The following is a 65,455-nucleotide window of genomic DNA, read 5'->3' on the forward strand; positions in this document are numbered from 1 at the left end:
AAACAATCCCAGATTTCAAGAAGGAAACTATGGCTCAAGGGTAAAAAAAATGAACAGCATATGTTTGGAGCTGCATCAGTCTGCCTCATCTCCACTGGTGAGATGCAATAATGAACACAAGTGCTGTCTTCAGATGTGATGACAGAGACGATTCAAACAAACACAAAGGGTCCTGTAAGAGCAAATTTTATTCACCTACAGAGGCACTGTCACCTTCCATCATACCATACTGTACATTTTATTCTTGTTTATCTCATTCATTACTCTGGACAATAAACATATTTATCTCAGGCATCATGGATGTTTCAAAATTCCTCTTCGAGTCACAGGATTATATTTTGGGGTCATATGAGAAGAGGTCAACAGTGTTGATGGTAGAACTCTGACAAACTGCTGAAACTGATGAATATGCTGCATAAAGCTGGTGACAGTGATACTGTACCCCTGCAATATGTAGTGGGAGTGGTAGCATGAGAAACTTGGAACTGGTTCAGGCACACAGTCTGTTCACCTTCATGGGTAGAATGACAGATGGCACCGGGTATCTTTCTGCAGTAGAGCATAGCAGTGCAAAGCTACCATGTCATGAAAAAGAAGTTTGCATGTGTGGGAGTTTTGACAAGCTGTGCATGCACAGACGTTTACACCTGTGCACGTATTCAGATGCAGACTTCGAGTGGAACCTCAATAAAAGAGTTATTTTCCCTCCCAAACCAATTGCTAACGCAAAATCCATTACCACCACAGCGTCATTATCAGTGGCGGTGGGGCAAGTCAGGAGCTTCAAGGTACGTCTCAATCCACGGGGGTACACATTCCCTCCAAAAACAGAAGGTAGAAGTTGGCGAGGCGTTGTGCACATGGAGAGTGTTACTTACTGGTTATTGTGGTGGTCATACTGTGTCCCGTATGGCAGTGTATAAACGAACAGCATGCAAACACCTTCTGTCCAAACATCTGCGACAGGCACATTTTTAGGCTGCCTTCCAAAAACTAAAAAAAGATGGAGGCAGAAGAAAAAAAAACCCTCTCTAGCTGCTTGGCTCAGCTCGCTCCATCTCATTCTGCTGGCTTATTACATTCTTGCTTTTTTTTTGTCATTCAAGTTTCTCTGCCATTCCTGAATGAGACACAACGCAACTCTTCATTTAGTCTGAGTTTTCAAGGTTGATTTGCATACTTCAGATTGAGAAAGAATTGAGAAAATGCCTATCCAGTCTTGACTTTGCATTGTCTTACTGTATAGACCTTGTATTAACAATTTGCTAGAAAGACATTGGCAAAACTTCAAAAAACAAGCCAAAAAACAAGCCCTTGACTCCTCCCTTGTTAAATAAAAACATGAAATCAATAAGTAATGTGTACTGTGATGTATCAGTCTGGGTCTGAGTGAGACCCTGTGGTTGTAAATTATGGGATGCTCTTGTTTTGGATGTGTGCCAACATGTGGCTAGCAGTGAGCAGCATTGTAGCTTCCATGCACAGGGACATTATAGGCACCAAAACAATAGTAGGAAGAAGAAAGAATCAGATAAAATATGCGAACATCAGCATTTTTTTAAGAGTCTGTTTGTTTAGGTGCCATTATCTTTCAGGTGCTATTTCAAGTTGAGCAAGACAACACAGTGCTGGGGTAGGAACTTGACCAGCCATGGAGGGGGTGCATTGGATTAAAGGTCCCTGCCTCAAAGAAAAAGCTTAAAGAAAGAACCAAGTTAAATAGCCTTTAAATAAATGTCTTAAGTTGCATTGACATTAAAATTTAGCTTTGCTAAGATATCAATAATACAGTGTTTGTTTTGACTTGTTTTGACGTGATATTACTTTAATTTCAACATCTTAATGTGCAGTTAACCAGCTGAGAGACACAGCGTCCATTAGCTTCTGTTGCAATTTCAGCACTCTATACTTTGCTTTGTGCCTCCTTAAATATAAGTTAGGCCGCTGAGGTTACAGGACTACATGTGAGTTTTGGCCCTCTGGTCATTGCCACCACTACATACTCGATAAATGACAGAAGGATTGATTACATTAGCTAAACCCCTTCCTTTGTATGATATGGCACAGACACAGCTCTGTCTTAAAATTACATGAACAAAAAGAAACATTTAGAGGTAATCAGTGTCCACGTTAACAAGCTAGTCTAATGAGCTTACCATAGAAGCAATAAGCTAGGTGCCTGGGGCTTGAAGGCTAGACACTGTTTCCACAAAAATGTCCAGAAAGTTTTCATCTTCCTCAGAAAATTAAAAAACATGCATAATAGCTGCAGTAACCTCACACTTTATTTTTTCCTACACAAAAAGTGAGGTGCTGTCACATTTCAGTTCAACTTTCTGAAATGCCGCTCATAATTATTTCAATGAATCAGACATAAAATTAAGGAAAAAATTTTCTGGTTGATTGAATTTTTTTTTTTCCTCCATTAATTTCCTCTAGCTTCAGCATGTAATGATACATAGCTCCTATGTAGTTTGGTGTTGTTTCTAGTCACTGAACGGATTTTGGCAAAGATGCTTTTAATCTACAAGTTACATGACCTGGCCAGTGCTGTATACACAAGTACTTGGCATGACCATACATAGCTGGCCAAGGAGGCGCCTGTTATAAAAATACACAAGTGGAAGCTCGGCTACAGAGACTCTGCAGCTCCTTCTCGAGGCATCACGTCATGCATTCCTTCTGTTTTCACTCATTTTCCAGCATTTTTTGCCGCCGAAGCTTTGCCCCCTGAACACGACTTATAAAAGACATCCAGTGTCAGCCAATTATTTTGGACTTTGATGGTCATAAATCAAGGCTGACCAATAAAAATGAAGACAGCCAAGTATAATGTTCGTGTGTGACTCCAACTGGATTGTAAATGAAGCCAGATGGGCTGGGAGAGTGCCACTGAACAGAGCTGGATCCCATCACTAAATGGCTGTGTGTGTTTTCCCCTCGTGCACAAATTACGGCATCACCTCATTCAGCGGCATAAATCAAAGCCCAAGCTGTGATATGTGCAGGGCATCTCTCCATCTCATTACTAAAATAAATTCTCTGGCAGCCTTGGATGTGTGAGCCCCGTTTGAATGCCTGATATTACCACAATCGGTACTTTTGTAGCCGCTTTTATTTTGAAGCAATCTCGGAGCCATTCATGTGATTTCAAGCAAGCTGAGACATTCTTGGAGATGAAACAGACCCTGGGAGTGTTACCTCATAGGAGACCTCTGGACACTTATTGAGGAGGACTGACGTGTTTGGATCTGTGAGAGTGGAGAGACGGAGGGAGGAGGGTAGGCAGGCAGAAGAAGAGTCAGGCAGACAGCAGTGAAAGGGAGAAGGAAGCAGAGATACATCTCATAAAAAGCACAATGGGCAGAGTTGGACAGTGACAAGGAAAAGGGGACAGGAGTGACAGATATGAATAGACAGATGTGTGTGGGCAGACAGGCGCACAGGCAGACGGTGATGGCGTTATTTGGAAGCATTCTGAGGCAGACCCACTGAGCTCTATATTTTCCAGACACACAATGGTGACCTTCATTCGTCTGCTGTGACTTCCATTGCAGAGCGAAGAAACAGACCCTTCTGAGAACCTGGCTTTCTCATTCAATGATAAGACAGGTTCCTTACTTTTAACAAAGAATGGTTTCTCTACAACCCTCCCTTCATCTTTCACAAATTTACAGGGGTGGGTTATAATATTTTTGCTCTTCTCCGCTCCAGCTCAAAGAGAATATGACAAAAATAACAGTTCTGGATGGATTTACAGTATATGAAAGAGTTTTACATATGGCATTCATGAATTTCAGAGGTCAAGGAGGCTTGGCCAAGCTAAACAAGATTCCCCACTTCACGGGCCTAGACTACTTCATCAGCCGGTAATGAAACAACGCAAGGGTTGAAAGATCGTCCTTTCTGCAGAGAACGATTCATGTGAGCCGTGAACAGCCTGACCTGTCATGCTTTCTGTATTATGCTTACTGAAGGGGAAATACGCTGAAACTGGCACCTGATAAAAGGAAGCTTTCAGTCGATATTTTGGTCTGGCGTTTGATATTGAAGGTCATTGATATGGGTCTGTGAAAGATGTAAGAGTGGTGAGCTCTCGCAAGGTTGCTGACAAAGTTGGTCGGCTGCCAGCAAAAACAGATCTATAACATTATGCAGTCAGCGGATGGCGAGCGAGCCGCGGCGCTGCCTCGGGCAACTTTCCCTCCGTCTCCATCTCACTTTGCTCGAGATGTACTTTCATTCCTCTGGGAACTGATTAGTGAATCTACAGCTGATTGGCGGTTGGTCCAATTTCAAATCAATGTACTGTATGAGACCACCGTGCATATTAGTTTAAGCCAATATGTTTACCGCAGTCTTCAGGGGATGGGGAAAGTCTTCAAATTGTTCAGAAACTTTTACATGCAACTCTGATTACCCTTATTAAATCAAAGATTGTTGATCCTATCTGAGTTTAATTTATGTTCTGTCCAATCAGAAAAGAGCAAGTACTGAGTTGTTAGCTGCTATGCAGCATCAGTCTTATCAGGTAACTGAGAACCAGTTGGAGATGAGACCAACCTTTTCTCTTTGTAGCTGGACTGTCTGCCTGATGTTGTATGGGTAACCCTCTTGCAACCTATATCCATGAGCTGTACCAGGCATGCTCTCTGCCGCAATACACACATCATCTGTTACACACTCCAGGAATTGTCGAGGTACGTAACAGCAAGCGTCAAGCTGCAGACAAGTCATACATCTTCTGTGTTTCACTTGGAGCAAGCTGTGGGGGCAGTGTACAGAAATTGTGTGCTCGTGTTGGTATTTGTGTGTGTGTGTGCGCGCGTGTGTGTGTGTGTGTGTTCAGGCATGTTTTCCCCTGCATCTCAATATAAGTGCACCCATGTACGTAGCTGTCTGTCTCTGTGTGTGTGTGTTTCTGCCAGCAGTCATCCCCATGTCTCAAACAAAAGAGCTCATTGGCTCATGTGGAAAAACGAGGACTTAAAGAGGAGAGGACCTGGATCTTATCATTCAGTGGTTTAACACTAGCCAGACCACTGCTCGCTAACTCCAGGCAGCAAATTAGGAGCTGGGAGCTGCCGACTGCACTTGTGACAGGGACGTGATGGAGAGCAGGCAGGCTGGGCTGCTTCACAGCTCGCATGGACCATGATAGGAGAGGAATGCTCCCTGTGTATAGCCAGAATAAGCAGTAAAGGAATGGAAGCTCATATTGGTGCTGTTTTCACATCAAAATCCTTTTAGAAATTCTCTACATGCACATGAACACAATTTAAACAATGGGATACGTCATTACTACAGGATACTCGTTCACCAGCCATCTGTCGCATTAGCTTGTATGAGTGACTGTGCAGAAACCAAACTACATACACAATTACTGTGCATGTTAGACATACTTCAGTCGGGCGTTTGAGAGGAAAGTTTCAGTGAAATAGTGAATTTTAGTTTTTCTGCCAACATTTATGCTGCAGATACCCATGTTTTTCATACTTATTTATTTATTGTTTTAACAGGATGGATAATAGAAGATTTCAAGACATTTTTTATTAAAATAAGCCTTTTAGCTGTTTGGAAAATTAAAATTTTTGTACATGTACATTTTCAAATGAAGATAGTTTATCTGTTTGCGTTGAGGGGTGAGAGCTGTACTTTAAAATGATTCTTGTCCTCCCTTTCAAAAATGATGAAATGACAGAAATATAATACATTAATATGTTTACATTCATATAATCTGCTCAATATCACTGGTAAACAGAAGTTATAGTTGTTGACAAGCAGTATAGTATGAATAAAAATATACTGGTGTGTAAGGACAAATTTTTCCCAATTGTGTGTGTTGCAGCTTGGTGTGTGTGGTTTCACTGTACAGTTAAAGTTTAAATTATGTCTGAAACAGCCCATCTCTGTGCCCAGCATCATTGTATTTGTGTTTGCAGTATGTAGAGTTTACACTGTAGATCTCTATGGTTGGGAATAAAGGCTTCAGCTGAAGGATCAAGCTCCAGGCCTCAGACTCTGTGGCCGCTGGGGATAATGTTAACAGCTGCACACACCCTGCCTGGGGGTCAGGCCAAATAGTGTAACACATAACAGTACATGAGCATATACTGCATGTACTGTATTTACACACACAGGCACAATAACCCTGCAATGCTTCTGACTCCAGGGTCCAGTCATGACGGTCTGACCACCCACTGACTGCTCCTACCTTTTCGTTTAGGTTATTTTCCTCTTCCTCTCTCCCCTTTTGCACTTTTCACTTTTTCATGCTCTATCTGTCTCCGTTTCCCCTTCTCTCTCTCTCTCTGTCTCTCTCTCACACACACACACATACACACACACACATTTAGTATTAGAGACATGACATGGTAAAAAAAAATGGAGACACATCTTAGTCACACTGTTCATTCTGGACCTGTGACAGGTTAAAAGACATCCTTCAGTGCTTGTCTGTAAAACACCTTGGCTAGACAAAGTTTGGCAGGTTGCCACCATCTTTTTCCACAGGCTGGCTCAACTTTGAAGAATTATGGTCATGGCAATACACTCTCCCTCACAGCCCTCTTTCAGCTCTCAAAACGACTTATGTTTTGATTTTATTTTCCATTCCCTGTTACGACATTTGTAATGTTTATTTATTGTATTGTTTGTATTTCTTAGGAATCACTTAATCATTTGCTATTTGAAACCAGTTGTCTCTATGAAAATATGACTCAGATTCAGAACTTGTCCTCTGAAATGAGAGACCGATGAGCAGCAACAGTCTGCACTCAAGACAAGATGTTAACTTCCTGTGTGCCGAGAAGACTAAAAAATGCTCAAGGGATTTTTTTTTACACTCACAAAAATGCTTGCATGTCCAACACAGTGTCCCTGAAGTTGTATTTCACACAATAAAATGATGGTGCTGTTGTGGTTTTCCTTGGGTAGCCCAGTTTTATTTTAACAGCTTGTTCACAAAAAAGTCATGTCTCTAGAGATGTGACACATAAATACACACTCATGCACTATTCTACAAAAATAGTTCCCAACGTTTCTTTAAAGAAACCCTACTTGTATAAACATCTACTTAAACAAAAGTAAATATCTAATTTAAATGCTCTTTCATTAAAGTTTACTTATCAAAACACAGTGAGATACATCACCCCATTAGATTATAACTGACCAAACCATAAAGATGATATTTGAAAACATATTTTTAATAGAACTGTCATGTTTTAGGTATGAATTCCAAATACGGGATTTGGTTAAAACAAAACACAACAAAATACTATTGAAGATGAATCACTATTTTTATGAGTGCTCCTACAATATAAATACAGTGTTTCTATATTCAACATATGGCGCAGTTTTTGTGTGGAACTGTGTGTGTGTGCGTGTGTGTGTGTGTGTGTGTGTTTACTCAGTTAAGCAGGCTTGAATCCAGCCGCCCCTCATGTGATCCCCTGTCTCCATTTCTTATCAACAGCACTTTGTCGTCCCTGCCTCCCTGTCAGTGCTGTGTGTCTGCACCACCTCTCTGCCTGATAGCCAACAGCCACCTAAATACACCTGCACTCTGTCACACTGCTGCTGCTTCCCCCTGCTCACAAATCCAACGCACCCTTATTCCATGGCCATGTGCATTTCGGTCATATTTTACACACACTCCTGTGCATTTCTTTGGAGATGTATTTAATTATATATCAGATATGAAATAAGTGGTTTATTTTAGAATCACTTGTTGACTTTATTTACACATTATACTGGTGTAAATAAACTTTATAGTTCATTGTGCATACATCCTGCACACAGACAGGGATGTGGTGAGAAAATGTGAGAGTTTATACCTTCAGTCAAATGAACCAAGATGCAAACATAGCCAGTCATTAACTACAAATGTTTCCACACATGGAAACACACTGCAGCAACAAATTTAACAATTAAGCATAGCTGCATGTCTCTCTGTTTTAGTTGCAACTGGGCTGTGATGAGGAAAATGGAAACATGATTATAGCTAATTTGCCAGCAACACTTTCAAAACTCAAGCTGTTTTTCTTCTTTTGGAGTTCAAATGAGTAAGAGGCTGTTGGATTTGTGTGTAAACCATAATGATGTCTTTAAAGCACTAAAATAATTCAAGGAGCATCCATCCTTTCCCCTGTTTGCCATTACACACAGTAAGATGAAAGATGTGTCCTGCTGTAAGCTTCCCAGATCCATCCCACTCCACTCCCCTCCACTTTACTCCGTCTCACCGAATGTTTATCACATTGCTTCTCATATTTCCTTCTACTGTACCCGCGGCCTTTATCCATTCCAACACTCCTCTCACTAATACACTGCACTGTATATCTTTTCTCTCCATCCCTTCATCCCACTCGTACTTCACCTTTCAGCTCCAGACTGTCTGGTTTGCATCAAATGAGCCTGCTGGCACCATATTGACGCCCACCAGGCATGCAACAAGTTAGGAGCCCGCGGTGGCTGATAACCTGCCCTGAGGCTGCCCTTTTCCACAACCAAACACTCCCTTTCTTTTAACCCCGATTAGAGCAGAACAGAACAGATCGGACTGCAATGGTGAACAACAACGTCTTTTGATGGATAAAAAAGTAGAAGTGTCAAAGTTTCAGTTTTATAGCAAAACATGTTTTTCGTTTTAAGCTTAACTTTGGAGGAAGCCTGGCAGCAGCCGTGGTCTAGCTTTTTGTCTGCAATTGTTGAAGTTCTTCCCACTGGGATGTTACGTAGGATATAAGAGCCTCACGGTGCTCAGCCTGGTGACAAACGTGGCATTGCCAGTTAAGGATGAGAGCCACTGATGATGGCAACAGACAGTACAGCGCCACCGGGGCTATTTACAGGCTGTGTGCCGTCATGGGTGAAGTGGTGATGGAGTGCTGTGTGTATGTGTGTACGCACAAAGAACAAACAAACCCTCAGGCAGGGTCAGGTATGTTGAAATGAAATTAAGGTCTGAAGCAATTGCTTTAAGATTGCCAGAGGGTACCGTCTCATGTTGCATAAACAATGACAACAATATGTAAATAAGTTGAAGACTCATTTTTTAACTGCCTTTTTTTTTTTTTTTTTTTTGTGCGTCTTCAAAACTTTTCACTGTTTCTGCAATTGAGTTCTGCAACAGTGATGAATAAACCTCAAGAACCCACTGACAACATAATACACCCAAAACACTTTCCACAACCCAGCATCTCTTTAGAATCAATCATCCGCCACAAATCACTCTCTCATGCTTTTCCCATCAGCCTTGTGTCCAACTATTTGTCATTCACTCATGCAAAAAAAAAAAAAAAACCCTGCACCATATAACACAACAGACAAATCTGAATCGAAGACAGGGGGACGTCCACAGGAGAGTTGTGTGAGCACTTTAACAGAGCTTGTGGAACAATAGCGTGGTGTCCAGGATGCTGCTCTCTGCCCTCTGCACCTTCACTGCCAAATAGAAAAGGGAGTGAGAGACAGTTAAGTGGTTTGAGGTGTGTGTACGTGTGGTGAGATGTGAGAGGCGCGTGCATCTGTGTGTGGGCGGGAGAGAAAGCGAATGTTTTTTTTTTGTGTGTGTTTTGCGAGGGATGGTTGTTTGCATTTACATTTCTGTATTTGTATGTGCATTTCTCCATATGTGCAAGTGTGTCTGCCTGACACTGCTAACATACATGTCTGTCTGCCCACACACACACATATATATATATATATATATATATATATATAGACAGTTAAGTGGTTTGAGGTATATATATATATATATATATATATATATATATATGTATATGTGTGTGTGTGTGTGTGTGTGTGTGTGTGTGTGTGTGTGTGTGTGTGTGTGTGTGTAAGCAAGCGAGCAGCCTACATTGTGTAGGCTCTGCACCAGCTGTGTGGGCCATGTGGAGGAGGATGTACCAAGGGGTCAGGAGCTGGCAGCTGGCAGGGAGGGAGGGAGTCCAGCTCTGTGTCTAGAGGCCCAGACATCAGGAGCTGCTTTAACACACTGCTCAGCTGTGTGTGTGTATGTATGTGTGTGTGGGTGTGTCAGGAGAGAGTTTTGGTGAGAAAAAGAGAAAGCAAGAGGGAACATGATCGTGTTGTGCGAGCCTCCACGTCTATTAAATCAGATAAGCACATTAGCACATTAACAACAATGAAAACACGCACTCCCACCTCATAAGTTAATGGTTGTCCCCCAGAGTCAGGGCACACGCTCAACATCCACACACAGTGTTGAGTTTGTGGCTGAGCAGTCATTAACACCTTCAGCGAGCGTCTGGTTTTCCTCTGACATCACTGATGGTTTTGACCCCCGGAGAGGAGAGGTCACACACAAGTCACATGCGTTGTTTCCAGAGGCCCAAATAACATCAACACAGCATGTCTGACAGAGGATATGGCAGAGCAAAGCCTCAATATCCAACTTATCTAAGAGCTATGATAATATTTGGACATACACTCGATGCAGAGTGACTGAATGACTCTGCTGTTTATTTTGCTTCTTTAGACAAATTAAGGGATAATTCTTGTTTATTGCCAGCTGGGTCTTAAATCACTCTGATAACGCTGTATTAAGGAATTTCTGAGATTTGAGAATGACATCAGTATAATGAAATCCCATTAGTTATCAGATGATCAAACAGGTTGTAAACAAGCTTAAACAGTTTAGCCAGATTATCTAAACCAGTTCATGTAGAGGTAAAACCAAATGTTAGCACACCTGAGATGTCAGTGTTGGTCCTTCATTAAGTAGGAATCAGGAACAAGACAATTAATCTAAAAACTGTGATCATGTGACCAGGTTTGGTAATAATAATAACATTTTCTCTTTTTTTTTTTTTTTGCTTGGTTAAGATGCGGTTTAGCTTAAAACCTGTATAATTATCTGACTGTTTTTCGTACCAAACAATGTCTCTTTACAGATGTTGCCAGATCTTACCAGGGAACTTGGTGACAATACAATTATTACAGATAGAAATAATGGGCAAAACTAAAACCAAGCTGTGATGAAATGGAATTTAACTGGTCTATCAGCAGCATGAAGTTGCCAAACTGTCTCACAAGGCATTTGCTGTGCATCTACAGCATACACAGACCCTGTCTAATTAGCAATGACTCAATTGCAACAATAAAAGGGGTGTTTCTAGTTTCCCTCTTGGAGTTACAAAGTCTGTTATTAGCCAGTAGCGACAGCCAAAATACTTCTATAAGACATCATTATCCACAGCAACTGTAACCCATATAAGTGTTAGCCAATATTCTGTATTTTTTAAACCTCACAAACCAAAGGCCATTCCAATCAAACCACCTCTAATCATTACTGTCAGTGACTCCCTGAGGTGGTTGTAATGTGTCTTGCTCCCTGATAAAGCTTCTGTGTGCTGGCAGGTCTAGAAATATGCTGCAACATCTGTGAAGCTACTTGGGGTCCTAACGTTTCACTCCGCTCCCAGCTAAAGCAAACAAGGGGAAACATATTGGGAAAGAATTAAGGGCAGATTTGAGACAGGCTGTATTGTTAAGCCTTCACCAGTGACATGTCTGTTTCAGTCAGTGTCTACAGACAGCCTGACCTGGCAACCACTTTATAGACCTGGCAACCCCAGCAAAGATTTGTGAGGTACTGATTTGCAAGGTCTGGGGGTTTAAAATGTACATCTATTAAGGAGCGCACTTTTTCATGGAGACTTCTCAGACTGCACGTGTGTGAGGGTTTTGTTGAAGGAGAACTAGAAATGATGGAAAATGAAAAAAAAAAAAGTGTCAAAGCGATTAAAATGATATATGTAGTCTGCTGAAACTTTGCTGTAATCTTTGACTCCTTCAGCGCGTGATCACCAGTGCACCTCACACTTTCCATCCCATCAGATCTTTATAGGGCCATCACCACTATCCATCTCACATACACACAGATGCACACATGCAAATCCACACAGACCAGCAGACAGAAGGACACCCGCTCATTTGTTCATTTGCTAGCTGAAAAACTGAACAGATGACGGCTTCTCCTTTCGGCGCGGTGCCGGTCTTGGTGGCAGTAGCGGCGGTTGGCGGCACCGTGCTCATCATTCCACAAAACCCCAGCCAGATGTCCCCGAGCCTGGGAGGCAGGTGGGCCAGGGCCCCCCTCTGCCGCACCGCGATGGTGCTGGCAGCTCTTCAAACCTGCTGGGTATAACCTTTAATTCACATGCTTTTTCTGGCATGGCGGGCCGAGGGGCTGCCATCTGCCCAGCCTGTTGTGGTGTACAGATAGAGAGGAAATGAGAGGAGGAGAGAGAGTGGATATGTGTGTGATTTTGTGTGTGTGTTGTGTGAGTGATGGGGTGGCACAGTGAATGCCCATATTACCCAGAGGCCAACTCACAGAATACTGTTCTGGTAGTCCATCAGTTTAGACGACCCTCTTGCGCACACGCACACGCGCACACGCGCACACACACACACACACACACACACAGTCTTCCAAATATAAAGGTAGAGAGCTACAATATATTCATAAAATCATTTTTAGTCAATGCTTACTGTTTACTTAATGTGCCATCAAGATCCCATGTGCTAACTCACAGAGGCTGAGCATTATCCAGAGGAATTTAAAATATGCCCTAATAATGACTTAGCACATTATTGCATTAAACATCAACACCTTGTGAAACAAACAAATTACTGTCCTGTCCATACAGATGCTCACCAGATGCAGGGATTTCCACACAAGTCAAACCCCACTTAGATTATTTTACAGTATCCCCTTTCATCTGTTAGTGAGCAGAACCTTTATTGCCTTTCAGTACACTCTATCATGGAGGAAGGGCTGCACTGTGCGGTTCAGAACAGATGTCATTAATAATCCCCGACATAATGAAACACAGCTGATCCCTAAGTCATGATACAGTCAACAAACATAGCAACGCTCACCCTGGAGGTGAGCAGGAAAATGGGGCTGCTTGAGTCATAAACACAGGAAAAAAAATCATATTACAATGTTTGGAATTATTGCCAGACTGAATTAACTGATAAGATCGAGGGAAGAGCGGAGAAAACAAATTGAAAGTGTCTTATCTCTTGATGTGGGGTAAATCTCAAAGAATTGTTTTTGCAGCATGTTGCCATTTTTATTTTTGTGCATCCTTGCCGATTAAATGTTTTTAAAGGATATGAAGAGGTTTGATTTCAGCGATAATGAAACTTTTTACAGTTAGAGCATGGTAATTGCTTTAGAAGATTCAGTATTATAAAGTCATTCATAAAAGCAGATAATGTGGTTTACATCACCTTGCAAATGACCAAAAGGCCTATCACATACATATAATCTACAGCATAGGGGTGGGAGAAAAAAAATCAACTCCTGAATCAATATTTATTTTATTATTTACACTAAGCTAGTGTAACAAAAGCTAGCAGATAACAGTTAGCCCAGGAGCTAGCTAGCTCACAGTGAATAAATCATCATGTTTAACGGTGCTGCTAACCGGTAACGGTTTAACTTTCCACTTACTGCAAACGGCTACTTGCTAACTGTTGTTGTCTGACCGTCTGTTGACCAGAAGCTCCAAGTTCACAGCACCTACACCAACACTACTGGCCCGAGACGAGCTTGGTACATTCATTTGGTGCGTTCATTTCATTATAACATTAATTTATTAAATTTAATTTATACAACCGCACTTTACTTAAATAACAGACAGAAGACAAATATGTTGGCCTATGGCAGACTGACCTCTTGAATGGTTTTCTGAATGACTTATTTTTCCTTAGAGGGCTTTAAGACAGAGCAAAGGGGTTTATAGCAATGATGCTGCTGAAATAAAACTCATAAAGACTGATTGACATGTGGATTGTTTTTGGAAATATATTAGCAAATATAAGTTTTCCCCATGGTCTGGTGTTAAAAAAGTAAACAAAATTGAAATAAGCATATCATCCCAGCCCTATCACTGTAAAGTAAAATTATATGGTCCAAAATGTCTATTGTAATTACACAACCACTACTGTCTTAAAGATATCTTAAAAATGAAACTAATACTAGTAATATTACCCATGGAAAATATCATAATCAGTAGAAATTAAGCATGACCACATATTTCTAATTCTGCACTTTGGCGTATTGAGTGTTTGAGTATGCAAATCCATGTCTGGGTCTGATCTTGCACAAGACAGTTTAAAATCAATCGTGTCCTGTCCCTACTTTTTTCCAGCTTCAGAGGAAATGGAAGATTAAAAAAAAAGAGAGTGTCAGAAGATCAGAGAGACAGAAAAGAGAAAAAAGAAGACAGAGAAGAAAAATGGAGTGAGTTAGGTCCAAGGAATTAAATGAAGAGAAAAGAATGATAAAGGCAGAGAGAAAGAGGAAGAGGCAGAGTCAGACTGAGAGAGGAGTAGAGAGAAGATAGATGGTGAGCAATACACAGCACATGCGAGAGATAATGAATAGAAAGAAAATGCCAGAAATAGAAAAAGAGGAAGAAGTAGAGAAAATGAAGAGAAGAGTGAGAGAGAAAGAGAGGGGTGCTGCAGAGAGGCAGCCACAGGCCTGCTGTGCGGTGCATGGCGGAGGCTCATCATTCAGCTAATTATGATCAGGCTTTTCCCTGCAGGCACAGCAGCGCTGGAAATGGAAAGTCTTTGTTCTCACACACCCCAATGGAAGCGATGGGGCATGGCGCCATGCAGATGAGATGTGTGTACACACACGTACACACATATACAGACACACATACACACAAACAGAAGTGAGCATGCGGCCTCATTAACACTACATGCACGCACTGTGCTTACTCCCACACATACATTCTTGTGTACAGAGCTCCAAGCACGCACGCGCACACACACACACACGCAATCACCATTCACACCACGCTTCACCACATTAATGCAGGTTGCCAGCCGTTTATACATTCCCCCTCACACAAACACACACCTTTCCCTCTCACCCTCACTCATAATCATGCAGTGCCACACACACACACACACACACATACACACACACACACATACAAACACAAATGAATATGTACTCGAGGGATTGCACACACGCATCTCAAATCACACACAAACAAGCAAACACACGGGAAATCGTACAGAAACATGATCAGTTTCACCAAGAATGCATAAGAACATTATGATGATACTATCAATTAAGTTTGCACCCACTGAGCGATGTTATCCATCTCTATTATAGAATACAGACCTCTTTTGTAAAGATCAGTGGGGTATTCAATTAGAGAAGTGAAGAAAACAAGAGATTTATATCCAACAAGGACTAAATTGATTCCAAAAAGTTAAATTCTAGCTTCACCGATTGCGCCTTTTTGTGCCAAGTTTGAGCAATTAGGACAAATGCACGAACAGTACTAATCTTGTGAGGTCGAATATCAAACCAAATTATCCATAATGGCAACAACTACCTGTCAGCACCACGCTGTGAAGTTCATGGCCACTGAGCAGCACTTATTAATTGAAATTTATGGCTATTTCAAATACTTAATTACAAAAAAGGGCAAATGATTGCTTTATTAATAAATAAAGCCAAAGAGACTACCTGCCAAGAAACTGGCTCTGGACTGAATGCATAAGTACCCTCTTTAATTCAAATCTTTTATGATGGTTCGAGAGGGCCTAATCAAATCTTGGCCAAAATCCATTCAAACTGTTTCTGAAAGTAGAAAATTATTATTCTATTAAAATATCATAAACAGGGCTGACACAAAATCAAGATGTTAAATGTATATTTTCACTCTCTTTATACCAATACATTGTACGCAACGTGAGGAATAAAAGGAATAAATCTTTGTAATTCTCCAAATATTTTCATACAAAAAGCACTTGAGAAGGGGAGGAATGGACTGCAGGAGGTGAAGACAAAATGTGAAAATATCAGAAAATTCTCAGTGGAAAATTTGTCAACACGCAATAACTGATGGCACATTATATCAGACAGATGTCAGTGTTCCTGTTGCAACAACAAGACACAGAAAGCAGGAAACAGCTACATGAAACATGACTCAAATTTGGCTTGGATGGTTATCTAGATTTTATAAAACAGTTGATTGTTTCCTTGTAAGTAGTAACTCCGGCATGCTTCTTGTGTTTGGGTGTTCATGGTGAGCAACACTGCTCAAGGACCCGCTCAGACAGAAACTACAGGTGTCAGTCTGAGAGGGTGGGTGAGCCAAGATGAGGTGTTCACTGTTACACAAAACACAAATTGTGTTTTTCCAACTCAACTTTACTCTACTGGCTTTTGGTAGCAGGTACTTCTTTTTCCACTCAATACGGCGACGTTACTATAGCAACAATGCATAAAGCTATCATGACATCAGCTTCAATGTGACACACATGAACAATGGAGGACAGGGACACCAAACAGAGGAACCAAACAGAGAAACACATGATGATGAAATAGTGGTGATTCTATTTGACCAATTCATGGGTGACACCACAAGCAATGCAACACATAAATTTTTTTAATATTACAAAAAAACACTCAGAGAAGTCAATCCCCCCCATAGTTAAGGAAGTCCTGATAGCTCATTTTAAGGCACAGTTTTTCAATACGGGCTGTGTGCATTTTGTCTATGAATTGCGGACGTTGATACTTTCACAATATGTACATAGCACATAGTCCTGCTTTATAATCAGTAAGGACATGGAAATCTCACTTTCTCAAATGTGGGACCTTAAAGATGACCCCGAAAGCTTCATTTGATCTAAGCGTCCATTACAAAAAATGAAAATAATTACTGATTACTAATTCAATAAAAGTTAATGAGAAAAAAAATCATTCTTCACAATGAGTAACCTACTTCTCAGATGCGACTTTATTTAAGGTGGGTACATTATAATAACCACAGCCGTTTGTTTACAGCTGCAGGAGAAAGCTAAGGTGAACTGAACTCACAGTGGCTAGTAAGCTGACCAATCAGACCCAGTCTGCTGTGATTGGTCCATAAAGATGATCACCATGTTTCTCTCATCCTGCAAGCTGGCCTTTGATCAGCAGATGAGACAGCAGCCTTTTTCACAGCAGTGTGAAATTTATCGACTCTAATCTAACAGCCTGTCCTGGAAACCACCACAGCAACTATCAAACATCAGAAATACCTTTGTCCAGCCAGCACTAACAAATCAACACAAAGGTGTCTTACACAGTGTGTCAGTAATCGTAGAACAAACAGCTATCAAGAAAAGCACAACTCAGATCTACACAGTCTGAACGAATGGATGATGGCACCTGACCACAGAACCACTGCATTTATAAAATTCATCATTCATCATCAGTGGCACAGCGGCCACAGGTTATCACTCACACAGATTGTGTAGCTGCGCATTATCCAACTTATTAGAGGTAACATTTCTGTAGCTCTAGATTTACCACTCCGTAAACAGAAACCTGTACTCACCCATTAGAAGTAATATCTTCCCTGCTGCTCTCCGATGAGAGTGTAGCACATGCAGCTAACGTTAGCCTCCTGTTGCGCGTCAACGATGCTAACATTTCGATGAACTTGAAGCATGTTGAGTAAAAACGTATCTAATGTCGTCAGTTCCGCCGTAAACTCCTCCTGTTCTCCTCTATTCTTGCTCTTCTGACCGCCGCTTGTTTGTTTGTTTGTTTGTTTGTTTGTTTGTTTGTTTGGGCCTGTTAAATAATATGCTGTTAACTGAATCGTCCATTAGCTGGAGAATTTACTTCCACTCACGAAGTTATGAGGAGCAAGCTCATTGGTCAGATTAGAATTTCCCAGCAGGCCTTACTTCGTAACTTTTGAGAAGAGAATAACCACATTAAGTAAGTGGTAATTAAAAAATATATATATAAATGTATTTTTCATTTTAAAAAATCAATAAGAACAATAGAAAGACGATGCATAAAAGATTATGACTTAAAAAACGTAAGTGTTAATGGCCCTTAACAGTTACTGGGCTGTGGTGCAGCAGTTATTAGTTTAGATTTAGAAAATACACAGTAGGAATTAAAAAACGTGATATGTATTAAAATTCAAGATCACAATATTTTCTTTTCAAAGAAAAGACAATGAAAGAAATTGAAACTGTGGGTAGTAACAGGGTAGTAACTAGTCAGGGAGTGTCTCAAAACAAAACTCTTGTTACAACCTTACAATTGTTAAGTATAGAAGGAACAGATAAATCATAATTAAAAAGCTAATACTGAACTTCAGATGTATTCATAAATAGATTTACTTCCAAAGTTAAACATGTTTGTGTAAAGGTCCGTGCAACACTGCTACTTTGGGTCCAGTCTTTATCCTCAATACTGGCAAGCAATGATTATGTTTCATACTCATACTTTTGTGGGGGCGCTCTCAGGTGGTGTGCACACTTAGTAAGCAGCTCTGCCACTCTCCAGACCTCCAGATCTGGCAGGCATATCTTTTGTCTCCCAACAACAATCAAGAGAGTGCACTTACACAGAAAAACTATCTCTTCTTTCCACTGACAAGTAAATTGTTTTAGCTTGGAAAATGATGTAATCTTTTACATTGCCACAAACTAAGTGGGTTCCATATCTTGTGCCTGTTACTGGAAAAATAAAGAGGTCAGACAAATTCTGCAGTGATGGACTGAGCCAGCGTGGCTACTTTGCCTCCATATTGCTGATGAAGCAGTGTGCATCACAAATTATCTGAGGGAAAGGGATGAATGTAGGAAACATTGCAGTAATATAGGCCAAGAGAGACGGAAACAGCTTGAGGAGAGACGTGATTAACTACAATTTGAACTATGGAGAGCAATAACTAGGTCTATTCTATTCAAAGATACTGATAAACAGCACATCACTGAAATTACCTTGCAGGCAGAAGGAGGACACTGCCTCTTTCAGAGTGAAATCTTATTGTACTGCAGCTTACAGGAGCATCATGTCAATTAGTAAAATGATATCTACGTATTGATACTGTGAAATGATTTATGATTGACATAATTTGTTTTGTGGGGAGTGAATGAATGTTTTGTATAGACATGGTTGCAGTCAAGTGCCTTGGAAAGCTGAAAAAAGGACAGGATTCATCCAACATTATTACAGATTTTCCAGATCAGTGGGGAACCCTCAGGGCGTTCGAGGCCTTCTGAGGAGGCCAAACATATCAGCATATTAAATGTTGTATGTAGTTTCTTTTATTTAATAATTATTCTCTTCTAATTCTAATTTTCTCTAATTCTAATTTTAGCCTAATTTTCTATTAAGTTTGCTTCCGAAAAGAAAGGGTGACTGTCCTCAAACCATTAAAATAGAGTTATCCAATCATATTTCCTTTTTTTTTTTTTTTTGTTGCCTGGCCAGAGAAAAGTTAGAGCTTTATAACCGCGACAGAAGCCCTGAAGCCCCCACACCTGTATATATTTGTTTAGAAAGTGGTGAGTGAATTACCCAATTACATTTTGATTTATTGTGGGTGAGACAGATATATATATACAGTATATACATACATACTGTATATTCAGGTACTGATTTCATGCTAACTGCATGCTTTATACAAAGAGAAATACAGCTGATTTGCTACATTCGTCAATGTGTCTAACTGCTTACTGGCGCGTGCCACTGTCAAATACTGGCAAAGAATTACATACACATGTATTGTTGTGCTTTCATCCAATTGTGCCTGTCCATATTTTTTCATGAAGTCTAGCATTGCAGCCCTCTGGCAGCCAGAGAGGATCTCTTGGCATGGCTCTGCACCACTCTCCATCTCCCCTCTCTTGTTTACAGTACAAACACATCTGCCTTTCACGCCTAAGTGGCTCCTCAGAGTTGTGCAACGGTAAACGATATCCCCCCGCTCCCAGACAGAGGTGTGTATTGCAGAATAATGTCCCCAAAGCTGGGAAGACTTGGCAAAAACACACAGGTTGTTTTAATGAGCTGCTTATCATTGAGTGGGTGCCTAGCGAGTGTGTTTCCAACAGATATACACGGCTACACAAATGCAACCAAAAGACTATCAAATGTATGCAAAAATGTTAACGTACTTCCTTCCATAAAAAGTGGCCATTTATTTTCTAAATCATTACTGATGCATTGTAGCACACAACACAGCCTGTAACCTTTGTGAAACTTCTTGCTGCCCAGACTCTCATTAGAGCTGAATCAATATGCCACAGAATGGGACACCTCTGTGAGGAATCTTGATGGGGGAAATTATGGGCCATTACCAGGCAAATGCCTTTTGCGTAATTATTACGTGCTGGATGTGGTTACAAGCCATTATATAAATGCCCCATTCATACATTGCATGCATATTGATGTGCCTATGTCATATTAATTGACTGCAACGGAAGTTATTGATATACATACAGACACACACACACACACACACACACACATACGCAGACACAGACACAGACACAGACATATATATATATATATATATATATATATATATATATATATATGATTTACATACAGCTGGAGTCAGAAGTTTACACATAAGTTAGACCTCATGTTATCAAACTATTGTATAGTAAGGGCATTTATTTTGTGCATGACACAAGTCATTTTTCCAACAATTGTTTACAGACAGATAGTTTCTCTCTGAAAAAGAGTTCCTGAAAGGAGTTGCTCTACTCTTGTAACAATATTCTACCTCAAACTTCTCAAACTTACTGCAGATCTTGCACAGAGATGATAAATTAGTCTAATTTGCTTATGTACTTGCTACTGCTGCCTCTTAACGCTTGATGCGCAAGTTTAGTTTCCACACTCGTTTTCTGATGCTGAGCAGGCCAGACCGTTTCTACTTGACTAAAAGATGCTGATGGAGGGGTTAGCTGCACCTCCCAGCAAGAAGGTGCTGGGTTGCAACCTGTCGGAGAGACTCTCTGTGTGGAGTTGGTACGTTCTCCTCAGCGTGGCTTTCCAACCCAAGTCCAAAGACATGCAGGTTAGGTTAATTGGCTACTCTAAAATTGCCTATAGAAGTGAATGTGAGCGTGAATAGTTGTTTGTGTCTCTATATGTCAGCCCTGTGATAGACTGGTGACCTGTCCAGGGTGCACCCCGCTTCTCGCAGTGTCAGCTGGGATTTTCGCTCTACAAATACAACAGTGTGTAAGTGTTTTCAAAGAAATGCAGTGAACAGCATTATTGCACACACGACTACTATACTAAGCCCGTGACTCTGTGTACTGAACAACAGTAGCTACATCAAAGAGCATCACTTTGAAATTATTTATCTCTTTAATCTGTTATCTGCCTTTAATTTACCAGAACACTGCCATGCTGGGAAAGCTGTTGTTGTGGTGGAGTGGAGGGTTTGAAGTTATGATGGTCAGATCAGATACGAATGGTGTCTCTCTACCTTTTACACTCCCTTTCTTAAACTCCCTCTCACTTCCTCCTTCTCCACAAAGTGCCTCAGTGCCTGGCAGAGAAAGCCAGAGGCATGTAGAGAGCAGTGGACAGCCAAACTGTAAGGCAACTCCCAAACAACCCAACTAACCAAATAGTCAGTGAAGTAGCCGACCTCGAAACCAACCAGCCAGTCAGCCAGAGCCAATGCAGCTGAGTGTCTCCTTCATGCTGCCAGCTCTCTGTTTCTTCCCAGTAGCTACAATGTGGGATTGTTTACAGCTCTTTTTATAGTTCAGTGAATAAGCCCTTATTTTCTCCCAATCTACCCCTGCTGGGAGAGCCAGCCCAGACAGTGGGAAGTGGCCCTAGGAAGTCGTAATTATATTTGGCAGTGTGTTCAGAGCCCCACACACACTCACGCGCGCACACACACACACACACACACACACACACACACACACACACACACACACACACAGAAGTGTTTAAACGCCATCACTTGCACTTATGCAAAGACACCTGTGAAAGGAAGTGTACAGGTACCCACACAGTGCTGGGTGCTTTGGCTGCAGTTGATACACATCAACACATATGGTACACTGCACATACAATTTTACTCTTTTAAAAAAACAACACTCACAAAAGGCACAGTGCAATACCCGCCCTCACAGAGAAGCCAGCATGCGTTTCCATAAAGGACCTGAGACTCCTCCGCAGCCTTACAGCTTTCGCTTGAACTCGCCTCCCTCTCTGCCTGAAACACGTTTAACAAGCACTCTGGCCCATTTGGCTGACTCCCTCTAAGACGTGGGGGGACAATGAAAGTTCACGTGATGCGTGGCGACTGCATATCTGTCGCCCTTATTGGGCGTGTTGTCTTTTCAACCAAACTACTTCAGACCGAGAAACATCACCAGTTACAGTCGGTCCTTTGAAAGCACAGACTTTGTGAGTCTCGCTGCATGTTTCAGTCAAAGACAGCTGGCGTTCTTAGAATATACAGTGAAAAGTTATTTGCTGAACACCTCTCTGCTTTCACTCAAACAGGGATCATAAATTACAGGTGCAAGACAATAAATATAGGAAGTTAATTTGCCTCGTGATCATACAGCTGCCGAACCCGAGGTTATTGTGCATCTTAGTCCTGTCTGTTAAAGCAGCTGCACAGTTCATTGCATAAATGTAGGAAGTCATTTTTCAGTCTCATTTTTCTTGTGAGAGTAGGAAAAAAGTTGATTGACCAGTTGCAACAATCTGCAAATGTATATAATTAATAGTTAAGTATTTATGGTTACACTTGTATGTATGCTTCTGCAGGACCTATGAAACTGTAGCTGCAAATTACACTGATTTGTAAGAAGTAATCTTGAGTGTCAGACTCTCAAGCGAGGGTCACAGTGAAATAATGGGAACAGTGGTTGTAATCGTTTTGCCTTTTCCTCCAGCGACAGTTCCGGGGGTCCTCTTAGGCGCTCTTTGTGTCTGTGCAACATGTGTGAATATGCTGTAATCCATTCCTTTTCACATATGCAATTCAGCCTTTGAGAGTAACAGCATTAAATGAGATGAATAGGCCATCAATTGCGCCACAGAAAATTTGCAGCGGAGGGCAGCACACGGCTCCAATTGAAAATCGTACTGAACTGCAACTGTGTATAAATGGTTTATATTCTCCTTCTCCATCTTTCCATTCCTACTTTGCACTTATATTTTTTTTTTTAACAAAGAGCCTATGGTTAATGTTATATTCCACTGATGTTTTCACATCACAATAGCTCTTGGTGCAGGATGAATTGGATCATAGCTCTGCAAAGAAACCATTGGAGCACCACAGGAATCCCATTTATCTGAGGGTAGTGCTCAGATTTTGTTATGATAGTGATGCCTTCTGCAAATCTGAGTTAACATGAACAACCATGTTTAATTTATTTGTTCATGGTCAGGTCATTGCAGAAGTAATACAGTGTTAGTGGCCACTATTCCCAGCGCAGAATGCTTTCTGGTTTAAGTGGACCTCTTTATGTGTGACTTAACCAGCACATCAAGAGGTCACATATCACAAAAAGAGAATTTGTGAAGCTGTGTAAACTGAAAGCTTAGGTTTGAATGTTTACCTCATCATAAGTCATATATCTTTTCAAATATGCTAAGACACAGCCATGAGAGGAAAGCATGAAAACAGCCACTCTCTGTTCCTTGTTTTCTCCACCCCACCACTACTGTTGCCATGATTGCCCATTACCATCAATCAGAGAAACAAAGGGTCAAGCTAATTGGTCTCCTATCTGTGTTAATTGATTAATGCCTGATTCCAGTGTGATGTGGATGGATTACACATGACATGGTCAGCATGGCAGCTCCTGGGTATATCTCTGTCTTAGAGAGATAAATAATTATCTATCTGATGCAATACAATTAACAAGCCCTAAAATATTATTTCTATTACATCATATTATTTAAAATATTGAAATATTCTAAAAATGTAAAAAAAAAAATAAATAAATTAAAAAAAAATGTAAAAAATGATGTTATACATTTGTCCAAATACTGGACTGGTGAGTATTTTTCACAATTCTGACCATTTGTGCAGACTTGACAGTTATTTTCTATAGTAATGCAAATCTATGATTTAGTTTGACTCAAGGGAGCAAAGCAGGTCTCACTTCAGGGGACCACAGCTCTTTGCACTCCTCAACATTTTATGAATGATATTCTGAATTTCACTGGACATGAGCAGAATCTTTTGTCATTTAAAGAACAATGTGATAAAATTAGAAAAACTGTTTCATATCAAATTGTGACAAACTGTTAATTTTATACAGACAGGGCGACACTACAAAGATGCCCATGATGAAAAATGTGTTAAACCTGCAAATGAGCTGCGCATGCTAATGAAAATATTCCTCCATATGTTCTGATATTAATATTTGTTTGCAGCTTGGGATCTCATTATCTTTCATGATGAAAAGACATTAATAGAAAAAAGTATGAAAAAGACAAAAGCAGAAAATGACACATATCTAAGTTTACAACACTAAGAGGCCATAGTGTGTGAGGCCAAAGAAAAGAGAAAGGTGAGAGACGAGTGAGCAGGGAGGGACAGGGTGCGTGGGAGACAGAGGAGGGGGACCTGGATGAGCTCACCCCACCCTTGCGGGTGAGTCAGGGGGCAAGTATGCAGGGGATGCGCCCTGATTCACCCTGGTACCAGCTTGTGTCGAGGCCTGGGATCCATCTGCCTCACCCCCATTTTACACTGATTGGTGGTAGAGGGAGGAGGGGCCGGGTCAGGGCTAGGAGTGTGGGTGTGGGGGTGTGTCTTTGCATATGTTGGGGGCAGTTAGTGTTAGAGCTGAGAGTTGTGTGTTTGAGGAGATGGTACATAATGGTGAATACAGTATGTTGCGCAAAGTTAGAGAGGAGGGGCTCAAGCAAAAAACAGACTGTAGGACAAAACAAAACAAAACCACTTCTGCCTAGATAAATCAGAGGTTCAGAAAGTCTCACACACACACACACACACACACACACACACACACACACACACACACACACACACACACTCAAGAAACATGTATTTAGACAACTAGTCAGCACCTGTAAATGATTTGCAGGGACCTCTGTGCCCTGTGTTTCTCTCTGGTCAAGGTGATGGGATGATGAGGACAATGTGTGAGGAAGGCCACTTTTAGGCTCTATAGTTGGGATCTGGGGAGTTTACTGTGGAGCATTTTTCATGTTGAATCTTAAGAAAACACTGGTTGATGTTAGGCTGAACACAGTGATTTATCAGCCTGTGAGCAGCTTTGTTTATTTTTGGGAAGGAGAGTGGAGGGGTGACAATGAAACCAAGCTGTGAGCTGGGCTGGGGGAAAATATTATGAATGCTCTGCTTCAGCCTGCAATGAATACCTCTGTCATAATATCATAGTGAGAAGAAGCAATAAACGCTACCTTCCCCAATGCATGTTTGAATATTAGTTCATATAAATTTTTCTATTGGAAGAGTGAACGTTTGCAACAATCTCCAAAGCATGCCAAGTAAACATCCAGATTATTTGAATTCAGAACTGAAATATGCATCTTTATTTGAAATAAAATAACAAATAAATGTGACATAAAATACACAATCAGTCTATCTACCATTTGTAAATTTTATCTGTACTAAAATACTATTACTATTTGGATTTGTATTCAGGCAAAACTGGAGACAGGCATGTTTTGTTCTTTGTTTTTGTCATTGCCAGTCCTACTCTTTGAATACAGATGCATTAAGGTCATCATTCAACAATCACCTAACACAATAAAAAATATAACAACAGTAAAGCAAGAACTATTGTCAGCCAAAAACTATTTTTATGAGGGAGATGTCAAACCCACATGTCCTTTTAATGACGTTCATGTTTGCACAATGCTTGTCATCTGGAATTGATTTTTATTATTTTTGCAACTTGACAACAACAGAAAGAGATATATTCACTACTTTGTTCAGGGAAGTTCCGTGTCTTATCCCAGATGATTTTCATAACATATTTAAATTATGGAAACTGCAGGCTGCCGCAAAAAAAATCTGGGTCCAGTCTGAAAATCAAGGCAAATATGATTTGCAGTGGACTGTAACTTTCCTCTGAGGCTTTCAGATACAAACAATTATTATCAGATTTGGAAAGAGCTAATATTTATATAAAGCACATTATTTGTTCTTAACAGAATGTCATACTGGGACTCGGGAACACTGGAGTCTTTTGTGGGCTTGTTATGGAAACCAGCCGCTTTATTTTTGGTGGAAAGATAATTAAGATGAATGAAGAGTTTGGGAGCGAAACTGCAACGAGAGGGAGGGAGGGATGTTGCCCTGTGCTTTGCATACCGTGGTTTTAACAGCTTAAAAAGAAAGACCCAAACATACAGGATGTGACTGTGCATGTGATCAAAAAGCCGTAGATGGACAGTGTGGAGACGAACACGGGATCAGCTCAGCAGCCAGCCATAGGGGTGTGTGTGTGTGTGTGAGTAATGAGAAGGCCACAGGTGTGTATTCTCTAATCCCATCATTAAAAATAGGTCTGGTACAGATAGGTGTCACATACACACCCCTGCACGCACACACACACACACACACACACACACACACACACACACACACACACACACTGCCCTCTGATGTGTATTAAATTTAATGGCACATACCCACTGTGGTGTAAGCATCGTCCTTCAGAAAGGTATGGGGTATTAGGCCTGTCTGAGTAAATGCCACTTTAGCCCTAAGGCCTGTCAGCTCGTTGTCTCCCCCTCTCAGTCACTCACAGTGTGTGTGTGTGTGTGTGTGTGTGTGTGTGTTTTAGAGGAGGGTATTTAGAAGTCAAATGCAAATATCACAGGAAGTTTTTTTTTTTTCTGCTTTGGAGAGTGGACACCTGTGTAAACTGCCATGTCACTCGATGTGCCACAGTGTATGTGTGCAGACAGCCCAGACAGCCGCCTGTCAGGTGATGTTGATTCTGTGATAACTTCAAGCTCTTTATACACAACGACTTCAAGGCACATCTTGATGATATAAGCAGCTTTGTAGGGTTTAACTCCACTGGGGCTCTACATGTCCTGCCAATAATATTTCTGAATTTATTATCTCTGAAGGATGAAAACAAACTCTTAATGCTATAATAATAATTTTGCTCCACTGAAGCTGGTGTGATGGTTTTCCTCGCCATGGTAGTTTAAAGCATCACAAAACTGCCCAGAAAACCACAAATCAACATAACAAGGCCGTGCAGTGTGCTAAACACAGAACAATGCTTTCACTGGCAGCTCTATCCACTACAAAAGATAAATCAACTGGACCTGAGCAGAGAGCCAAGAGAGGTTAAAGCAACTGTGAGGTTTAGTTTTGAGATTGCAGAAGGGCAGAAAATCTAATTACAGGGAAGTATTTCCAAATCTATTTTATTCTACTATAAATTAAACCTTTTATCAAGGTAAAGTGTTCAGACAGAAAGCAAAGTAAATGTTTTGTTTCACATCATTCATGTGAATTTGATGACTAGACCATCATGTGTTTATTCACTCCAACCAGCCAGTGTACAGACTGTACGGATGTTAGCCGAAAGCTGTCTAACAACAAACACACCAACTGTGGGAGTGTGGATGTGTGTGTGTCTGTGTGACAGCTCCTCCTCTAACTGAACTCAGAACTCACTAGAAATTTCAGTTCTTTCTGTTATTCAAGTCGAAATGCGAAAAATATTTAAAAACTCTCAACTGCTAACGTCAGCATGCCAGTAAGCTTCTAGCTACGAAGCTAGTGATGTTTAGCAGATATGATGTTGACAGTGGTCACCATCTCAGTTTAGTGTTAGTTAACATTTGCTAATTAGCAAAGGTAATGTTATTACAGTTCATCCTGTGAGGAACATTCGTGTCTGCGTCTGATTGTGCGGCAAACCATTCAATACATGCTGAGAAATTTCAGTCTGGACCAAAGTGGTGGACTGATAAACCAAGTGACCAGTGATGCCATCGCTGGAGCCACAATGCTAACATGGCTAAAAACATTATATAGCTTGTTCCCACCTCCAACAGCTACTTCGAACAAAAGATCCACAGTGTTCACAAGCTAACAGCACAAAAACATGTCTTGCTGTGTGTCCAACTGTAAGTCAAACCCTTACCCAGGCACAGTATATCCAGCATGTGGCCACCATGAAAACATCTTTGTACAGGGACTATTGCCACATTACACTTTGACAGAGGATTTTCTGCCACCAAACATCTTGAATGACAGAGGTGCAGAGATAAAAAAAAAAAAGAGAGAGAGAAACAAGAGAAAAGTTCTTTCTGAATGGCACTCTTTCTTCCACTAATGTCCCCCTGACTGAATGATATCTGACCTGACCTCTAGTGACCTGTGGCTTAAGGGGACAAGGAAGGGAGAGAGTGGACAGTGGTGTGCAAATAGAGAAGGCAGTGTGTGCGTCTGTGGGACACAGAGGAGGAAGATGGAAAGGGAGAAAGGAGGAGTATGTGTGTGGGTGCCTGCACTCCCTTTGTCCCCAGGGTATGAGTCCTGTGGCTCTGACCCTCCTAAATCAAAGGCAGTGCACAACCATGATCTTTGAAAGACATCGATGACCCACTTACTACCTTGGAAATGTTCAAAGGAGCTCCTCTGTCTTTTCCATCGCTCCATCTAAAGGTGTAAACATCGCCATGAGATCCTCGCCACTGAGACTAGACAGTACAGTGATGAGCAGGTACACTTTCGTACAATCATTAACCAAACTGGACCAACACTCACAGGAAGACGTCCGACTGTTACAGCTTATGGTCCCTGAAATATACTGAGACTGCGTTCTGGCTCATTACCCCCGTGTCATGTGATATCTGTTCAGGTTTGTTTCACCCACAAAGAGGGAACAAGTGAACAAGATAGAGAGGTGAACAGAAAGATTGATAGCCACCATCTTCTCGGACCATGTATCATCTGCCATTGCTGCTGTTGCCAAAACACAGTGACTTCTACCTCAGCCCGTTAAAGTGTCACAGCTAATGATGTAGGTTACGCTTCTAATGTAACTAATGTGTTGTCCCTGTGGGGTTTGGTATCCTGCCCAGGTCAACCCCATGTCTGTAAAAGGTGAAGATGGAAGAATGGTTAATTGTTCAGCACCTGCTGTTAAGGGCTAGGTTCAGAGAAGAAGAAAAAAGAACCTTAAATTAAGGTTGAGATCAATTTCAGTACAAATTGTAGTTTGAAATTCTCTCATCAACCTCGTTTCCCGCCCAAGGCAGCTGTATGGCGCATTTAGCAGCTAAAGAGGCAGATCATTCCCTCAGGACGGAGAGTGGACTTATATCCATCAAGTGGTCAGAAAGTTGACTATCCACTCTACAAGAACACAGACTGTGCAGGTACCAGAAAAGTTAATTGGGTGCTTGTTTCGTGCACCTTATGCACACACTGTATTCCTCATCCTTGGTCCTACTTATTATGCAGACACACACACACTTTTATTTTTGGAAATGTTCTTGTTGTTCAGTCAAATAAACCAAAGACGCTCTTCCTCTGACTGTCCGGAGGTCGCCATCATGCTTTCTAATGCATTGTCCACCGATTTTTAGTACATATAGAAGTGTGTCCATGTCTGCTGTGCGAATGCAAGTCCACAGCCGTCAACGTCTGAATCCATCCTGGAGTATGAGAATGTGGTGGATAAGAATCTGCACACTCCAGGTTAAAATAGGCAAGTCACATACAAACAAATCTTCTACAAACAATTAAATGTTTAGTGTTCTAAATGACAAGACTGCACCGATTAAATGATTAAATTACTGAACTTCTTGGAAACTAAGTAGTGATTTGAGAGCCTGGTGGTTGACAAACAATCAAGTGAATCACTATGCTACTTGAATGGACCAGCATGCATCAGTGCTTGCCTACTCTATGGAACAGTGATTCACAGAGAGAGAAGGAGGGAGCTGAGCTCTCCTTACTTACTCCAGTAAAAACCGCAACAAACCAAAAGAACCAGAAGAAAACCTGTTGGTGTTATTCCCTCAGGTAATTCCACGCTCACTAGTGCATGGCCAAACACACCAGTGAAACACAACAACTCTGCTCCGTTTCTGCTCCGGAGGCCTCTCACTTTGCCTTTGTCTCCCACACACTAAAAGCCAGGTGTTGAAAAATCCTGAAAATATAATAAGTCAATTAAAACTGAAACCAATAAAATATTGTAAATAATTTTACATGTATTTGTTTTAACTTCTAAAACATAGTCATCTTTGTGGCTTAGGAAGGTACGCTGATCTAAACAGACAAACCACAGCCAAGTCTGGCATCTGCCACTGAAGCTTATTCACTGAAAATGAGCTCGGAAAGCTGTGAAGCACACTGTTGCTTTTGTTGGCATCATAGACCACTCTTGAAAGGCAAAACAAATGGTCGCCCAAAACAATCAGCCTTAGAGAATCCGACAGAAGTGCCCAATAACTATTAGTCTAATGTGCTAACAGAGTCCTCAGTGCTCTTCTTTCCATTTAACTGTTGTGTACAAGAGGCCTGATTCTCAGATGAGTTGGATGGTTTACTCAGGGTGTTGAGCCTCCTGGGAACTGAAGGATAGGATGTCAGCTGCTGCTTCCTGCTTTAGCCAGTAACAGGAACTGGCTGTGTTCCAGTGTGTTCCCATGTGTGTGTCTGTATGTGTGTGTGTATGTGTGTGTGTGTGTGTGTGTGCACGCGCTGTTAGACAGAGGACTGGGCAACAAGCCCAGGTGCAGCAGAGCCCAGGTGCTCCTCTATGAAGAACACAATGAGCGTGTGCAAACATGGAGGGACAGACAGGCAAATGGAGAGGGATTGGTATCAGAGAGCACACCTGTTGAGCACCTGCTCTATCCGCTCATGACACACTGATTATGGATGCCGCAGTTGTAAACACACACACACACACACGAATGAAAAGCCAAAAGCTGCACATGCACATTTCCTTCAAACCACAAACACTGCAGAGCGTAGAGACAGATCGCCGAAGTCTTTAGTGTCTATCAGCAAGACTAAGTCATAGTTTTCTATCAACAGACTCTCAGACCTCTAAGTATTTTTGTGCTCTCACAACTTTTCTGTCACTTTCTCCCTTGCCCTTCCTGCCGTTCTCCGCTCTCCCGCTGAGTTCTTCAGTCTCTGTGTCATTAGGCAGCGCATCAGGGATTAAGAAGGCGATGGGAGGTTGTGATTCGCAGCAGAATCCACTAAGTCTGGCATTACCACACACCTCACAAAGCACGGGGGAGTTTCTAATCCACCGCACAGCACAATCCTGCTAATGCATTCATATCAGACACACAGGCAACAGAGGTCAGCTGAGAATTAAACACCAAAGTATTACTGTCAAGTTCAGCGTTGACGTTTTCATGTTTGTTTTTCACATTAGTCAGTCTGAAGGTACCTGCAGTTGGTTGGGGCGTTAAGAGATGTAGGAAGATCATTTGGAGGACAAAGACAATACAGAACTCTGGAAATCACATGTTCACATGACACAAAGATATTCAACATTACTCACTGCATGAGAATCTCAATAATAATAATAGATCATAATATATATCACGCCATTCAAGTTTTAAACTGAAATTTTAGCTTTTACGTCTGCAGTGATCTACTAAAGTCCCTCATATGATGGAAATCTACATGTTTGGCATTTTTGAGCAGAACTGCAGAGGGAGTGAAAGATGTGCAGTAAAGCGGCAAATCAACGAGAGGGGGAAGAAAAAGGGGGAAGGTGGAGGGAGAGAGAAAGAGGGAGGAGACATTATGTGTGAGACTAACAGTCGTACTTTGTGACATGCATCATCAGTCCTGTCTTCTCACTATATCTCCCTAATGGGAACACAGTAGTGTGTGTTTGTGTGCATGTGCATGTGTGAGAGAGAGCAGGAGCGATGAGCCTCCCTGTCAGAGGGACTTGTAGAGAGAGACTCTGTGTGTGTGTGTGTGTGTGTGTGTGTGATAGAGATAGGGACTAAATGAGCTCCTGGCGGGACTGACCCTCCTCACTTCTCACCGGTCCGTCAGAGAGACTGAGCGCTCCACTGGAGCATGGCCACAGGCACGGTTCTGAATATTGAAAATACACACACAGACGAACACACTGTGGAGAAAGGCGGCAGAGCAAACCTTCTGTATGCTCACATACACACAAGCACACACACACACACACAAAAATGGCACCAAATCAGAGGAAAACCATCTTAGAAACTAAACAGAAAATTCACTGAGGTCAGTGTGCATTTATGTTCACATGACGTCATGGTACAGACGGAAGATGTGACAAAATGCATGTGTTTGTTTATGTCAAAAGCAAATACCTTGCAAGCCAAACCCAGCATGCTCAGCAAGTGTGTGGTGTCGGGTTCACCAGCAGTCATAATTATGATTCATGTCTCAGTAAACAGACATACAGTGTGAGAATGTTTCCTACTGCCGAAAGTGTGGGAAAGTGCAGCAACGTTAGATGTATGTGTGTATGTGTGTGTGTGTGTGTGTGTGTGTTGGTGCATATTCACATTTTGGGCTAAGTATAATTACTCTTGGTGACATACCTCACATGACTAATGAGTGGGATTTGGGTGCGTGGCGTTGAGCTCATTTGTCACAGGATGGTAGGTAAAGCCTCAGTGCGCTCAGCTCCTGTGGAAGCCTGTTCAGGCCGAGCTGAATGCTCATACGCTGCTGCTGCTGCCTGATTAATTCCCTCTGTTTGACTTGCTGCATACAGAAGCCAATGGAACATCGTAAATTAGCAGGGATGTGTCACGTGACATGTACATGTACGTGGACGTCACACCCGTGTCCTTTTGTCATTGCTGTGAGCATCCTGAGCCCAGAGCAGCTACGAGTATTTCCAATCTACTGTCACATCTGATCTGACGTAGCGTCTCACTCAGGGAATCCTGTGTCAACATCCTCAATGTTTCACTGTTGACACACACAAGCAGATCTGCTCTTATTAAGGAAAGGCCACAACATGAGATGTGGACCAATGAAGCCGATACAGTTTAATAACCCATCACTGATAGAACACTGTTGTTTATAGCTTAGAAATAAAATTATCTAAGAGGAATAATGGCAAGCTTTTAGCCCATAAATGTAAATTGACAATAATTTTTTATTCATTAACTTTAAAGACACAAAGTAACGACTACACCTTCATTTAACAGCTAAATATGAACCTGGAGGGGTAAAGAAGAATAAAACATTACTGCTAGTTAAAGTTAATGTCAAGGTGTTATCTTGGGTATGCACAGCCTGATCAGTTGTCCTCCTGTTCAAATTCAACCCCTTCCTTTATATCATTTAATATTAGCAATTATAGTAATTCCTTTGCCACATAAATGGCTTTAAATAAGGCAGAGGACTTGAAAAATTGATACTGCCAGCTTTTTCTGAACTATACGTCAATGCTTTCCACATCTTCTGCATTAGCGTCATTGGCTAAAGGGTCAAGATTTCAAAAGTTTCAAAGTTGAAAAACAACAACAAGCTGACACACAGTTTGGTTCAAACTTAGAATCACAAAACATTAATTCAAATAAATTAAATAAAACTGAAATGGTTCTTTAATCTTTTTTTTTTTTTTTTTTTACATTCTAGATGTGTTTATATTTCATCATAAAGAGATACATGATTTTGATTTTAAAAGCAATTTAACAAAAGAAACACAGAGTAATAATCAATAATAATCACATATCCAGTAAATCAATCACAATGACAAAGCAAACATTAATAATGCTTATATACACCAAACAAACCAATTCAAAAATAGCACTGACCATTTCACTACTGGGAAAAATAGCCTGCACCTCATCTTGCCAAACATGGGTCTGAACAAATACGTTGTGCTGCCAGATCTTTTCCACTGCGCTGATGTCAGAGCCCTTGTGTTTGGTAATGGTGACCTTTTAGATAACAGGTGTCATGTATGAAGGTCTATTCGGTCGGGCTGTCTATTGTTACACATGCGAGCGGGTGGGGAGGGGTGGGGTCTGGATGTACCAAGGCCTTCCATGATAAAAGCCACTGGGTGAGGGTACGGGTGCATGCTTATCATAATGGTTTCTTTGACATGTAGTCTTTTACTAGAGGTCGGAGGGTCATGGGAGAAAAGAGGAGAAAAGGGGCCAAAACTGAAAGCTCAAAAAGTGTCTCACATTTCGAGAATCCTATGAGCCACAGAACACAATCGGGCACAGACATAAGACTTAAGGCTCGAAACAAAAGGAGTCACAAGGCCTCTTGTGTATTTGGTATTGGCCTTTTATAGATTACATTGATTTAAAAGAGTCACTTCCAAAACAATGCATCAGTTGCCCTTTAGACAACAGTACTGCTATTGCTAGTTTGAGCTGATGTGTGCTCAGACAAACATGGAATATAAAGTGTTAATAAAATGAAAAATAATGTACAATTTCCAATAAAAAAGAGCAAAATGATTCAATTAAAAAAAAGACCTTGACTCATTTGCTAACAAAGAAACTCAAGCAGTGGAAGCACTTGGGCTGAAATGGTTAATGGAAGGTCAGTCTGTGCATCTTGCAGGCCTGGTGCACAAAGTGGGGAAAAAAATAGAAGCATTGACAAACCTTCATATTCTGTTCTACAGAGACAAATCACAACAACACATATTTGACAAGAAGAAAATTGTCAAGGTGTTCCTTATTAGAGCATGTAGGCTCACCTCTATTCAGTCATGTATGTAATTTCCATTCAAATGAAAGAACAGCGTCATATTTGTAATGCTAATCCTACGGGTGTCTGTCTAAGTGCTGCATGTATGTGCAGCAGGTACATTGTGTTGTTCTGTATTCTGCACACATGTCCAATCAGGACGAGGGCTTTGTGGATTCTAATCTCACACTTTGTGATCTCCAGATATCCGGGAGGAGAGGCTTGTGCACTGGAATGTGAGGCAAGTGTTTGTCTCCATGTGACGAGAGGTTCAGCGGGAGATTTACATTTTTCTATTAGCGGAGAAAACAGAGGGACGTGACTGTGCAGAATAACATTAACAAAGCTTGGTCTCGACTGTAGTTTTGGAAGACTTGCGTGAAAAAAAGGCTCATTTTCTTTGCTGATTGTAGGTTTTGCAGCAAAATGTTTCAAGTGCCAAGAAGCAAGAGGTCACTGACTTGAGAACAGGCATCAAAGCTACCTCAGGGAAATAATGAATCATTTCTAGATGTAAAAACACAGTATAATTAACGTCAGTACAGTTTCATTGCATATTCCTGCACAGAAGGAGGACATTTATGTCAAATCTCAAAAATGGCCTGGAACTTTAATTGTTTAATGCATTGCAGCATTTCAACATCAATGTGTCAATAACAGAGTGTGTAAGAAACCCCCCCCCCCAAAAAAAAACACTGACAGACTATGTCCACCAGTTGCAAACCAAACACAATTTAGACATGGTCTTGTGAATGTTAACAAGAGGGTCCAGCTCTCATTAATCCGCATCCACATCCAGGTCAAGCTCAGTGCTCAGGTTGAGGTAGAAGAAGGCGTAGATACAGAGCACAAAGAAGAGGATTGCTGCAATGACAAGGAACGCATCCTGAGAAGAGAAAAGAAAAACATTTTAAGTGCAGGGTTCTTCTGTAGGACTATTTATACACCTGCCTGATCCCTTGTCTGTCTTCACACTCAGGAGCGGCTCTACTTTGTTTGAATGTGTTTGTAGCGTTCTGTAACTATTGTGTGTATTTATTAGTGTTATGTCTATATTTGCCAAGTCCCTATTGTCTTTCTTTTCATCTAAATTTGTTGCATCCCCAACAGACTTTTTATCAGTTTGACTTTGTGAGGAAGAATTTATTGTTTATCAAAAAAAAAAAGCAAAAATTTCATATTTAAGCTGTATGTTCTGGTTATATTAATGTGCTTAAAAGACAAATGTATTCATACTAACGTCAGTCATCACTTTCATTTTGCCACAAAAGGGCAAACATGTCAAAGCTGTTTCCACACTGCTGCAGGTAAACAGAAAAATGCTGTGTCAAACGCTTCCCTCTTTACTTATTTCAGTTTGTGATTTCAATGTTTTCTATTCACACACACTTCCGCGTCAACAACAGAAAACATGTCTTCATCCCCTCTCCTCTTTTACATTTTTAAACTTTGGTGCAGTGCTGGATAAGTGATGACTAAAGAAAAGCGTTTGACCTCTCTGTCACTTCCAGCGGTCTGACGCCTGCACAGTAAAACACTGTCACTTTGTTTTGCAGTTGTAATCCTTTTTTAATCTAGTCCTGATTCATGTGTGTACAGTGGCTTTACACAGACAGAAATATATGTGCTGTGCATTTCACATATGAAAATAAGCAGTCGGCCCTGTATGTTTTGTTTTAACATGTTAACAAGCTGTTAATCGTATGTCAGCGTTTCCCTCCACACGCCAACACGAGACTGGTGCTTTTGAAGTGATTCACACTGAAGAGCGTTTTCTTTCTTTTTTTTGAAAGCTTTGTTTGCAGTAACGAGCTGAGGGCTGATGAAAGGCCAAACCAGACAAACAGATGTGTTTTCACATTTACCTGCGTTTCTGTGGAAATGGCTGCAAGCTCTTTAAAAATAAACCAAGTCCCCACAGTAGGTGTTCTCATTCGGACCCATTTGCACATTAATGACACAAACACTCTCTGCTGCTTTGAGAGATTCACAGTGGGAAATCGTTACCCGATGAAATGCTTCAGGTGACCCTGACGGCAAACATAATGCTCTTAAATTACAGAATTTATAATGGAATAAATTCTGTATTGTATATATTCACATCAAGTCAATGAAAACATCTCTGTGATGTTCGTTATGGGGTATTAGAAAGTTGAGACACAGAAAAACCTGTGGCGTAATGTACCAACCCCAGAGATACTGACAGCTTTAAGACAGTTTTTTTTTCCCCAGTTAAAAAAATGGATAGACTATTTATTCTGGGATTGTAAAGTTTGGTTTCAGTAAAGTGTGACAGCACATCACACACTTCTGTGGAATGAATATTTGTTTTATTTCAGGGTTTTCCTTGATGGAAAGAGATCCACATACTGTGGAGTAAAACTGGAGCAGCGTCCGAGAAAAGGACCCTTCAAAATGTACAGAATCATACAGCCACAACATTAAAACCAATTATTTCACCAAGCATTGACTGACCACAGTATAATAATCTATTCTTTCTGCAATCTCCAGTCTCCGCAGCTCTCCTGACATTTTTACAGAGAAGTCAAACTTTCCTTGACAAAATGCCCTATTTTTTTTTTTTTTTTTTTTTTTTTTTTGATTTTCTATTGGTTAATTGTCAAACAAATTCAGGCTTTCCAGAGGAGTGGCATTCAACTTGAAAATGGGAATTTGGAGCGCTCGTTCATTATGTGGCGCTCACACGATTACAATCTTCATCAGCTGGAGTTTCATTAGGGCCACTCAGAGTATTGAACAATGCCAGTTATTCTTTATCAAGAGAACTCATTAGCAGCAAACTTTCTAATCAACACTGGAGAGCTTGGAGAGCTTTAAAAGAGTGCAGAGTACAGTCTGATTGGAGGTTATTAAAAAAATAATAATAATAATTTGATTTGAACATGGAAATTAGTTTTTAACAAGCAAATTGGGCCACGACAACACAGGTGACATGACAAGTGAATCCAAAACATACGATTTATACGATCCTGCACACAAACAGCGGTTTCCATTTCCATTTCTGTGGATATCTATAATTTTATTTTTCTATTCATGGAATCTTTAAGACACTGGAGGGGGAAACTACCTGAACCATGTAAACTAAATCAGCCCGTAATGTCCCATTATGCTGTGTATTCATGAGTAACGGGCAGAGGTGATACAAGGTTACAGTGAGGGAAGATGACAAACAGAAAAGCAGCAAACAAGACTAAACAGAAGGAGCTGTGACTGATGTCAAAGGAACAAAAGTAAACAAACAAACAAAAAATATGAATGATAATTTATTTAATAAGAAAACAGCAGTTCAGTTATTGCCAAACGTAGCAGGCATACACAGAGACGACTGCTAATTCAACCCACTGGCCAAACCACAGAGAGAAAAGACAGAGTGAAAAACAAGAGTGAGCACGAGAGGGAAAACAAGAGAGAGATAAGGCTTGGCACAAACGAGGGGTGGTGGGGGGCTAATAATAATAATTCCTCTCTGATGAAGGGGGCGGTGGGGGTGGCGGTGGAGGGGGTGACAATTAAAAGGCGTCACAGCATCCACAGTTATCTGTATACATGTTGTAGTGCCTAGTCATCAGCAGCATTGGTCTTCATTAGCCTCAGCCCACGTTTATCTCCATCCCGACAGCCTCCAAACAGCTTAAAGTCCTCGCTTAATTGGAAAACTTTTAAATTTCATGCACTTTAGTTTCATATATTAACCGCCAGGCTCCCACCGCTTGATTTACTTTTCTATTTTGCCGAGGCCTCCGAGAAAAGAGAACTGTTACCAAATCACGGAGCCCTGATTGTTTTCTGCTCCTGCGCGTGTTCTCTGGCAGCTTTGAAAAACATAACAAAGAAAGAAAGTGTTTGTAATTTTGATGAAAATGTCGCAAAGAAAATGTTGAGCTACTGACGTAGGTAAGTATTTCAATCCAGGTTTTTTTTGTTTTGTTTTTTTTTTGTTCAGGTTTCAAAGAGAAAGAGAACAGCTGGTTACAGTGACTTGTCTATGAAAACAAGCTGGAGGGGTTTTGGTGAAAACACTTGAGTGGTAGAAAGCACCTGCACTTGATTGAGATCATTGTTTTCGAGAGTGGCCCACTGTGTTGACTCTTGTCTTGTCTCACAAACACACACACACACACACACAAACACACACTCAGACACGAACACACAGCCTCTCTGCCCACATTCTGATGGAGACCCCTGGATGGGGCCCAGGCACATCATCATCTTCATCATGTGACTCTCTTAGCACCGGCGGCAGCTGCAGCACACTCAGCATGCTGGGAGCTGGGTCTCTGTCACCTTGGCGACAAGCCACAGCTCAACAGACATCCCCTCATCTGGTCCGCCTTTTATTCTCCTCCCGGGTTTGTTTGTGTAGTACGTGTATGTCAGTCTGTGTGCGCCTACGTGCTAAGCAAAGGATGTTTGTGTCTGCATGTGGGTGGCAGATAGACACAAGCTACAAACAACTGTTGGTGCATTTGGGCTGTAGATGGAGTCTCATCTGTACAGGTCACAAATAACCAGCCATCAGGTTATATTTCAAGACAATGAACATTCACATTTTTTTTTTAAGACTTGTCATGTTTATGCTTTAATAATTTCTTGTCCAGAAATCAGCAAATTCATCTTGTATCTTCCTCCACCACTGACACCATTACCTCCTCATACTTCTACACACCATTCAGTGCCTTTTGTAGGTCTTCAATTATCATTTTCACTGATGATTTTTCTATATTTTCTATTAATCATCTCTCAGAAAATAGCAAAGAAACTCCTAACACAAATTCCCAGAATGCACAGAACATAATGCATTTTCGCTTGCTACATACATAGAATGATTGATTATCAAAGCTGTTTTTGAAAATGCGCTGTCAATCAACTAATCAATTAATGGACTAATCATTCCAACACAAATCAAGGTCACCATAGCTGCTGTTATCCATATATATACTAGAATCAAATTGAGTGAAAAGCCATAACCTGCTTTCCCTTTATATCCGCTGAGTATCTGAAGTGAAACAAGTCTTTAATGTAAGTAAAAGTCGTCTACACAGCTCTGTCCTTCCCGCATGCTTCAGGGACACTTGTAAAAAAAAACATCTCTGAACAGGAAAAGCCTTATCACCGCTATCACAACTCACCAAGTCTCTTCATGAAGCATATTGCAAATTAAATGGCATAAAAAGTCCATAAAACCTATAAATTCCCATGTGCTATCTGTCAAACTAAAAAGTGCGAATGAGCCTCATAAACCTAATGGCCAGCACAGATAACAGATCCAGACGTCGGCTTCAGTCTGACGCTGAAGCAGATGCTACAGTTTGGGTCCAGCATCCTTCACATCCTTTACTGAGACTTTTTTAAGAGTTTATTAGCAATAGGTCTGGATGGAGCTCAATAACTGCTGCGCTTATTAATCAGACATGCTCCGTCAAGACAGCAGCTTCTTGACACAAGAAATATTAAGGGTATAAGCATATAGAGGAAATTGGGTGGGAAAAGAGTAAAAATACTTAGAATTCTCAGCTAAAACTTAAAAAAATAAAAAAAATAAAAATCCTGTTCTATATGGTCTTCACACGACATACATTGAGAAATGACAGCTGGTAGCCTCCATCCTCTGCCAGTTCCATATTTTCCCCAACTTTCCAGGCTCAGCGACTAAAAAAGACTGAGGGAAAACAGTGCAGAACTGAACAGAAGGCTCGAGTGCCAATTAGGCTTGTTTCCTGTGCTGCAAGCTACTGTGCTGGAGCTACTTCGAAGGTGCTTCTTCTTCTCTGAGCAACCTGAGGAGAGACTGTAGCAAGACTTCCTGCCAGTTTCTTTATCTCTGCTGTCATGACCTGATGCCATCCGTCGTTAAGGGGGAGCTGCGGATTTGCATTCAGCCAACCAACGCTACTTTCATACACGCACTGAGACTCGACGCGTGTATAAAAACATGCACATATACAACAGGTGGCTGGTTTCCGCCACCTCTCAGGTCAACGTTTTATGCAACCCAGACAACTGATCACTGTTGAGGGAACAGAAGTTCTCCCTTTGTCACTCTCTCTTTTCCTGGTCCCTGCCAACTTATCCAGACTGCCCTGCTACTAGGACAGCCCCGAGACAGCCTGCCCCGGTAGCTGCCAGATTCTCCGTGCCCGCATGTCTGCTGGCCCTTTTCAGATGCCAGCTGCATCTGAGACCATCATTTCAACCAGAGAAGAGAAGAGAAGAGAAGAGGATTTACACATAGAGCAACATGCCTATATAAACCACAACCAAATCATTGCCAGCAACCAAAGAGAGACAGAGAAGGGGGGTGGGGGGGGGGGTGCTTTCTCCTGTCATCACAGAGCTGTGTAAAAATCACAACTTTATATAACGCTAAAAGGACTCGATGGGAAAGCAAGCGTGACCAAATATCCATTACATCTGGGCTGAATTTCAATCGAACTCAGGGCCAAGAGGTCTAAGTCAGTTTAATATCCTCGTCCCAGAGGTATTTTTAATCCGACCTCTGAAAATTCCCCTCATCTTGGGCGTGAAAAACCTGAATTATTCATGAGCAATATCAATATTTCAAGATATGGACTAATCTAATTGGATTAAAGATGTGCTTAATGAGGCCGTGCGTGTCTAAGAGATGCATATTTTAAAACCTGACCATTTCACCCAATGTTTAATCCTCTCTATGATTTGTTCATCTCTGTGTACTACATGCCAACTGAAGCTTAATGAGGAAGTGAGGCCTTTTGGCTTTTGATGTACTGTAAACAGAACCGATTTTCAGTGCCACGGAGGAAAACAAACATGCAAAATAAATAACAGCGGACATGCCTGAGATATCTTTTCTTACAACTGACTTTCTGACTAACTATAAAAATCACAGAGGGCCTGATTTCATCTCATGGTATTTGCAGTTTCAAAGAGGAGAGACTGTAGATTCACAAGCTATTTCATTGGCAAGAGGAAATACCTTGAAATAGTGAAAGTGTTTGTTGGCAAGCCAAATGAATGAGCTAAAGCATTAAACAGCGGTGACACGTTTGCCAGAGTGATAAACGTGGAGTCATCCATCTTTGCCTGCACAACAGCTCCGAATCGCTGCGGTGTGACAAAGCAACGGAGAGAGAGACGCACTTTTCTGCCCTATAGCAACACCCTCACCCTTTACTTTCACCCAACTCTATTTTATCCCTTCATTTTCTCCTTGACTCTGTTTCAAACATTTTTATTGTCAAGCATGTATAAGCAGTGATACAAAATTGTAATAAGAGGCTTCATTTCAAGTGTATAACAGCAAAAGACTAACATTACAGGGGAGGGAAAAGAGGTGAAACAACAAAAATCAAGCCAAGAGAAAAAAAAACAAAACAAAACAAAAAAAAAAAAACACACCTTGGGGTTTACAAGTGAAGTATAATGAATAATATTCGAGAAGAATATCAGCCCTGCCATCTCAGAAGAGCGCCATGTAAAGGTTTCTAGTTTGTGCCGTTCCTTATGAGTTGGTGTCCAAGTCCTCCAGTCTGTCACTGAGGGTTCTTTCCAGGTGGAGGGTATCAATCAGTGTTGTTATCCAGGATTTAAAAGTCGACACATCTTTCTTGTAACAATGTACAAATAGAAGTATATTCAGTGTTATAACCATGCATTTGCCTGTGTCTGAATTGTTTCCACGAGGGGCTCTAATGCAAGAACAAACAACAAGGGACTAAATGCACATCCCTGCCAGATCTGGGTGTGTGAGCCATATGGAGGCTGAGTCTTTAGCTGAGGACTTGGCCAAGATTTTCTGATCTGTGTTTAATGGTGACACTGGTCTGTATGAATCTACCTGCTCTGTGTCCTTCTCTTTCTTTGGAATTAAGTTTTATAGTAGCTTCACTTAAAGTCAATGTTAGCATGCTCACCTCAAAAGCAAATACAGGGTTATTAATTCTCACCATTTTTAGGGAGTTAATAGTTTTTCTTATTTTCTAACTTGTGATTTCTGTCTCCAAGGAACTCATATCTATCTGAGCTAGTGTGGGCAGTTTACACGTGTAAAAACTGTTTCCTACCCTCGGATGATGTGTGGGCTTGAGAAGTGTACAGTTTTTCATAAAATTGCTAAAAATTTTTGGTTTAGCCTGAGTCTTCCTCTGGGCCTTTATTTTTCTTCTGAATTTCTCTAAATTTCTTCTTCCTTTAGTTTCGTCTCAAACAAACTTCTTACATCAATACTTTTAAAATACATTTTTTACACTAAAATCTATTGGAGCTGCTGATGAGCGTCCACACTTCTCAGCATCCCCTCCTTTTCTTTTTTGCTTTTTATACTTCCCATATCTCTCTCTGTCTTTCCTTGTCCCTCTCCATTGCTCACCATTTGATGAATGAGGAAACTCTTGAACAATCATTTTTTCAGGAATTCATTATGCGTTAAAATGCTGTATGTTATGTCTTCTTCTGTGGACCTATTGTAGTACTGTAACCTTTACTCTGTAGCCATCCTTCCTCTCCTCAAAGACAGTTTTCCGCACTTGTACAGATCTTCGACAGATCCCCAGGCAGGGGGGAATGTTACATTCTCAAAAGACCTACAGCAAGTTGTAAAAGAGCTGAGGGTCTTGGATATGAAAAGTGATGTAGTGATGCATGCTCTCAAACAGGCAGGCAGACAGACAAATGTAAAGAGGATGGTTGGCAGAGAGACAGACAGTCAGATGGGCCAGAACAGGCAGGCAGAAATAGAAGACGACATGATGATAACAGACATCAGTAATCAGAAACAGAGAGCAAATCCAGGAAAATCTCACCCTGAATCCAGAGGAATTCTTCTTTGCTTCAGCTTTCAGTCGTGTGGCCTTTAAGACCGACTTTGTCTTTTTGTAGTCCTGCTTCCCTGGAAGAGAGAGGAAATTGGACACACAGATCAAATCACTGTGTCATTCTCAGTTCTCTTTTGAATTAAGTTCTGCTGCAATTTCAAAGCCCAGCTTCATTAGCAGTTTTCCTCTATTTATATTTACTCCAAACGAAAAAAAAAAAAAAAAATTATCTATCTATCTATCTATCTATCTATCTATCTATCTATATCTATATCTATATATATAGATATATATATAGAGAGAGAGAATATAGTGCTGAAAAGTTCTATAATGTTTTGCACATGTATCCAAAATACAGAGCATTTTTCTGGCCTGAGCTGCACACGGTTCACCTGTGCTTAGTTGAATTCCCATGGGCACAACTCTCAAGGGTGAGTCTTTAGGACAAACCGGCCACCTGGTAAAGTGTGTGTGTGTGTGTGTGTGCGTGTGTGTGTGTGTGGGTGTGTGTATCAGTGTGTGCCTCACACGAGGCAGAGCCGGCTGTCTGGGTCTAATTAGAAACAACACACTGCAGGAAAAGGAACTTTGCTAACAATAGGGTGGAAAGGCAACAGCTTGCTGAACAGTGTGTGTGTGGTGTGTGTGTGTGTATTCTTGTACTTCTATCTTTGTGAGATAGAATTAGATTTAAATGCTCAGACTGTGAACATATTACCAAGTCCTTAAAGATGATATTTTTAGGACTTGAGTTCGGGGATATTGGGTAGGATTAGACTAAGATTAAGGCGAGAGCTGACAGGCTGGGGAATGCGTGGACGGTCCTCATAGGGATAGAATAATATGTGTTTGACAGAGAGAGAGAGACCAAGCCCGAGGGTCAGCTGCGAGGTTTTCTCAGTTAGTGATGTGACATGCAGAGTTTTCACTCCCAGCCAATTGAGCCTCATTTACATTGGAAGAGGGAACAAGAGGAGGAGGAAGGAGGAAAAAAAGCGTTCATATCCCTCTGGAAAGGTTGTGGGAGAGAAAAGACTGGAAATGAGCCAGTGAGACAGGAGGGGTAAGATTTTTATGTTTATGTTGTGACTCTGAAAACAAACAGACAGAGCTGCATACTGCACACACTTTCTCTTTTTCAACCATCTCACTCCCCTTGCTTCTTTTTCTGAAATCTTGCACTCAATTCCTCTCTCTCTCTCTCTCTCTCTCTCTCCATCCCTCCTGGTCACGGACTCCTCCTCTGCCTCCCTCCGACTCAGTGGAGAGCTAATAGAAATGGGGAGCATGTTGCCAGGAGCAGACAGTGAGCTAGTGGGAATTCATTAGGAGGGCCACTGGATGTCTCCTCCACTTGTCAGAAAGTGGAGAGGGGGAAATTTGATTGGAGGGCACCTCAGGTTGTTCTCCATTCACAGAAATGGTGCAATGTCTTTCAGACTGCAAAATGGCTTGTTGTGGTAATGTAAGGCTGCAGGAAGCTACATGAAAACACTACACGGCTAACGTCCAAGAAAAAAAGCACAGATGCATCGTACAAGGTGTAAAAACTGTGTGAAAATGAACAGAGAAATGTACAAGGCAGTTCTCCTGTCTTCCATGTAACGTGCAGACAATTGTTGAAACCAAATTAGCCTCACGTGGCTGCGAGAAATATAGATTTTTAAAGCCTGTTCTACTGTTAGAAAGTTAAGAAAGAAAAAACTTACACTTAGATTTAAAATTGAAGCCCACAAGTCGACTCTCTGTGCTTTCTGTTTTAACACTAGTTCACTTTGTTTGGCAATCTGTGTCCTCGGGGTACCTTTTCTGCAGCAAAAATACTCAGGGAAACTGAAAAGACAAAACAATATCAGAACTTAAGCAAGCTGGGGTTTAAATTTCAAAGGCAGATTTTTTTTTTTCTTCTCAGCACTTACAGTTTCTCCCACAAACTGCTTCCAAATCATGCACCTGTGCTGTTTCTCTCTCACGTGGGGATAAACTTGTTCCACGTCTACATGGAGAAATTATGTTTATGTGCAAAAAAAAATAAAAAAATAAAAAATCATCACAACCAAATACACCCATAACCATCTGGTAAGAATCAATACTTAACTGGAGCAAAATCAGAATAATTACACCAAGTAGGAGTATGAATCATTGATATGGAGGAGAAATGCCAAAGAATTACATCTGACTGTGTAAGGTATTGTAGTATTGTTGTATTACAGCGCTGTGCTTATTAGAACCTCATGTTGCCTTTCTCCTGTGGTTTGCTTGCGTGGGTCTGGAGCCTGCACACCCACAAATGTACATGCGCACACACACACACACACACAGTCCTCATGATATTGAACTGGGATTATGAGCACTCCTATTTGTCATTGCTGCTCCCCCGGCTGCACCGGTGCTGTAGACACTTTCTGTCACCAATTATCTACCTGCAGTGGGCTACACGTCGTCCTCCCATGCTTCTGCCTGCCACACTGAAAAGGCATCACTGTCCTTCTGTACAGCAGCGACAATGTCGTGTCTCAGAGGAACATTAGCCCTTGTAAGGCGGCCTGGAGTGCCTGCTGAGTGGCTTCTCTGAGAGTGCCTTTCATTGAAGTCGTCACTGATTTCATGTCAAGAGGACAAGAGAAAAGTGAGAGCGGCCCTCACCTCCCACACCATTACTGCAGATTCCCTTAAACGTCTTTCAGGTTTCTATCATTGCGTCATTGCATTTTTATCCTGAGCTATTTCTCAAGATAGCTTTTGTTTAGCACAGGGAGACAGGGAGGGGGGGTAATAGCTAAAATTAGCTACCTGTGATTGAGGGAGGTGGAAAAGGTATGTGATTTGTGTGTCACACAATCTGTCCATTAAAATGACAGAAGAAAGGTAGATACCTCACCGTATCACAGTTTGTCTGAACAAAAAGAAACATGAGCAGTAAATATGTGTGCCGTGTACACTACTGTTTGAATATACTGTATGTTCACACTGGATTTACACAGTGCAAAAAAAAAAAAAAAAAAAAAAAAAAAAACATTAAACGCAATTCTGCCAGAATAAGTCCAGAGTGGAGCAGGGTGAAAACACAACGATGTAGGATAACGCACAAGCTGAAGCAGAACTCACATTATTAACAGGAGCAGTAGGTAGACAAAATCCAGGACAGTTCCTATCAGCAGAAGAGACAGATGATGGAGGGGATAGGCAGGAGTACCACTGTCACAGGTCAAATAATTTCATTGTTAACTACTGACTTTGACTTTGCTTTGTGGTTTCTTTTAGTGAGATTAGATCAGATGTTGGCCCCAGGTAATTACTTATTGTACACTGTACAAAAAAATCCGCATCATTGTACATAAATATTATAATATAATCTACTAGTTAACCAAATTTGAGTGCACAGCTGAGCTACACAGCCCATTGTCTTAAACATACAACCAAAAAATACAGTTTTTGTGAAACTGTCCATGGATTAATTCGTTAAAATGTACAGTGGGGTCCCAAAGTCAAAATCTCTCAAATATTCTGATGAGTGTGACAGGCAGGGAACTATCTGTGACAGTTTCATGCCACTGGAGAACCACTTGCCACAAACCAAGTCATGATTTCAGCACATAACAGTGCATCTATTTAAAGGAAATCATGACATTTCAGGCAAATTACGTTACGATTACAAGAAAACAAAAGACCCCCTAGAATTCTATGTGGCACACTGGGGCAACTGAAGTTGTTGCTGTCTCCTTCATACCTGTGTTAAATAACTGTGAAAAATCAGCTATTGCAACAATAACTTGCTGCTCAGAGCTGCATCACCAGCCCGGTAGGCCACATCCTGCAGAAACGTCTTTAGCTATGTTGATCTAACAGGGTCCACAAATGAAACACTCCATGCACCAGCATTAAATTTAAAATTTTGTTGACTGCTTCAGAAAAATCCATCAAAACCTTTGCTTGTTCCTCATCTCTGACTGAAGATCAGTGTAACACATGAAATATAAAATAGTTACAGGTTTTCTTATTAATGATCTACGTAGCCTGCACTGTAATGTTTAAAAAGCTCCTGTACACAACTGTCATGAAGGCAAAACAACAAAAAAACAAGCACACAAGAGTGTCAAGAAAAACACTAACATGCCTGAGGAATTCAGTATTTGTGTGAGTGTTTGTGCCTATGGGGACTAACCATTCTTCATATGCACTACATGGAGTGTGACAGGGTGATTTGGACAGACAGGCCACCGTCCTGCACTCTGAGAACCCTGGGACAATTCGGGCAATGCACTGACAGCGTGTCTGACAGTTTGTCGTGCTTTGATTTGCCTCTGTGTCTATCTGGCAAGGTGGCCAAATCGTCAATGACCACATGGCGCAGATCGCAGGCATCTGCCAGAATGCATGGTAGTGGAACTGGAGGGCTGATGCCAGACACATGGGAGATATTCATGCCTTTTCCTTTGCATCATGTCAAGGGAGGGGGGAGGAAGCCAAATCTCAGGTGGAGCTTAGACATGCATGGAAAATATGATTACAACTTGACAATAGTCAGTTTTGAGCCAGTTTTCCAAAATGATTTTTGCAATCTACAGCATGTGGGACTTACAAAGCATACACACAACTAAATAAAGATTATGTGCTAATTCAGGAGAAGAGGAAAACTATACTTTGATGATATAAGATAGCCTAGCTACAATGTGAGTGTAATATTTAATCTAAATTTATCACATTTAATTGCAACACGGACAATTTAAGTTTAGGTTTCTTTATCCGTGCAGGCAATTTTCCCTAGCTTGTTCAGTGGGCAGCAGCAGAGTGACCACTTGCACTTCCATGTAAGAACGCTAAAGCTTTGCCTCTCCTGAGGGCAGCTTGGCACAGTCAATTATAACAGGCTTAATAATGGTATTTTAAAAGAGTGTCAGCAGTGGCCCCTTGATGGCCATCTGACATGACAAAAGCACTCCAGCAGAGATGATGGTACAGCTCAACAACCAGCCTGGACTACTGCTGATGCGCCATGAATAAGCCACCCTATTACGATTTCAAATTACCATGTATGGCCCATTCCAGCTCTCAGAAGAACCAGCCCCATGCTATCTTTGAAGACTTCATTTTCCTCTCCAATGTCTTTTCCCCCCTCTCTCTGTTTCCCACCTTTGCTGTTAAACAGTGGTTCACTGAAATTTTCTGATGGCCATTTTTTTCACAAAGGAAGGAAAAAGGGTAGAAATTGAGGGTTTGGAAGGAGGCGGAGGAAGAGAGAGGACCAAAGTGTCCCTGACACCTCTGTTACATATTTTTGACTTGATGAGGTGTGCTGAGAAAGAAAAACACTAAATGGGAAGGAAAAAAAAAAAACAAGATTTCTTTGCCGCTGGTACGGGAAGTGACAGTGGGAGATGAGCTTGTTATGTTATGTCTGTCTCTCATTTGTTGAACCTGCCGGGTTTTACACAATGGCAGGCTGTTAAGGGATATCTCCGGGCTAAATAATCCTATTCTTCTGTCCCAGTATGAAAACATATGCAACCGTCGCACTGCTTTATGACACCCCAGCCCCTATAGTAAACAAAACAGAAAAAAAATCTCAACAGGCTGTCTCGTGACTGAGAAAGACAAATATTGTGATCCGTCAGTTTGACAACGACATCTTTTTTTTTTTAATTTTTTTTTTATTTTAGACAAATTTCATGAGAAGGAAAAAAAAAACTCAGAAAGAGAGCATGTGATACAAAATGCACAATATGAAAGTGATAAGAAGGTGCAAAATCAAAAACATGCACCAACAGAATACATTTAGGTTAAGGGACAGTCTCACTCAAGCCTTGTTAACACTAAAGTACCACCAGGAAATATAAAACCTGGGATAATCAGAGGGTGTGAATCACCAGGGGCCAACAAACAGCCGTCCACTGGGAGGAAGGGGACCAGAACAATGTTATACTTGACACGATCTTAGGGAGGGAGGGAGGGAGGGAAGCTTGGTTGGTTGGAAAGGGAAGTTGCAGTGCTGCAGTATTCAGATGAATCACAAAAATGAGGCAGATAAATAACAGAAGGCAATTAAAGGTTAAATTCTGTACAATAACTAAATAGACTACATAAAGTGTAAAAATAAACATCAATAACAGAAAAATAAAATAGAGACTACTGATCCCAAAGCTATACTATGTGCATTTCCAGTCCAGTCTGTTGAAGAGGACTCCAAGGTATTTGTATCCCTCCACCACCTCTCCAAGAATGGAAACACTGTTTAACATAGTCCCCCTCAAGTCCACAACCATCCCCTAGGTCTTGGCCCCCTTCAAGAGCAGGTGGCTTTTCCCAAACCACGCCACCAAGTGGTCCACCAGGGCTCTGCACTCTGCTTCCTCTCCACCGCTGACACACCCCACAACATCTGAAAACATCTACAGATGACAGGACTCAGAGTTGTACTGGAAGTCGAAGGTGAAGATGGGAGGTGAGAGGACAGACCCCTGCGGTGCTCCTGTGTTGCTGACCACCCGTTCAGACACACATCTCCGCAGCCGCACAAGCTGTGGTTTATCTGTCAGGTAGCCAGAGATTGTGGAGGTGACTATACCTTCTGGAGCAGGCTGGACTGTGATAAAGGCACTAGAAGTCAAAGAACATGATTCTAACAGTGCTGCTGCTTTGTCCAGGTGAGAAAGGGTTTGCTGAAGCAGGCAGATGTGAACATGAAAGAAACTGTTTTATAGTGGGTGAAGTCACAGAACTAAATAAAGCAAAGCATTTTTAGCATTTTTCCAAGCGAGAAAAGAACGCTATAGAGAGAAGCCAGTTCCCTCATTAATGCAGATATCTTTTTTTCCACTTCTCTAGTCAAGAAAACAACTTCAGGGCTTCTAAAACTCTCTCAAGAGGGTTATTTGTATGCAGGGATAACACATCTAAGGTAGCTAGTAGGGTTTCAGAACCCGTCCTGATTATGTTCACCTTGGATGACTGATCAAAGAAACTGCAGGTATCTTTAACACTGGACAGCAAATTGGATATGAAAGGCCAAAAGATAATGTTCTGTCATGAGCTCAACCAGCCATCATTGCACGGTGTCTCTACTGGGTACAGATTTAAGTGGACAAGGTAAATATTAAGCTCTCCCCCTTCATGTACAACCTCACCCTGAATCACGTGCTCCGTGGTGGCGTGGATGATGAACTGTTCTTGTTCTCCAGACTTAGTCACACTCATAACTTTGGTCTTCAGACCTGTGTCACTGGATGACGTAAAAAACCTTAGTCATAGTCAAACAGGAAGTTTAAGCTGTTAGAAACGTAATGTAAGAGAGCGACCTCTGAAACCTGCTTCTCAAACTTCCTGTGGCCAGAAACTGTGGAGTCACCATGGATACACTTAGCCTTCATAGAAATTGAAGGTGTTAGTTTTGTAACTTGTTTTTGTAACTAATTGTGTTACCCTTCATCCAAGCTGATTATTGCCGTCTCTATAAAGGAACTTATTCTCTCCTCTCTCTCAGCTATTTCAGGCCTGCACAGGTTCCTGGTGAGGATACTCACTAATCAAGAGCGATACCAGAGCTTTAGTGAGAGTCTCATATTTTGCACAAAAATCTTCTTTCTTTGATCTGAAATTGGGGGCCTTTTGTATCTAAAAAGAGCGCTTAACCGCATTTCATGTGCACAATATACCACTTCTTAAAACTTAAAGCCTGTGTGTTTGCGTCACTCATAGCTGCTCACAATTATCGTGTTTTGCCATTGGCAACCTTTTGGTTCTGCTCCACAAAAGGAAAACAAAAACAAAAAGACATGATACGAGCTGTGATCTTCAAGCAACCACAGCTGGCATGCTGAGGGGGACCGAACTTTTGATTGATACCGACCATATTGCCTTAGTTAGGCCTTTGTGATGTAAGGGGAAAGATGGGGAAACAAAGTACCGCAGGATTAGAGCGGTATTTAACTTTGACAAAACAGCTTCTGACATGATATCAAAGGGGCAGTGTTTTAAGCACAGAATTTGCTGTCCGTCAGAAATGTGACCTCAGACGCTGCTTGTTCATCTCTAAGTGTAATTGCTTCCACAGCATGTATACTGCTTCTAGTCCAGTGAGTCTGGGTTTAGATTTCTTTTCAATCCAATGCAAATTGGAAACGTTTCCAGGGCTGTGTAAAGAAAATTATGCTAATTATTACACAGCCAATGTCCATAAAGGTCTTCAATAGAGTTGAGCTGTTAGGCAGTTGGGAAATGCAGTACATGAAACCACCTCGGAGCGCTTGCTGCAACACAGTACCATGTATAATTTATTAGGTGTGACATAAACTTGTTTCTATGAACGCTGAGTTGATTACTGTGTTGTGGTCACATCAAGCAGTGAGTAATGATTTTTGTTGAAATGCAGTTACACAACCAGTGGAAGACCAATCCCAACTGTCAAAAAGCATCATGGAAAAAATTAACAGACCTTATGGTTTTAATTGGCAGTTAACATATTGATTATCTTTTTGATTAAACTGTCAGTCATATAGTATACAAAATGCTATAGTAAAGCCAGTCACACAAGTTACAAAACAATAAAGCAATCTGAGCTTTTCTTTAAATCTGTTTCCAACCAATCAACTTGATTTGATTTGACTAATTTACTATTGATCAATAAACTGATTAACCAGCGCTAATATGACAGGAGACTCACCAATCTGTTTTCGGTACTGATCAACTGGTAATCCGGTCGCACTGGCATCCTTCTTCCCCATGTTCTCTCCTCAGCCTGACAAGACCAGAGAAGAAAAACAACCTTCAGAGTGAGAGAATTTCACAGCTGGGTCTCAGCGTTACACCTGATCATTTAGTTTAATCAAATACGGATATAGCTCCATTCCTGTTACTGTACTCTGAGATAACTTGCGAAATCTGTAGCAAGGATTCGAGTTAATACACAATCATATACAGAGAAGAGTAGTCAGTTTTGATCAGACAGATGGTTTATCTTACACATACATCTGCTAGACATAATTAAATTCATTCCCACCACCTTCGATGTGTGTTATGTTCACAGTATGTGCACTTCCTATCCATCTCATTTAGTCGAACGCCATTTCCCTTCACACCATGAGCTCTCTCTCTTTGATTACCCTGACAGCTCACAGCGACATAAAGAGAAAGAGTTAGGAATAATATAAATAGTATACTCAGCTTCCACGTGTAACTAATAAAGTGTGTGACTATGCTTGTGTAACAGAACAAATGCCAGGTGGTGGAACTTTGCATTTATGTCAACGCATGTGCGTGTATAGACGCACACTCACCGGAAATAACCAGGTCTGTAAAATACTTTTCTTTACAAAGTGCCAAAACTCACTGTGTGTGTTTCTTGCAACCATCCGAGATCCTTGTTTCTCAGTGAGCACTCTGCTCTAAATTCCAGACAGGCCCCTTCACAACACACTGCATCAATCAATAGTGTAGCCTTTTGTTTAAAATAGTGGAAAAATCAAGTATGAGTCAAGGGCAGGCCTGTGCTTTCTGATGGTACTGAAATCGCTAACATGTTCACTGTTAGTGGTTAAAAGATGTGAGGTTGATTAAAAGGAAACATTCGCACCTAATCACGTACTGAGACAAATAATGCTACACATCTTTTATGCTGCGTTAATCTAATGATGATTGATTATTTGTAAAAAATAAAATAAAATAAAAATTAAAAAGTTAAGAAGTAACAGAAAGAAAAATGTGTGAGCAGGTGCGCACAGGAGAGAACTGAGAGGTGAAGGCGAACAGTAAAAAAGCATCTATGTGCATCCGAGAAGAACAAAAGCGGTGGAGAGTCTAGAGGTGCGGCCGGGGAATAGAGGAAAGAAACTGAATTAGCATGTTCAAGGAGCGTGGCCGGCTGCCTGTGCTGACTGATACCTTCTCATGGGAGACTGCTGCCTCTGCCTTGGGAGACCTGAATTTTACCTTACACCAAAAACACTGCTTTCACCTACATTTCAAACACTGTTGGTGCCAGCAGAAAAGGAGGATGTATGCACGGCTATTGTTCTCCAGCAGCTGGAGTCTCCAGTCAGCAAATTAAAGGAAGTGAGAGGAGGACAAAAGGAAGAGAGGAAATTGTCCAAATGTAATGTTTACAGTTGGACACAGTTGGTTCTCAGAGTTGCCAGCAATGTTGTACTGTGCAGCATCATCACAATGTTACTATAAAACTGCCAAAAACAACACATTTGAAGCCTCTGTCATCGCCTGAACTCATTCCTTTCGGAAACTTCTACACATCTGTTACAGCATATTTTGAATTTACAGCTGTGGAGTATAAAAAGCAAGGAAAGGTGCTGAGCATTAGAAAAAATTCTAAGCAAGTGCTTTGTTGGTGCTGATAAAATAAATATTTCCTATCTATTTCTGTAGCTTGTATGCATAGATGACAAGAGGAACAATACACTCTAGTAATTAACAGTGTTATCCATGATCTCACTTTACTGGAGATCTAAACTAGGCTTAGCAAGTAGGCCATTTTTTTAACAATGGCTTTTAGTGATTAAAATGGCATAGGTTCCATAGTACCAAGGTGCACTGTGTAGCAAGTTAATTTAAGGGTGAATTTACCCGGCTGAGTAAAATACATGTAGTCACAAATTTGTTTTTAATTTGCTGCATGCATATGGCCACACAGCTAAGTTTCAGTTTCAAAAATTTGTATCAAAAATATACAGAATTGAAACCAGTTATGCAAAACAGTGCAGACAAAAAAAATACAAAAAGACTGTGGACACTGTAACACTGGGTGAGATAAACTCACTAAAAGTAATGCAGTCTGATGCAGCAGTCCTGCATTAAATCATGCCTTCATGATATATATATATATATATATATTTTTTTTTTTTTTTTCAATTATTAATGAAATTTATCATTCAGTTATTAATAAAACTGTTTTAGAGAAGTGTTTATTTGGACTCTGCTTAAGAGGCAGGAGTTGTGGTGGTTCTCCAATGTGAAGAACTTCTGCTTTTCTATGTCTTCCTGTGTCTTAGGGGATTGGACTATGATCTGGAAAAAGTGAGCAAAAAAATGTCACATTGAGCTCCGGAAACCTGTCAAGTTTCTGTTGTGTTGAGCTGTATGACATTACATGAAGAGCTGTTTCTAATTGTTTGTCTACCCTCATTAAAATGAATGGGGTGAGCAAAATATTTCAAGCACTTCTTTTGATACCCCAAACACCTTCCTAAAACAGTTTCAATGAAAAACTAAAGATTATAGACCGCCCTTTATTAAGGTAGGAATTACTTCAGGACAGATATATTAGGCTGCATCAGTTTCATTTAGGTGGACATAAAAAAATGGGAACTGACAGTAGACACATGCAACTTTTACAACAAAGCTTGGTGTTTTGGGTCACTGCTGTAGAGCTCTCTATGTGTTGTCATTGTGTAAAAATGACTATTATTGACAGACTATAAAGTTTCATAAAATCCACGATGCGTGCACTTGGACTTTTCCTTTTCTCTCTGAAGACCTGAACATGGAGAAGATTTTTTTTTTTTTTTTTTTTTCGGGAATCCCGTATGGCATTATCAGAATTGTTATATCAGCCTCTGAGCAAACTTCAACACAACAGACCATAAAACCTTCCAGTGCAGTTGTAATTGACTGGAGGCAGCCTTCAGTCATTGTATTCACGAACATACTCACACTGTCGTTGTTTATTGAGAGAATAAGTGGCTTAGTAGAGGAGGTTCTGCATCACGACACGCCTGGCTGCTGTTTGTGGACACGCAGAGCGACAGAAAACACGGGTTTTTAATGCACTTTGATCTAATTTTCGCCAGAATGCCAACACACCACTTCTGTCCACTGATAGTTCCTGGTTTATACGTCACTGTCGACGGACGGTCTTTTCATCCAATCAGAGACGGGTATGTGTCAAGTGGACCAATAGGACGAAGACGGGGCGGGACGGTCAGACAAAAACACTGGACGAGCACATGAGCAGTCGATCGTCGGGACACTCCCACTCATCAAGACACAAAACCCACTGGATCCCAAAGCTGTTGCAGGACATATTGCATCTAAAGAAGGGTAGATAGTAGTTGTAGACGTTATGAGTCAAACTGTTTTCAGAAAAAATATTATATATAGTGAAAATTATAAAAGATTAAAATCAGCATCATTCAAATCATTATAAAGCTATTCTGCCTAAATGAAATATATTTCATGGCATGTGTTTATGTATGTGTGTGTAAACTAAGAAAACTACTAGCAGTGTATGAAGTAGTAAAGACAAATGCTAGAACTGCGGTGATATTGGAGAACCATTTATATATCAATACATCAATAATACTGGTTGCTGACAGGGACTAATGAGTTCTCTTAACATAGATTTTGTTTCTAATACTAAACTCAATACTCATATTTAAGTAAAATTTTCAATGCAGGACTTTTACCTGTAATTTATATTGTGCTCTATTGTCACTTTTAAACAAGTAAATGATTTGCTAGATACGTCTTCCACCATCACGTGATTGCAGATCATCACAAAGGCTTGTGTACACCTGAATGTTACATACAAGGATGTCTGCACTCTTGCATCTTTCTAAAGCTGAAACATGTTATTATTTGGAGTGACAAAAACATATGTTCTATTAATTAAAAAGTCTTATTAGTGTGACATGTTGGCCTTAAGTTATCCTTTCCTTGTCAGAGTACAACAAATGGCATAGTTATCCTTGCTGAAAACAGTAGCATTATGCTGTGACAATTAAAGAAAGCAACAGCCAGACTCATCAAAGGCAAGGCAATCTCACTCCAGGATGTTCATTCCTCTTTCAGTCTTTTTACATTTTTTCTTTGTTTACTGTGTAGAATTTTATTTCCCCCCTAATTGCATCCAGCCTCATTGCTGCCTGGGGCTTTGTGCAGATTATGGGTAGACTTGCCACTGCTTGTAACTTATTGAAGTTTAAAATGATTTTCTGCTCTCCCATGGGCATGCCATTTACATGCAGCACAGCAGTAACTAATAGATGTAATCTGCCTATAATGTGCCAGCATTATGCTTTACTTTACATGCAACTGCCATTGACAGTGAGCACTTTAACACTGCCCCTTCATGGAAAAAACAAGTATTTGAATGACATGTCAAAGATGATATTTTTATCCACAGAAATGTTCCCCAGGAAGACGGAAATTGTTCTGCATATTCCCAGGAAAGGCTTTCACATGTATGACACTGAAATCACATTAGCTTACAGTTAAGGTCTGTGCTTTTGCATATTGTCATGATTCTCAGAAAGTCAGAATGGGACAGTTGGAGCTCAGTTCAGCTGCGGGTCCAGCATATTGCATTCTGCAGCTGGGTAGCTCCAATCCCCCCACTCCACTAGGTACTGAGGCCCCCTCCCTCAACATCTTGATTTGACTAGAAGCTTGACTGTATATGCAGTGGCAACCTCTCAGGCTAAAAAATGAAGCCAACACAGAAATGCCAAAAAGTGCAGTTTCTCAAATGGCCACTTGAGGCTAGTTCCAAAAGTGGGTACCTCCCATGTTTAAATGTTTACAACCTTCACAAAAAACAGTTTTGGTCTTTAACGTCCCCCTTCACGACAACTGTATGGCATGTGAATTTGTATTTTTTACTTGTTTAAATTTAATTAAGGCTTAAGGTTATGCATAACTGAGGGTGTGGCCACTTTGACTGACAGGTGGATGCCATCACAGTTGAATACACGCTACCTGTCAGCCAGGCGTCAACTCGGCTCATTCGAGTAACTGTTTGTGACTTCTGGTCTTTGTTTTGGTGTTGATACCTTTTGGAGGACTTTTCATGCACATTTCAGACAAATATTATGGCTTGCTGTGCAATAAATTGACTAAGAGAACATGAGGAAATCTGTGCTTGTGTTTTTTCAGGTTGAAGCTAAGATGATTTAGGAAAAAGAGGTGTTCATTTGGACAGTTACCGGGTGCAGGAAAATTAGAATGAGACCCATCTCCACAGGGCTCTCCTCCTTCTGAAACTGGCAAGAGAGGGCATCAGGTTTGACATTCTTGGAACAGTGGCAGTGGGAGAGACTGAAATAAAAGGAGTTTAAAAAACAAAGCCCACTGGGTTTGGTGGGAATTCAACCATTTAGAGTGCGTATATATATTCTAGATTTCTATGATCAGTCCAGGCCACAAAGCAGAGTTCCACCCCTCGAATGAGTGTCTCCAGTCCTCCAATGCCAACTTGAGCGGCAGGAGCTCCAGGCTGCCTTTGTCTTAATTCCTTTCAACTAATGACAGCTTCGGGGAGAGGAAGGCACCTTCTGATCCTCTGCTGAGCGTTGGGAGAGAGATCTTGTATCTTTCCTATCACTGAGGTGAGTAGCTGCTCGTGGCGATGAAGAGCATCTGAGCCAACAGCTCTTTACTCACTGAGGAGGAGCCAGCTGGGTCCACGGTGGTCAGACTGTACTGTCACTGTTCTCAGAGAGGGGAATAAAGAGCATTATTCAGGAGGCTGATGTAAAAGTAAAAGGGTCTTTATGTCGAAAAAAACAAGGATACAAAAATGCAGAAGAGAAAAGAGAGAAAAGAAAAAAAGAAATGGAAAAGTGCAAAACATGATCAGGATCAAAATAGGCAGGCAAAGAACAGAGTGCTGGAAAGCTAAGGGCCATGGCATGAGAGCCAGAGAGCGAGTGGAAACGGACCAGTATATATACTAGAGGGCGAATATGGGGAACGGGTGACCAGGTGAGTGGGGAGGAGGAGGTCAGGTGATTCTGCTGGTGGGAAAAGCAGGCAGGTGGGCATGTCTCACATGACAGCAGAACTAGAACATTTACGCTCAAACAACTGGACTGAAAGAAAGAATAAATGAGCAGACTAAACTCAAAACCATGACATATACTATAATTTCATCCTATATAAACGCATACAATTTACATATGTGCAAGCCCCGAAAACTGCTATGACAGTTAAGTTAGAGCTGTTAACAAATAGCCTAAATGAGAAGTCTGAAAATGTTGTCTTAATATGGCCATCAAAACCAGCATGAGTGTAGTTAATGCAGAGCTGAAATGTTCTCTTGTTACACTAAATGTGTGTGATTAATTTCTCCCGTTGAGTGAAACAAACCAACGTGCTGTGCCTGTCACGTTGATAGATATGGAAAGCATTAGCATCAACTGCTAATGTGAAGGAAAACTGAGCAGGATGGATTTGCCTGATGAACACTTGTAGTATATGGACTGGGCACATCACTGAAATGTATAGATAACGCTTAAGAGAAGATGAGAGGATGTCCCTCAGGGCCTGTTAGTGTGAAGTGAAAAATTACACCAACAACTGCGAACCCCTTGTTAAGTTAAATAGAATTTCAGCTGTACAAATGGCTGCTGTATTAAGTGACCACACCACAGAGACTCTATAAAATAGAGTTAAGCCTTGGCAGTTTTCTTAACATGATCATCCAGTTTTTGATATCTATTTGTGTGTGTGCCTGTTGTTATGTGTTTCTCTTATTTCTTTTCTGTCTCTACCACCTGTGTCTCTTTGAACCTCACTCTTTAACAGTTACTCTCCCTCCATTCCTCTCTCTCACTTCATCTCTCCTTCTCTAAGGCAGTTAGACGGCCTTTAATTGCCAGACATTAGGAAAGGATGCTAGAGAAGAAGCATCGCCCGGGGCCACTGGCAGGCTAAATGGCAGCTCTGCTGCCACCGCCTCCTCCAACATGTAGCAATGAAGACGTCTCAACATAATCTTGGGCAATTTGCAGTCATCATCAGGACTGATTAATTTTCTGACTTAGTGTCAGTTGTAAACAGCGAGATTGTCTTTTTACATTTCATGGCTTACTTCCAATGTTTCAAAGCAAGGCGATGATCAACAAAATGCATTCGTATAATAGAGACACAACTGACATAAATCCACCTGTTTAAGATGTTGTTAAATGCAGATAATAGAGCTGTTTTTAAAAGGGACTTAAAACACCAACACATAATACTAGAGATCTTACATGTTTATTGTATGTCACACTGTGTGAAATATATCTAACAAAATTTTAATCACAGTCTCTGGTATCAATTTGGAGGCATGTTTGTTGAATTAATTCCTTATGGATTCAAGTGTTATGACCTTAATGTGGAAAAATATACATTTGTATGTATGTATGTTTTGAAAGTGCAGCCAGTGTATTCTGCAATGTTTTTATTTGGTATTCAGATTGTGTGGTTTGTAGGCATGGGTTATAGAAGCATTCATGTTGTGAGAATTTTGTCCAAAATTTCTGATTTTTTGATACAGACCATCATTGGATGATACAGCTTTAAATCAGCTATTGGTATACAATGACTGATTCAAAGTGAGATTTAGGAGCACAGTTTTAGTTTGATGACCAAATCAAAATTGCACATTTTACCGAAATATGCTACATAATTGAGCTGAGGTAGCATTCATAGTTTTACCAAAAAAAATACAAATTTTTTATGTCATTGTGCTACAACACACATGTTCATACATACAAATACACAGAAACACACTCTGCCCTCTAAATTCTGTCATATGAATTCTTAGAGACTGAAGTTGAGTGTTCCCTTTTCATTTCCATCCTCAGTCATCTTAGTGGTTTGGAGGAGAAGACACTATTCTTTCTCCTGTTTAATATTCTTATCTCAGTTTTCCCGCTACGCCTGCAGTGTGCGGTGAATTCTCTCCCCCTCTCTATCTCCCAGCCCCAGAGTTCCCTCTCATTGACGGGGAAACTGTATCAGCACAGATACAGTGTGAAATGAATTTGGGGTTTATGAAACGCAAGGCCTCATATAAGAAAAAAAAAAGTCCCACAGACTTAGAGAGATAAGTTATCATACAATGGATTTAGTCCCGTTTTGCTTCAGTCATTATCCTGTATCGGGGCAGAGTGGCTCTGATGGCTGGGAGTTATCCTCCAGTGTGTTGGGAGGGTTTGGATGTGTCAGGGCCATCATGGCAGACATCCCTTTGTGATCCTCAGCAGTTGGCAAAGACTTGAGAAGAATGGTATGCTGTGGAGTCCCAGGTAGAAAACAGAGTTGAGTAATTAAAAACAAATAAAAGAAAAACAATAATTACAGAAAATGTATAATTCACCGACCTTGTTCTTTTGTTTTGTCATATATCTTGGGAAACACTGATAATTGGCTTTGGAGATGGCGCTTCAACCTCAGCCTTATAGCACAGTATTACGTACACTCATTGAGCACTTTATTAGAAACACTTGTCATCTGCTTATTCATGTAGTTATCCAATCAGCCAATCATCTATATGTAAAATCATGTAGATACAGGTAGGGAGCTTCTGTTTTGTGAGGCTCTACCCAGTATTAGAATGGTGTTCCTAATAAAAAAAAGTGCCTCCTGAGTGTATATGACCATCAAGTGCACATTTATGTCCCCTTTACAGCGTTTACTGTATTTCCAGTGTTTTTCATTTTAAAACATAAAATGTCAGCAGGAAACTGTATTTTCATCCAACTTATCCAGCTAACATCAGCTCAAGTAGCTAGCTAGTTAACGCTGGGTTGACAAATAGACGGTCGAGAGGTAAATCTAACTCATTTTGGATCTAGCATCTAGTGGCTGTTAACGAACTACATTTTATGTTACTTAAGGCGTTGGCACTTGGCTTTATTCTTTTATTCTTCATTTTGATCCCTATTAGCGTCCACTAAGTGATAGCCAATACAGGGAACCACAGGTGTTGTGATGGATGCCTCCACCACCAGAGTTGATATGCTGCTTTGCTCTTCTTGTCTCCTTCTTCCACAATTAGTTAAATGACAACCCCCCCACCCCCTTAGGATACAGATGGTGCATCGGCTGTCCACAACAAATTCCAATCAGAAAGCAGTGTCTACTTCATTCTCTACAACACAGTGCTTGCCTGTGTCCCCAGCTGTGTGTGGTGGCTGCCCACACTGAGTTTTAGTGTTTATGCAGGTGCTGCAGCTGGATCTCCACAAGGTCCCCCCACGGACACACTGCAGACTGGCTGGCTAGGCTAGAATATTTCTTTTCACTGTTTACTCTGGCAGGTCAAGTCTAGGCCCTGCTGAGAGCTATTCTTGAGGTGCTTAATTTTTGTCACTTTGACTCATGTGTTGATCCACACCAGAACAGACACTCAAACACTTACTCTTGCTCTATTTGTCCTGAAAGCACACACACACACACACACACAAAAACACACAACTGACTCACTTACTCAGTAAAATATCCGTAATAATCCACATCACACACATATACACACAAACAAACACACACACAACCATCCATATAATCCAATGCTACCCTGCCAACAAAATTTGGTACACCCCACCACTACCTCGCCTAGTTGTCATGAGACAGCTGCAGAGTTCTGACATGTTAATTTCAGCCCTGAGTTGACCCCCAGCTAATTATCCTTCAACTCTGTAAACACTAGTAGCACCAGTTAACACCAATTAATGGCCACTAATCATTGCCAGATGCTGCACGTTGAGTAATTTGCCCCACTTCCTACACTTACACTTACACTTCCAATTTCACACATTCACATGATTCTGTGAGTTGCCTTTGGACTTGTGCACCGCAGATTTCTTACAATTGTACAGTTTCACACACCATCACATACTTACACATGTATACATGTATATTCAGTCTTAAATGTCTTTTGAATCATAGCTGAAGCTCTTCTGAAAGTAGTCAATATTTAAGCATACGACACAGTAGCTATTACAGTATTAATTAATCAAAGCATGTAAACAAAACCTGTGCCTAAGTTTTGTTGCTATAATCAGAAAGACAAACGAGGGACTGAGATTTCCTAACAATCAAACACACGTCTGACAGTCACATAACAAAAAAGCATGCAGTGCTCGCATTAATCCTAACACACACAGAGGAAATAACATAAAGAACAGTTAAACATTGTGAAAACACATTTTACTAGATCCCTAAACAAAATCATTTCTGAGCACCAAATAATCAAAAGCTTTATGCTCTCCCTCGTTTCTTTCTGCGCCAACATTATTCTTGATTTGCTGCTTCATTGTTTGTATTGATTAGTCGAGTGCATACTGCTTGCTGTCTTGCCTGCCAACTGTACTGTTGCCAAGAGAAAGCATAAACAAACCTCTGCCAGCACCAGCCTCCTCCAGCAACAGCTGTGCCACATATGCTGCCAATCAATATAAACAAACATGGCCTCCCTGCACCAGGGATAAGGATTGACAGGTATGATTCATCTTCTGTGCCGCTGGTGGGAGGTGCAAGTAATAATAAGCAGAGATAGATCTTTTCCCATTGCGATATGAGCACTGGGGTTAGTAGGGGTAGGTCGGAGAGATCATTCGTCCCCCAAGGTAACTGGCAGGGTTCCCCACATAACCCCTCACAGTTTTGCAGAGGATTAGAGCAGCATGAATCCACCAGGGCTGTAATTTGTGGTGTTCTGTACACAGAGAGAGGAGCGAAGATGAATGGGGAGCGGGCATGGATCATTGGTGCTGTGCCAGTCGCACTGCAACTGAGCATATTCAACACAGGCAGTGGGGAAGATCACAGTATCCAAGTGATTCATGACACTCTGCTTTTTAATAAGTACTTTGTAAGCTACACCATTTCAGCATATGATCATCTCATCAAGTGAATTGTGTCTGATGCATCTCACTCCCAAAATAATGATGAAATTTCTATGCAAGCACCATTTAAGGATTTTGATCATTGCGCTTGAAGTCCTCTGTGGCCACATGACTGGGGTTCAGCAGCTTGTACATCACATATGCCATTGTCTCAGGGGCACAGCTGAAGACACGGGCCATGGAGGACAATAGCTGCATAGAGTGGGTATGACGTCCCCTTGATGAAGAGTAATGGCTTGAAACAATATTTCCCCAAGGGGTGGAATTGAAATCTGAACACTGTGATATGGTTTCATCGCCATGCAATTTGGAGATGTCAGATCAGTTTTGCTGGGGCCAGCACTGTATGAAGGAGCAAAGCACAACCACAGTGGGAATGGAGAACATACAGATAACAATGCTGTTTTCATTGGCTGCACCAAACCTGGGACATCTCATGGTGAAGGGTGAATAAATACGGTTTCTGGGAGGAAACATAAAATAAAGTCACAGGTGAGTGTTTTTCAAAGATGATCATAATGTGTAATGCAACTTATTCAATACATGGTATGATCTCTTTGATCAAAATAGCGGTGACTTGCTGGTGAACATCAGGTTACGTAGAATTCACTTTAAGATTAAATACAACTCCTTGAAGTTCATGTTGTTTTCATGAACCAATATATAAAATCTGAGTTTAAACAATATTTTTTTTGCTCTGAGAAAGTCATTATATTCCAGGTTTAGTATCTTGTAGTTTCCAGTAGTTTCACAGCTATCATGTTTGCTAGTTCTTTGCAAATTAAGTATATCTAAGGCATGTGTTTCTAACTCTCCAGTTTCCCCTATTTCTCAAAGTCAAATTCAAATCAAGTCAAATTCATTTTTTTACAAAAACAACACAACTACATTGCAACTCATCCACACCTGAATAGCTGTGCAAACAGCTTAAATATGAATGTTTAGAAATCAAACTTTTTGTTGTGTTGATAACTTTGGCTCAATGTAATGCTTCTTCTTTTTAACCCTATTGCTAAGTACTAATAAGGCAAACTATAATTAAATTCCAAGATAAAAATGATACTCTTAAAGCCAAGATATTTTGAAACACACATCTCCCTGAGCTAAGATTATTGGAATAATTAATAACAAAATGTCTTCAATCAGTGCTACTGATATGGAGCTACTTAATAATCAGGGTTGATATTTAGATAAGGGTTGATTGGTGCATTTAAATCAGGCCCATTGTGCGGTGCAGTCATTAACAAGACCATGACTCTGTTGGAAACCTCCATCACGCAGGCTGTCAAAAATTACTACTGACAGTTTCCTGTGGCAACCTATTTGTTCTACACACTAACGTCGCCACTAGTTACGGCTGCAGGGGATGAAGTCAAGAGAGATCGAGGCACAAGAGGTTTATATTAGTTAAAGGTTCTATATGTAAAAATGTGACGTAATTTACATGTATTAATCACTTTTTTTATTGCCAATGTGTGAATGGATTGTAACATAACTTAAAGAATGACAGCCTGTTATAGGCAGACAAGAAAGTGTAATGGACTCCGGACAAACTTTCCATGGAAACTCCAAAGGATGTGATGATTGTGGTCGCTCCCCAGCGCCTTGCCTCACTGGCTCTCTTCCACTCCCCTACAGTACCAATACTGTGCAACACTAGCTAACCTTCTCTTAGAAATGGAGTCTGCAAACGTCAACAAACGTCTTCCTCCTAGCGAAGTGCAGACTCTAACGCAGACTCCAGGTAAGCACAAAAAACACAAAAGCTTTATCTGGTGAAGCCTGTCTGGACAACAGGAATGTGACCAGGCCATCACTTCCATGTACTCTTCCATGATGTTTCAAAAACTCATCTTATTGGGACAAAAGGAAGGAAAACAGAAATTTAAAAGTGGTAGCAATCGTTGTAATGTTACCAATAAAGACAAGAAAGTATACTAGTGATTCCAAGACAAACAAATATAAATACTGATGCATCTACAGTCAAGGCCAAGGAATGGGTGTTTTTGTTGCTCATTCGTTGACTGCTGCACAGCTGTGGAGATAATTTATTTGTTTACTTTATTCACCGGTCAATTACATTTTAATGTGACTTGCCTAATGTCCATATTCTGTCTTCAGATGTGGCCCATGTAATGACTGTGATAAATAAAAGACAGTTTAATTACACAAGACCCTAATTGTCTGCATGCAAAGCCTCCATTACAGCCGTCTTGAATCTATACCATCATCGAGAGGCAATGAGGATAATTTGAAGTCTTGAAGTCTGATGGCAGATATTATAGCTTACTAAAAACGTGAGGTAGATGTTGCCTGTGGGGCCACAAATGGTGAAAACATAGAAGATTTGTAGTTAGAAATTAAAAAAAAAAAAAAAAAAAAAAAAAGCTACCAAAGCTGGAGGAGGAAATTGGAAGAATAGAGGGAATGTTTGAGCTAGCTACTGCTGCACCTCAAAACACAACAGCCAAGATAAAAGATGATGAAGACGTAATGTACATTT

The 65,455-nt window shown here is 40.9% G+C and overlaps 2 protein-coding genes across 3 annotated transcripts in view; both read right to left on the reverse strand.

Moving 5' to 3' along the window:
* The window catches only part of runx1t1 (RUNX1 partner transcriptional co-repressor 1), a 117,285-nt gene extending 99,562 nt beyond the window's left edge, over positions 1 to 17,723 (reverse strand). The window contains exon 1 of the mRNA XM_071499984.1: positions 17,394 to 17,723. Coding sequence (XP_071356085.1) covers positions 17,394 to 17,397 — 4 coding nt within the window. The 5' untranslated portion in view covers positions 17,398 to 17,723. The remainder of the gene's footprint in view (positions 1 to 17,393) is intronic.
* A 16,059-nt stretch (positions 17,724 to 33,782) lies between these two features.
* On the reverse strand, positions 33,783 to 55,190 carry triqk (triple QxxK/R motif containing). 2 transcript variants are annotated; one of them, XM_071500297.1, is made up of 4 exons: positions 54,995 to 55,188; positions 51,996 to 52,070; positions 43,325 to 43,410; positions 33,783 to 35,409 (listed from the first exon to the last, which is right to left on the reverse strand). In XM_071500297.1, the coding sequence occupies exons 2-4, from the start codon at positions 52,054 to 52,056 to the stop codon at positions 35,302 to 35,304; spliced, it is 255 nt and encodes an 84-aa protein (XP_071356398.1). In that variant the 5' UTR covers positions 52,057 to 52,070; positions 54,995 to 55,188; the 3' UTR covers positions 33,783 to 35,301. The 2 variants fall into 2 exon arrangements, with proteins under 2 accessions (XP_071356398.1, XP_071356399.1); XM_071500298.1 differs by lacking the exon at positions 33,783 to 35,409 and adding an exon at positions 41,417 to 42,129 and having other exon boundaries at positions 54,995 to 55,190.
* Positions 55,191 to 65,455: the final 10,265 nt, after the last annotated feature.

Source organism: Trachinotus anak, unplaced genomic scaffold (genome assembly GCF_046630095.1).
Source record: "Trachinotus anak isolate AG129_WGS33_773 ecotype Australia unplaced genomic scaffold, CSIRO_AGI_Tana_v1 ptg000016l, whole genome shotgun sequence".
In the NCBI taxonomy this organism is placed as follows: Eukaryota; Metazoa; Chordata; class Actinopteri; order Carangiformes; family Carangidae; genus Trachinotus; species Trachinotus anak.

What these genes read in the sequence shown, in the direction of transcription:
- triqk (XM_071500297.1), bottom strand. Translation starts at nt 52,056, where the DNA reads ATGGGGAAGAAGGATGCCAGTGCGACCGGATTACCAGTTGATCAGTAC. An exon ending in TCAGTACCGAAAACAGATTG is followed by an intron (nt 43,411 to 51,995) that starts GTGAGTCTCCTG and finishes TCTCTCTTCCAG; the next exon opens with GGAAGCAGGACTACAAAAAG. An exon ending in AGAATTCCTCTGGATTCAGG is followed by an intron (nt 35,410 to 43,324) that starts GTGAGATTTTCC and finishes TTCTCTTCTCAG; the next exon opens with GATGCGTTCCTTGTCATTGC.